This window comes from Microtus oregoni, unplaced genomic scaffold (assembly GCF_018167655.1).
Source record: "Microtus oregoni isolate MIOR12 unplaced genomic scaffold, Mior012 000201F_ref0000476, whole genome shotgun sequence".
In the NCBI taxonomy this organism is placed as follows: domain Eukaryota; kingdom Metazoa; phylum Chordata; class Mammalia; order Rodentia; family Cricetidae; genus Microtus; species Microtus oregoni.
The window spans coordinates 85181-157269 of record NW_024544860.1 but is presented as its reverse complement, the minus strand read 5'-3'; the positions used below and the strand labels follow the sequence as shown (position 1 = coordinate 157269).

Sequence of the window (72089 nt, the reverse complement as noted above, 5' to 3'; positions counted from 1 at the left end):
AGTAAAATCCAAGTCAATGCAAATTATTCATACCTATATCATATCCCCCTTTAAATGTAAAAGAACGTTTATAAACAATATTTTGGGAACATGGGCGCAGTTTTTTCTCTCCAAACTGCTTCCTGCTGAATGGGGGCGTCGTTAATTAGGTCTTTCATGGTATAACCTGTGTGCTAGTTTCATCTCAGTTGGCAGTTGAGCGAAGCAATTTTCTGAAGATGTTCACAACAACCTTTTAGGAGGGCGTGGTCTATCACACCAAATTGAAATAGAAGAAATCCACAGGGTCTGGTCCTCTGTGAAAACAAAAGAAGACCCTCTCCAAAGCATCATATTCTTAGATCCAAATTTTGAAATCGTAATACCCTTATATCCATTCTGGTTTAGCTTGGCAGCCCATGTAATGAAATGTCTCTCTGTACTTAGCTCCTTTACAGTCAAAAATTTTAAAGAAAGCACAATGTACATAATCCAAACTCTCTGTGAATTTTCCATTTTTACGTGGCTTATTTTTCTTTATTTCTTTTAATCTCTTAACTATCTGTACTCTGTCTCTTTAAAGACTTTACCTTTTTTTTAAACCATTAACTTTATTCTCTATATTCTTTTTCTTCTCTCTCTCAAGCCTACGTACATTCATCCAACAGTGTGACTCATTTAGTGGTCTGAATCTGTCCTATTGTGAATCTGCAATTTTTTACTATCCAGGAGCACTTTTGATTTGTGCCTTTTTCACTAGGTGCTTAAGAACCTAAGCTGTGACATTCCTAGGTCAAAAACTGGTACTGCCTGCTGGCCCCGCCCAGTCCAATATGGCGGAGCAGCTTGTGCCTCTGATCCTTGCACATTGCACCACTAGCATGGCGGAGCTGCTTGTGCCTCTGAGCTGCGGCTAAGCCATTGGCATGGTCTCAGAGCACTCTCCTTTCGATCCCAAGCGGGAACACAAACATCGAGTCCCATAAAAGCAGTTGAAATGCTTTAAAGCCAGAGTTTGCACTGGCAGCACAGTCCCAAGAAACCGCACTTTAAAATGACGCAGCTTTTTTTCTGCTGCTGTTGCCGAATCAGGAAATCTCTCTACAGCACGCCACCAACAAACAGCAAAAATCTGTGTTAAACTCTCTCTCCCTTATTTTTAAGCCTTCTCAGGTTTTTAAGTGGATTTAGTCCATCATGTCTGGGTGCTGCCCCTAATTCAACAGTCCAAGGCAAGTGGTGAAATGGGGGTGTGATTTGAAACTCCAGGGAAAAAAATGTAAATAAAAAGGTAATTTAAAAATATTCTAAACCCTACAGTGAATATATAAATTTATTATCTTATTGATGCGATTGGTTACGTTTCAACCTTTAGAATCTATAATTAGGTCTAGAACTCAGTTGTAGAGCACTTGCCCACCAGGCACAAGGCCCTGGCTTAGATCCCCAGCACCACATTAAACTGGGCATGGTGGTTGGTGTTTATAATCCTAGTAGGAGTAGAGGAAGAAGAACCAGAATTTCAAGGCTGTCCTCAGCTATAAGTGAACTTGAGGCTAGTTTTGGATTCACATGACCTTGCTTCACAAAAAAAGGGGGGGAGAGAAAGAAATAATCAAACCTTCTCCCTCCCACACTAAGCAAATACATTTTATTTTAAAAAAAAATTTTTTAAATTTTAATGTGCCCAGGGGTTGAGGAGGTGGTTCATTGGGTAAATCAAATTTAGCACACAAGCATGAAGAGCTGAGTTTGGAATCCAAGCACGGCAGCACACATGTGTAACCCCATCACTCCAACAGTAGAAAATGGGAGGTGAAGATATAGAACCCCTAAAGGTCACTGGTCAGCTAACCTGGCTCACGCAGGGGAAAAACAAGAGAGAGACCTATTCTCCAGCCAGGAAGGTAAGGGTCAACCACCAAGGAAGTCTTCTGACTGTTCACATATGTTCTCTGGAAAACATGTCCCTTCTCTCCTTCTCCTCACCCTACACACACACAAACACATGAATACATATACTCAAATGTACACATGTACAGACACAAACACATACCTATATATACATATACATACACATACATACACATGTATAGACACAGACACATACATATATACACATACATACACATGTACAGACACAGACACATACATATACATATATACACATACATACACATGTACAGACACATATATATATACACATACATACACATGTACAGACACATACATATACATATATACATATACATGTATAGACACAGACACACATATGCATGTATACACATATATATACACATGCACAGACACAAACACACACATATATATATACATATATATACACATATACATACATACACACGACTACACAGATTTTTAAAACCAATCCAATTTTCCAAATCACCCTTGACTAATAACAGCCAGACTCACTTGATACCATGTACAAGTCAGTACACTAAAAGTATTTCTAGAAGACACAGTCAGGTGTGAGGGCCTGTGGCCTGAGTTAATGGTGTTCATTCCCTATTTTACACATGGTTCCCATGTAGCTATGTGAGACCATTCAACTTAAACAAGATTGAAGTGGGGTTGGCAGGAGGAAGTCTGAAAAGCTTACACTTTTATAGAAAAAAGTTTTGAAGATTTATTTCATTGCTGGGTGCACACCTTTAATTCCAGCACTTGGGAGGCAGAAGCAAGTGAATCTGTGAGTTCGAGGCCAGTCTAGTTTACTAAGTGAGTTCCAGGCCAAGTTCCAAAGCTACACAGAGAAATTTTGTCTTGAAGGCCAAAAAAAAAAAAAAAAAGAAAGAAAGAAAAGAAAAAGAAGAGAAAAAGAGAAAAAGGATTTGTTTTATTTTGTGTGTATGAGTGTTCTGTCCATGTGTCTGTGCACCGCATGTTCCTGGTGTCCTTGGAGGTCAGAAGAGGGCATCAGGTCCCATGGATCTGGAGAGTCCGGAAGGTATGAACCATGTGGGTGCTAGGAATTGAACCCAGGTCCTCTCCAAGAGCAGCCAGTGCTCTTAACCACGGAGCCGTCTCTCCAGCACACAGCTTACATTTCCTTCTTTCTCTCTAGCAACCGCTTTTCTATAATAGAGAGAAGATACCTGCGCACATAAAAGCTAATCCACTAAGCACAGAAGAGAGGAAATAGAGAAAGCCTGGTGATCTCAGAGGTTTCTGACAGCTGAACTAACAATAAAAGGACTTATTAAGTAACACAAATAGCTCCTGTGTAAACCCTGTGGTCAGGTTTCTGTAATTTGAGAGCAAAGCGATCACAACTACTGAAGTTACAAGCATAATGAAAAGAGGAAGCTAAAACAGGCACTTTATCCTGGGCCAGGTAGAGTTAGCAGTCTGAAACAAACCCAGGCATACCCCAGAAGAGGGGACCTCCACTAAGAAATTGCCTCCAGCAGATCGGCAGCAAGACTTGGGTGCTGTCTCATGCCCTCTGGGTCCTTTCTCCCTGTGACCTCACCTCTGCTTCCTGCTCCAGGACTCAAAGGGATCCCCTGCTGAGCCCACCCAATATTTGCCCCCAGCATCAGGCCCCCGCAGCATCAGGCTTGCCATCTGGAAGGCGCAGACTGTCAGCCTAGATGCCATGGCTGAGATGCATAGGGCTTGCAGTCTTACTTTTCACACTGACCTGCAGAATGAGGCGCCAAGAAGCAAGTGTCTGTGGGCAGCTGCCAGTCAGCAGGCTCATCTGTTCCTTCTCTAGCATCTGCCAAAAGCAGTTTCCCTTTCCTACAGTTCAGTCTCAGAACAGAAGCCATGGGCCTGGCCTGAGGCAGGTGCTCATCCCTGTCCGGGTCGCTGTGGCCAGAGGAGGACCGCAATATGTCAGGCTTTTCACACACCTGCCTGAGGTACAGGGACTCACTGGGGGGCAAGGAGCTCAGAGTGGTCCTGGGGCAAGGAAGGTGTGAGCAGACCCTAGAGGCATATTCCTATAACCCCACCTACTTGGGAGACTAAGGGAGGAAGCTCACAAGTTCCAAGGCCACATGAGTAATTTAATGATAACCTGTCTCAAAATAAAAAGAGGCTGGGAAATAAAGGGCTTCTCACAATATGAGAGGTCACAGTCTCTCAGATATCTGTAATGCTGTTTAGCTTTTTGTTAATTTGACACAAGCTGGGGCCATCTTGGAAGAGGTACCTCAGCTGAGAAAACTTCTCCATGATAGCATCTTCTTGATTGATGATTGATACAGGAGGACCCAGCCCATAGTGAGTGGTGACACTCCTGGGCAGGTGGTCTTGGGGTGTGTAAAAAGCAACCTGAGCAAGCCATGAGGATCAAGCCAGTGAGCAGAGTTCCTCCATCATGTCTGCCTCAGTTCCTGCCTCCAGATTCCTGCCTTGCCAGGATGATGGACTGCTTGCTATAAGCTGTAAACTAAGTAAGGATTTTCCTCGAGTTTCTTTTTGTCATGATGTTTCATCAACAACCAATAGAAAATGAAGGCAGCTGCTGAGGAACGAGGGAGAGCCCTGTTTGCCTTACTGAATCCTCATCTCACCAGGAGAATAAGGCAGGCTCAGGGGATGTAAAAGAGTTATCAAGAACACACCTGGTGTGTGTTAGGGGTGGATATTTCCACAGTTAAGGGCATTCATTGGCAGCTCTTCCAGAGGATCTAGGTTTGATTTCCAGCACGTACATGACAGTTCAAAACCTTCTATAGCTCCTGTCTCAGAACTCTGATATTTTGGGCCACCGTGGGTACCAGGAACACCTGTGGTACAGTAATGACCATAGAAACAGATCCCTCTGAATGAATAAATAGAGGGAAATCTGTAGTGTAGATAGAGCAGGAAATTTATACAATAAGAATGAGTGCAACTTGATGTAGGATAAAAACATTTCTTCTTGTGTGTGGTGTGGAAAATTACTAAGAGGCAATGTTAAGTAAAACATGTATGAAAAACACCCTTGCCATTTTGAGGTAAACATATTTTCCAGTAAGACACAAGATGGGCCTCACCCTTCTGTGCCCAGTGGATACAGACTTGGAGTAAACATGTTTACCAGAAACATGGACATGAGAGGGACCTCACCCCTCAGTGCCCAGTTGATAACGATAGCCTAGGACATCTGGCTATTGGAAGGCAAGTAAACAAGTTGTTTACTAACATATATAAAAGAGGCAAAAGTAAGACAGTCATCTCACCATCACGATGGCCCTGGCAAACTGCTGAGCCTCGTAGGGATCTTCCAAAATCCTTGTCTCCCAAGACTCTGCTACCCAAGAGCAGAATCTTCCAAACGCCCTGCATCCCGAGATAAGACTGGCACCAGAATACAGACTAACTTCATGATCCAGCACCCAGTACCAGCCTGAGAGCAGAACATCGAATGCCTGCCTCCCAAGAACAGAATCCTCCAAACGTCCTGCAACCCAAGATAAGCTACTATCACCAGACCACACAGACTACGCTGTCAAGCAAGCTTCATGATCGAGCACACAGTGCAGTTGGACTTCCAGCTGGAAGAAACCTAACAGTCCCTTTCAGCATTTTACAGAACAGATCAGGTCATAGTGTGTGTGTGTGTGTGTGTGTGTGTGTGTGTGTGTGTGTGTTAGCAGGATTATTTAAGTAGGGCACTTTGTAACATGTGTTTAGAGTGTGAGTTGTTAAAAGTTATTGAAACATTAGTATTAATATTAGAGCATGAAATGTTAAGGGAAATCAATATTTTCATACATATGTTTAATGTTTGGTATTAGTATTAGGAAATGTTAATTGATAAGTTGCATTAAGGTTAAGAAGTGCTTCATGAATAACTGATGACCTGAATTGAGGTTATGAATTGGTTTTAAGTATTAAGATTAATAGGGAATAATTGTGATATTGAATTGCCTGTGTGTTCCCTTCATCAGTCCCCCATGCCTATTAAGATTGTAAACCCCATTGATGCATCGGATATTGAAATTGCTGGTAAAGAATCATTATAAAGACAATTCTTTCACTTGGTCTGGTTACTCATTGATCTCTGGGGAGAAGGGCACTGAGTCCTCATGGCACTACTCACAAGAGAACATTGAGCTGAGGAAGTCACAGTGATTGAAGTGGCTAAACTCAGCAGCTCGCAACAGGTACACAGGCATACATGCAAACCAAACACCCATAGAAAACTTTAAAAAAAAGAACACCCAGTTCAGTTCAGACCTGTCCCACAGACCTTCTGTACAACACACATCTTTCTTGCTAGCCCACAGTGGCTAGCATCCCATATCAATCATTCATGATGACTATGGCCAACAGACATGTCCACAGGGCAATCTGGTGGAGGCCACGCCTCACTTGAGATTCCCTCTTCCCAGGTGAGACCATTTTGTATCAAGTTGACAAATTAACCAGCATAACACCTCCCTCCCCCCAACAAGCCACACCTGACTCATCCCCTATCCTGCAGGACCAGGAAGACATTGGTGGTTAGGTGGCTCCTTTGGAGAAAGCAGCACCCCATGGGTCAGGGTTGTTCTCTCAGAAGGACTATATTATTTTGGCCAGACATCTCCCAGACACTGGGTCTGGGGTTTTCCAGGTGAATTTCCCACTGTCTCACTCTCTGAACACTGCACTGTCCCCAGCTCCACAGGGCGGGTAATGGAAAATAGTCCCACCTGATTTCTAATTCCATTCAGGGACAGAAACACCAGTGCTCCATTCCAATTTCCTTCTGTAAGTAGAGATCAGAACCCTCTCCAGTTAGGCCTCCCACCCCTCAGGACCCCAGAAAACTGCTTCTTCCATCTCAACTGGCCAGGTGGGAGATGGGTTGACTTCCAGAAACACAGGCTAGCTCCCATGACCCTGCTATCTTAGTGCTGGCTTCTCATTAGACTTTCCTGTCATATTGCCACCTGGTAATGCTGACCAGTGAAGGATCAGGTGTCTCAACCCCACCTTCTCTAGCACAGGTATTCCTAATGCTCTGGGACCGTCACAAGACACAAGTGGATGATTAAATAGCACTTTGCTTCGTGGAGTTATTAAACACATTATATAAGAGCAACCTCGGGCTATGTATTTCAGTGTGCATGAAACACATTCATTCCTCGCTTACACCTGAACCTTCCCTGAAGATCCCTCGTCATATATTTGCAGAATATCCCACATATAAAACTTGAAGCATTTCTGGTGCTAAGCATTTGAATATGGTATCCTCAACCCAAGTGTCCCTCCTGCTTTTCCTCAGGGATATTTGTGACATCATATTGACTTAAGCAAATAGAATCAGCTAAGAAATGTTTATTCAGCACCTACTATGCCTCAAGCAATCTTGCTTTCAACTGTTCAGCTACATTTGGGGATGAGAGATAAATGGAGAATGGACTTATTCTTGTGGCCCTTGTTGCCCACCCTCCCCTGACCCAGCTCCACACCACAGTCAAAGAGGTTTCTAATGAGCCATAACCCTCTTTTATACAATGACTTTCACTGGCCCCCCACTTACTTAGGCTACAGTCCAAATTACTTTGCATGAGTGAGCAGCTCTTTCTGATCATGCTGACCCTTGAGAGTGTGGTTTCTTCTATGGAGTCTCCTCCCCAAATGTGGCCTGAGATTTCTGACTCCTCATCTGTGTCCTAGATGTGATGGTGACAATAGGGAAATTCTGGGCTGGGTGGATGGAACTCATAGATGCTTTAGGGAGCTAGCCAGCCAGAGTCCCTGGGGATTATGCAAAGGCATAAGAGGGTATTAGTGGGTAGGTGAAGGAGGTATTTTGTCTGGGTCTGCAGCTCAGGTCAGAGGCAGGCAGAAGGCAGATCGTCTGGGGGGGGGGGGGGACTAGACACCCAGGATCAGACATGCAAAAACCATTGAACACCCTCATCACCTTTTAGCCTCTTGATATATGCACAACCTGGTAGCATCTGCCTCCCCTTGCTCCATTCTTGATCCACACTCAGCAGGACAGTGTCCACTTTCCCCTCCAGGAGTCTGGTCAGGGGCCATAGGATGCTGCAGAGTGGGGGATGAAGCCTATGAAGACTCATATGGAAGTGAGGATAAAGTGCTCCCAGGAATAGTTGAGGTCAGGGTCCTCTGTGGGAGTGATGGAGACCAGGTGTCTACTAACATGGGCTTAGACTCCTACAAGCCCTAGAGTAATCCTTGGCTGGGAAATAGTAGGTTCTGGATCTCTGAAGCTGTGCTACCTCAGACTTCTTGTGTGACTGCAGAAGGTTGGAGCTAAAAGGAACCATGTTCACAGAGTAAAGACATTGTTCAGGACATTGTAGGAAGCAGTAGCTAAGCCTGAGCCAAATCCTCTCAGAACTGCAGGGTTGTCCTTCAGCTAGCAACAGGTTGCTTCAGCCAGTCTGAGCTATAGTGTACTCATCTGTAAAATGGGAATAAGAACACCCAGCTCAGATGGTTGCTGTACCAATTAAAAGAGCTTATTCTTCTATTTAGTAAGGACTACTCTCCCAGTTTTTAAAATAAAGCCCCAAGTTTTAGTTGGAAACCTAGCCACCCCAGAATGGTCATGCTTTATCCATTTCTAAGGCATCTGTGGTGGTTAATGTTGAAGGAATTGAGTGAAGGATGTCTCTGTTAAAATCATCAACCCTTCACATGGTCTGTGCAAAGTGTCCCCTGGGGACCTTACCTCACATTAACGCCAACATTTTCTGAATCTGTGACCCATGAGAGCTGTGAGGTTTGAGTACACATGCACAGGCCACTCTCTCTCTGCTTTACAAATATTCCCGAACTTTATCCTCAGGCTCAAGGTGAATTTGAAACTCTGTCGTTCAAGACAAAAGTTATCTACAACCTCCATGCCTGGGCTGTGTAATGACTCATCTTGGACGTCAATGTGATTAGATAGTGATCTGTGAGATTAATAAAGCATCTCTCTGTGTCTTTGAAGGCATTGCTAGAGATGACTGACATGTAAGACAGTAAATGGACAGGAGAGGACCCAGGATGAATGGGGACAGTGCCATCCAACAGCATGTGTGTGAAGAAAAGAAACAGCCATCACATGCTAACCCCGCTGTTCTGCAGAAAGTGCATCAACATGTTGCTGTTGCCCTTGGATGTCATCTCATTCTCCAGTCCCTCAGCACAGCCCTACAGCAGTAGCTCTCAGAGGCTTCTAACCTTCATCTTCAGGGTGGGACTGCATCACTAATTGTATCTAAAGCAGAGCAGCTTCTAGATTCTCTGGCTTTCCAGCCTGACAGACAACGAGGAGATTGTAAAGCATCTCGTGCTTGTGCATGCTACTCTAAAAAATCCCCTTTTGTAACCTGAAGATTTGTTAGCATCAAGCTATCTATCCATCCATCTATCCATCCATCCATCCATCCATCCATCCATCATCCATTCATCCATCCATCTATCCATCTTTCGTCTGTCTATCTATCTATCTGTCTAAAACAATCTTTTCTCATTTTACATATCTATCTTCATTCCCACTCCCTTCCCTCCTCCCGCTCACCCCACCTTTCCCCCCACCCCACCCCCAACCACTCCTTAGAGAGGGTAAGGTTTCCCATGGGAAGTCAACAAAGTCTGACACATCTCTCTGAGGCAGGATCAAGGCTCTCCCTTGTATATCTGGGCTAAGCAAAGTATTCCTCTGTAAAACCCAATTCTGTGTTACCCCCTCAGTACAGTTCGCACACCACTGTACCATACATGAATCACGCAAGGTCTTGGAGACTGAAAGAACACACAAAGAGACCTGGGTCATTCGAAAGGAGACCAGCTGAATGCCATTTATTCAACTTTGGGGAAATCCTTATGTATCTCACTGCTACACAAGGATTTCTGCCCAGGCAGGTGGGAAATTACCACACCAAAGATGGAGTCAACAATGCCCTACAGCTAATCACCAGGTGGGACAGAGGGAGCACAGGAATGAACAGAAAGCTTTAGTTAGCTGACCAGAAAACTGTCCTCAAGATGAACCCCAGGAACAAGAGTGAACTGGGGCCCTACATTCCTCCAAAAAGAATGGGCTCCAAAAAGCCAGTTCAAACACTAGGGATAAATCCTAGTCCCACTGCCAGTAGTCACACAGATTTTCCAAGCCATACAATTGTCACCCACATTCAGAGGGCCTAACTTGACCCTATGTAGGTTCCTCCACTATCGGTCTGGAGTCAGTGAGCTTCTGCTAGCTCAGGTCAACTGTTTCTGTGGGTATCCCCATTATGGTCTTAACCCCTTTGCTCGTATTATTGCTCCTCCCTCTCTTTGACTGGACTCTAGAGAGTTGGCCCAGTGCTTAGCTGTGGATCTCTGCATCTTCTTCCATCAGTAACTGGATGAAGATTCTATGATGACAATTAAGGTAGTAATCAATCTGATTACAGGGGAAGGCCAGTTCAGGCACCCTCTCCATTATTGCTTAGGGTCTTAGCTGGTATCATCCTTGTGGATTCCTGGGAATTTCTCTGGTGCCAGGTTTCATGATAACCTCCAAATTGCTCCCTCATTCAAGATTGATGTAGGAAGTCCTTCTGTATAGTGTTGCTTTTATCAGTCAATGAATAAAACTGTTTCAGCCAGTGGCTTAGCAGAGTAAAGTCCGGCAGGAAATCTGAACAGAAATATAGAAAGAGAGTAGGTGGACTCAAGGAAATGCCATGTAACTGCCAAAGGAGACAGACACCCAGAACCTTTACCAGTAAGCCATAGACTTGTGGCGATACATAGATTATAGAAATGGGTTAATTCAAAGTGTAAGAGCTAGCTAGAAATATGCCTGAGTCACTGGCCAAGTGTTGGGCTCTGGTCTACCCTTGTTCCTGGGGTTCATCTTGAGAACAGTTTCTGGTCAGCTAACTAAAGCTTTTTGTTCATTCCTGTTCTCCCTCTGCCCCACCTGGTGATTAGCTGTAGGGCATTGTTTACTCCATCTTTGGTGTGGTAATTTCCTACCTGCCTGGGTGGAAATCTTTGCACAGCAGCAAGGTATATAAGAATTTCCCCAAGGTTAAATAAACAGCATTCAGCTGATCTCCTTTTGAATGACCCAGGTCTCTTTGTGTGTTCTTTCGATCTCTAGGCCCTTGCCCAACTCGTATACAGTGGCACACGAACTGTACCAAGGAGGTAACACAGAATAGGGTGTTACAGTTAATAGAACTTTATTTTGGAATGCTTTCATTACTTTCATCTTATAGATTTATGAACACTCTCCTTTCTTTTGACTGTCAATATTTTTAAACTAATTTCCTAAAAGAATGTTTCATTAGTAAAATATAGTCCACCAAAAAGGAATAGCCTCAGTACTAAAATGAACAGAAAGCCTTTGATCATGCTTTCTCTTCATCCTTTAGAGTAATGGGAACTAAAAGACAAACTGAGGTTTCTGACTTTTTTATAACATTAGATACTGTTCTTCAATTTAGAAAAATTATTTTTCATCAAATTTAATTTTTTTTAATATAAGTGTCAGTTATATAATTCTATTCTAATTAAAAAATTAAAATCAGAAACTTCCAGCTTTGTATTTCTCACTATTTTAGAATCCAGAACTGGGAGAGTTTGAAATGAGGACATAAAATTTTCTTCAATGCATATATGCATTGGCCATGGACTGAGCAAGATGGTATGTGAAAGACCCCCACAGTATAGACAAACAGCTAAGCAGCAGCAATGCGAGGCTTAAACTTTGGAGCAACGCAAGTAACATTAGAGCAGGGAAGTTCGACTTGAGAACAAAGGCGGAGAAGCCAGGCAAGATATCTGCGGTCAGCCGGTCAGCCATCTGGCCCCAAGCGATAAGGAACCCGCAGCTGGCCTGCTCTAATGAGAACCTCCCGTTTGCTTAAGGAAACAGGATGCCTATAGTCAGCACATGTGCCCAACTTAGAATATCAGTAATTCACAGAAGAGACAACTCCCCCTATGAAAGATCCCAGCTTGGCTGCTGTAACGTCATTTCACAAAGCTTTTGATGAACGACTGTAAGTGCAGAGTAAGGTCAGGGTCCCTGGCTGCAAAACAGGATATTTATATCCATAGATTCGGGCAGGACATCAATTAACAGGATATCTGTTCCCATACATCTGTGCTGGGAGAGGAAAAACCACCTGTGCCCCTTGCCCCATTCCAACTGACCACTAACGATGCATTTGCTTCTGTAATCTGCTTCTGCTGCCCTCTTTCCTATAAAAAGACCTTCCCCCAGTCTGCAGGCACGCTTGTCTCCCGAGAGACTAAGTCGCCCCAGGTACCTGTGTACTGAATAAAGCCTCTTGCTATTTGCATCCGAAGAGTGACTCGCTGTTCCTTGGGAGGGTCTCCTCAGCCTGAAAGACTGCCCACCACTGGGGTCTTTCAGTATGCTATTTCCTACTGTTGCTCAGCTGTTCGGATATTCTTGTCTGGCTTACTTCATTTTGGAATTGAATCAAATTACTTTAGATTGAAAATTTGGTTGCCATGATATTGTTGCTTACAGAAACAAATTTTAAAATTTCTATTCATTGTCCAGAAATTTATATAAAATGTAACTCTCTGTGTGTACCGTTGTTCAATATACAATATGCATAAGAATGGGGAGTGGTTTAGAAGAATGAAGGGATGATATTATTTGCAAGAAGCAAAAGCTATTTCTAACAAATTTCAACAGAGAACTTGGGAAGCTCTTCAGCTTATATCCACTACTAAATTTAAGGACACTCTTACAGAGAACAAAAGAAAACAATGTTCTTCCATAGTTTAGAGTACACTTATGATTTCTTGTTCAAACAGTGAATTATGGAAGGCATACTGTTGAATATTTTCACTATAATAAAAAACATTATAAAAATGAATATTGCCAGGTGGTGGTGGCATACACCTTTAATCTTAGCACTTGGGAGAGAAATTCAGTGAATACTGAACCCTGAGTCTGTTCTTGTTTATGTTCCACACCTTTTTCTACCCCGTTCCAAAAGGGGATGGCAAATGCAGCATACTTCACTAACATGGTACAAGGAATAGACAGAGCATCCACAATCTTTGGTCCATGTGGAGCAGATACAACTTTATACTCAAAATACTAAATAGCTGTAGCCTAGGTCAGGATCTCTGTGTTGTAGCCACCCATAGTTAACAACTCTGAGAAAGCAAAACAAGCTCAAACTCATTAACCACTAGGCAAGGTGGAATGGACTCACACCTGTGGGCTCCAAAAATAGAAATAATCCTATGGTAGGTAGTGTCAGAAAAATGCACATGCCTATCAAATATGCTATACTTATAAAAATGCAACATTTAATTGTCAATTATTCCCTTCAAAATCTGGGTGAGAAAAAGAATTCACGAGATTAGGCTATAAACAAACTGGCTTTTTTCTCCCTTTCCTCTGATTAAAGTCAGTTATAATGTTGTGAAAGGTCTTGGAACATGTGACAGGGAACGGGGAGAAGTGTTTGGTCAAGAGCCAGCAAGAAACTAGGTCCTCAGCCCAATAGACTGAGATACTGAACTCTGCATACAACTGTGTATGAATGTAAGATGAAGCTTATCAGCCTTCACTTCTCATCACTAAAGTCAAGGTGTTGGCTGAACTTTCTGAAACTCTAGCAGAAAATCTATGTTCCTATCTGTTGTTCTTTTAGTCCCTGCCCTAGCCACGCCCACTCCTTTTAACTCCTGACCTCCGCCCCGCCATCGCTCTCTTCCTGTTTTCCCTCTCACACGGGGCTTTGCCTCTCTCCTCCTCTCTCTCTCTCTCTCTCTCTCTCTCTCTCTCTCCCCCCTTCTTTAATAAACATTTATGGCTATTTTGTGTTTGTACGTCTGACCCACCACGTGCGTGCCCTCCCGCTGGTGAGAAGCTGTAGCCGCTTGCTCGGGTGCCGGACCCTAGAGCCAGCGCCCGGCACTGCTGGAACCCGCCAGAGTTTGCTGCGGGGCGGGGGACCCCAAGGGATATTTTTTAAGAACAAGACTATCTCTAGAAACTTTCTGCCTTCTTTGGTTAACAACCCCTTTCCCCTTAAAAGGCAAGAGTGTTGAGTCTGGTTGAGTCTCCCATATGGTATCACATTGGCACTCCCTCTATATTTCCCTCTTGCATTTAAAAGCAACCTAGAGATTATACTTAACCCACACAGATAATCAATTCCAAGGGCCATCTAATGAAACCTTACACAACTTTAATTCTCCCTTTTCATGTGCTATTAACCTATTTACAGGTTCTAAGGATTAGATTGGGCATCTCAAATGTTCTCATGATTGTTGACTGTATGAAGTAATGGACTGTTATCAGTTTATTAAATCATTCACAATGCATATAATATATATTATATACACATCACTTACAGAAAACAAGGGTTCCTCATTCTTGTAATCATCATGTCATTTTAGTTTGCTTTAAACTCTAGGTCATGCTGCCAGTTTGCTTTAATAGCACAGACTATACTCTGGCATTTAAAACAAGCAATCCATGCAAAAAACAACACCCTAGAAACCACTGGAGGGGGTGGAAGAGGTTGGGATTCTTACCCACACCCTCTCCAGATAGTTAAACCACTTGATCAGTCCAGTAGCTACATGGAAAAGATTTATTTACAGAGATTCTCTTTTTCATATTAATTTATTACTTAATTAACTTATTAATTTTGTGTCTAAGTGTGTGTGTGCTCATGAGGGTGTGCACACATGTACATTTTCTAAATCGTACATTTAGTGTCAGGTCTTTTGTACCACTGTCTGGGTCCTAGACCTTGAACTCAGCTGGTCAGGCTTGGCAGCATGCACCTTTGCACAATAAGCTCTCTCACTAAATCGTACATTTAGTGTCGGGTCTTTTGTACCACTGTCTGGGTCCTAGAACTTGAATTCAGCTGGTCAGGCTTGGCAGCATGCACCTTTGCACAATAAGCTATCTCGCTAACCCTTGTTTACTGAGATTTACTTTATGTGACCTCATTCTGAGCTCATTCAGGGACTAAGCTGTCTGTAGGATGATAATTTTTTGGAGAGCCACTGGATGAGAAAAATGAAGCCATTTGAGTTGCCAAGAGGCTGAACAAAAGCATAAAGGAAGATTTTTAGGAATGAGATGTCTACAAGGTCTTTGAAAACTTCAAACCTGAATGTTTTGTGATGAGAACTTCTCACCTTACTAGACCTGGAAGGAGGTGGGAGGTCCTTGGACTTTCCACAGGGCAGGGAACCCTCACTGCTCTTTGGGCTGATGAGGAAGGGGGACTTGATTGGGGGAGGGAGAGGGAAATGGGAGGCGGTGGCGGGGAGGAGGCAGAAATCTTTAATAAATAAATTAATTAATTAAAAATAAATAAATAAAAAGGTTTCATTCATTTGAAGATGATATCTATGTGTAAAGCTGTTCAGATGACACAGAAGAATCTGAAGCAAATAAAACTAAAGCTATTTTTAAAAAAAAAGAAAACTTCAAACCTATGCCTACAAATTTACTACAAAAATGTGCATACCAGCCAATAAAAGTAGACGTACATTCTGAACAGATACTCCATTACAAAAGATTGACAGGTGACAAATATGCATACCTGCATATAATTCAACATTTTTACCCATTTGGGAAATATCTCTGAAAACCATAACGAGACTATGCTGCAAACAACAAGCACTGAAGAGGATATGGAGAGCTAAGGGAGGGTTAGCCTGAAGTTACACGTAAATTAACCTCGAAACTTAGTAATACCACTCCTAATGAAACTAGAGAAGTGAGCCCTACACTTACATAAAGACGCGTATGTCTCATAATATTCCCAAACTATTACATTCTGGAAACGATTCGGTGTAGATTTGAAAATACAACTCACATGACTTTATAGGGAGGAGGTTTCAGAGATCCTTCATGAAATCCTAAATTCACATTCTGAAATTCACCTGCATTTATTATTTAAACCATTTTTATATCAAAATGTAAACTGAGGGTAATGTTCATTAACATTCCATTTCCTAGATAGCAGGGAGAAAGACTTAGGTCACATCCACACCTATGCCTGCTCTGTCACAAGGACTGAAAAACACCTCTTCCCCAGGGGATCTCTTAAATCACAATAGAAGGAACAGAATGGCATTAGCATAGCCTGACCACTTACTTAGGATGGTGTCAAGTTGTCTCACTCTCAAAAGGCTAGGAGACTCCTTTCTGTGTAGTAGATGCAAATTGTGCCTTGCCAGGCCACTCAGAATTCTAAATGCCATACAATGTAAGAAAATGTGTCTGTATAATCCACCCTCTACAATCCGTTCCCTTATATTAACTTTAATAAAGCCTTGCTTCTGCAACAGGGCAGATGATTGTGTTTGCCTTAGGCAAAGACCCCTGCATCTACCGATGCTTACCATCAGAAACTAGCATTCTAATCATGCGAGTTCCTGTCTTAGGCATCTGGGGAGAAGCTTCAAACCCATCTCTGACCCCTGTGAATTAAAGAGATTAAGGGAGAGAAATACCTTTGGGCTCTGTGCCTCGGAGCCATACTTTTTCTGTCAGGAGAGATCATAATGTTTAATGAATAATCATGTTCCTATAAGCTATAGTCTCCTATTTAAAGGAGAGGAAGATCGCCTGAGTTGAAAATGTTTCTTCTGCTGGTCTAGAGCACCTCTTGATAATTTTATACTGTTTCAAAATCTAGACTTCTTAACACATGCATTAAGTCCAAAAATTTACAGGACATGTCAAAACTTTTCTCAACATCTTATAAGCAGTTACAAACATTATCAGGTCAATACTATAATTCTAGAATGGGAATTAACAATAAACCCACAATTTAACATATCACACTTTTTTAAATCCATATTAATCAAAAGACAATAAAAGTTTTTTCTGATAGGTGAGAATCCAATGACATTGCTGCTATCAAATACCAGTTCCAGTCTCTGAGCCGCAGTTAAACCCTCAGGCCTGCCCCCCTCTTGAGTGAAGAAGGGCTTCAATCATTTCTAATTTTGTGTCTTTCCTTCCATGAGGAGAAAGCTTAGGTCTTAGTTTGCAGGTCCAATATTTTAATCAAAATGAGTTCTGTGTCCCAAAGATTAAAACAGTCAAAATTTCAGTCTGCATTTCAGCTCCAAAGTAAACAGGATTCAGACTGCAAGCAAGTTGTAGTCATCGTACAGCAGGACCTCTGTGACTGTGTGTGTGTCCCAAGTTTCTGGACTCCGCTCAGAATGGCATCCAGCAATGCAGAGTGATGGCATCAGGTCCCATGAATTAGGCACTCTTCTCTATGGGGGTGGAGAAGACTGTGGGCTTTTTATCCAACTCCTCTCACTTGGATTCCTCTAGGGGATGTCATCAGCTATGATGTCATCGGGACTGCCATTCCTTTCCTGTACGTGCAGTCATCTCATCCAGCTTTATTGTCTTTCTGTGAAAAAAGGCACAAACACTTTCTGGACCCCAAATTAATATAGGGCTGGGTCTTTTTATAATTCATCACAAGGGTTTTTTCACCTTGCCTTAACAAGGGCACCTTGGTGCCACCATGCCAGAATCTGTTTGCAACGTTTATCCATTTAAGTTGTTTTCAAGAAGTTACAGGCACACTCCACAATTCCTTTTTATTATTAACCATATATGCAGTTCTTTCATTGGATGAACCATCTGTAAGATTTAGCAGAATATCCTTTAAAGAATCTTTAGCTATAACATTAGCAAAATATAGCTGTGCAAATAACAGCAACAATCAGCTGGGAAAAGATTATTAATCTGGCTTTTTAATTGAACAAAAACAATTGTTCAAGAACCTTTACTTTAAAATTATCAATTAATTTATTGCTTATTATAAGAAACATTGATCATAGTCAGTACTCTGCTAAAACATCCCCTAGATTCTATATGCTCTTTTGTACTGTTCAATCCCCTGCTTTAAATTAAGAGTTTAATATCTAGCTGGCAGAATGGGAAGGTGCAGTCATAAAAAGCAAACCATTTCTTCATAAAACTGCTGTAGAAGTAAGTTTTGTATTCAATATACATGCTTGCTAAGGCTGAATCAAAATTAATATAATGTACTCTCTGATTATTGTATAGTATATTCTACTTGCTTGAGTACCTGTTTGGCAGCTTCTATAAGCTGTCTATTGGAAATTGGCTCAATGCTTCCTCTAAGAATTTTATTTAGTGGCTCAAGGACTGCTATAAGAATATTATAAAGACTTTAGCCATTGTATCTAGTTAAAAGTTTTTAAACTATCCTCCTTATAAGTTATAAATCTGCCTAGCTTACAGGAAAGTGGAAATAAGAAAGCATGTTCAAAAAAATGGTGCTGGCATAACTGGGCATCAACATGTAGAAGAATGAAAATAGATCCATATTTATCTCTGTGCGCAAAACTCAGGTCTAAATGAATCAAAGTCCTCAACATAAAACCAACCACACTGAACCTCACAGAAGAATAGGTTAAAAGTACACTAAAATGCATTGGTGTATCTCAAATATAGCCCCAGTGGCACAGACATTGAAACAATTAATAAACGATATCTCTTAAAACTGAGAAGCTTCTATAAAGCAAAGTATACAGTCAACAAGATAAAATGTCAGCTTATAGAATGGGAAAAGATCTTTACTAATCAACTCCAAGACATACAAAGATCTCAAGAAATTGGTCATCAAAAGAAAAAATAATTCAACAAAAGTACAGGGTACAGACCTAAACTGAAAACTCTCAGCAGATGAATCTGAAATGACTGAAAGACATTTAAAAGATGCTCAACATCCGTAGCCATTAAAGAATGCAAATCAAACAACTCTGAGAGTCCATCTTATACCTATAAGAATGGCCAAGATTTAAAACACTGATGTCAACTTATGCTAAAGAGAATGCGGGGTAAAGAAAAAACTCCTATGCTGCTGGTGGGAATAAATGCAAATTGGCACAGCCACTTTGGATTCTAGTATAGCGCTCTCTCTCTCTCTCTCTCTCTCTCTCTATATATATATATATATATATATATATATATATATATATATATATACACAATCTGTCTGCATGTATGTCTGCAGGCCAGAAGAAGGTACCAGACCTCATTACAGATGGTTGTGAGCCACCATGTTGTTGCCGGGAATGAACTCAGGACCTTTGGAAGAGCAGGCAATGCTCTTAACCACTGAGCCATCTTTCCAGCCCCTAGTATGGCAATTTCTCAGAACATAAGACAATAAACTACCTTAAGATTCAGGAATACAACTTTTGGGCCTATACACAAAAGATGCTCCACCTTACCATAAGGACATGTGCTCAACTATGTTAACAGAATTATTTTGTCATAGCCAAAACCTGAAAATAACCTAAACTCACCTCTTCTACACAGATGATAAATGAGTTGAGATAGAAATCAAAGAAACATCACCCTTTACTAATAGCTACAAATACCATAAAATATCTTGGAGTAACTCTAACTAAACAAGTGAAAAAATCTGTATGACAAGAACTTTTAAATCTTTGAAAAAACGAAGACATCAGAAAATGGAAAGATCTCCCATGCTCTTGGGATGGTAGAACCAACATAGCAACAAATGGCAATTTTGCCAAAAGCAATCTACAGATTCAATGCAAACACCCATTAAAATTATAGCAGAATTCTTCACAGACCTCAAAAAAAAAACAATCTTCAACTTCATAAGGAAAACAAAACCTCAGGATAGCCTAAACAATCCTGTACAAAAATGGAACTTCTGAAGCATCACAATCTCTGACTTTAAACTTCACTACAGAGCCACAGTACTGAAAACAACTTGATATTGGCAGGACAGACTCCCTCCATCTGCCACTTGGCTTTGTCTTTCTGGGTCTTTGTCTTTCTAAGGAGCAGGTGGTGCCAGTTCCTCATCCCCATTCTGCCTGGGCACAAGTCATGCTTTCTAAATTGAAAAGTCCCATCAGAGGTCAAAGGTGAGTGGTACAATTATAGGCTCTCTGGTATCTGTCATTGTGGCTGCTCTAAGATCATGGCATGCCATCACAAGCTCCAGTAGGTGTAGCTGTGATGATTCTTACTATCTTTTCTATTTTATTTTAACTTGTAATCATAAAATTAGGAGAATTCCTGAATCTTCTACTCTGTCCTATTGGCCGACTCTGGGTGCTGACTGTGGGAGGTAGTATTAGCTCTCTGAACTTTGTCTCCTGCTTGCCTTACAGACAGACAGGTTAGACTCAGCTCACTACTTCATGTGGATCAAACTCAGTTAGCTACAGCACATGTGCATGGACAATCTCAGTGGTAACCTAGGTCATTTTTGGACCAAATGCTATATTCCCTTCATTCTTCCTACCCATTCAGCAGCATTAAAAGCTGCATCTTTGTGATCATAATGCCTACAGACTCTAAATATCTCTGCCTTTGTTTCTGCTCCACTTTAACTTCCTTTAGCTGCCAACATACATAACTGAATACTGTCTCCTTGTCACATCTATATACCTTATTGTTTATGATTTTTATTCCTCATTTATTCTCCCACTTACATGCTTTTTTAAATTCTACCCCTTATTTCTGAGCACTCATTCCTTACCTTTCCATCTGTGGTGCAATTTTCTCATGGGTTCCTCATGTTCTCCTTCATATTTCTGGTCATTCTTCCATGTGTTTGGAGGTTCATCTATCAGCCTCACATGGTGGGGAGCCAATATTCAGGGATCAGCCCAGACATAAACTCTTTCTCATACCAGAGTGGAGGTGTGAGAAGGAAAACACAACTCACACAACTATACTGGGAAGGAGGTTCAGGGATCCTTCACGAAATCCTAAATCACACCCTAAAATTCATCCTCGTTTATTATTCAAATAGCTTTTATATCAAAATGTAAACTGAGAGAGAAGTTTAGCATTCTGTTTCCAAGGTAGCAGGGAGAATGACTTAGGTCACATCCACATCTATGCCTGTTCTGTCACATAGGCTGAAAAACCACGCTTGAGACCTAAATTACAATAGAAGGAGCAGATAAACATATTATTATATCCTGACCACCTGCTTAGAAGAGCATCAGGTTGTATCACTATCAAAAGGCTAAGCCATCAATGTCTGTGTGGCAGGTGCAAATTGTGCCTTGCCATTTTGCTCAGAATTCTGACTGCCCTACAGTGTAGGAATATGGGCTTGTATAATCTGGCCCCTACAATATTCCATTCATAAATGTCACCTGGTTCAACACCACCTTCTGTCATTAAAAGAGGCCTTGGTGGGAGATGGAGGAGACAACTTGAGAGGCTTCATGGTGTTTGTGATTTATATTTTAAAGTTAGATTGAATGCTACTCTGTTGTTGTGACAGCATTTATGTGACACCCTATCATGTTTTCTGTTATCTGAGATAGGATCTTACTCTCAGTTTGTCTCAAATTTATAATCATTCTGCCTCAACTTCAGAATTTCTGGGTTTAGCAGCCTGTACCACCATACCCAACAAAATGTATTTCTCAAAGTGGATTGTCAGATCTATATAATTTGCATTTATAATGGACATGTAATTTGAGCTTATATAACTACCACTAGGTTGCCCTCTCTAGAAGCAACTACAGAGCTTAAATCAGACCTAACAGCATCTTCCAGTTTCCTCTCTCTCAAAACCTTGTATTTGTGCCTTTCATGGTGTCTTGCTGATATAGAGTGGAAGTTTGCAAGGACTAAGTTCTGAATAAGACACTTTGATGAAGGTGGTACATGCCTCCTCCTTTAAACATTATCCCCAGTCCCAAATCATTTCCCTATCTTGGCAACTGGTTTGACAACATCTTCAGTCCTAAAAGTGATCCAGATGGAAGAGACAAGGTAGAACTTAGAACCCTCACAGTAAATTTTAAAAAATCAGTTTATTAGGATACAACCTTTTTCTCCTTTTTTCCTTCAGAATGAGTTTCTATTTTAATTATCATAAAATCACTCGAACTTATGCTTTTGTTATTTCTCAGGCAAGAGAGACTACGTCATTCTACATTCCTAATGTTTATCAAATCACTGGGGGCCAGGGAATGCCATGGGTGCAGGCTGAGTCATGCAAGCTCCCTGTCCATGCTGAGTCACAGGAACACCAAGTTGATGACCTGGTACAAAATCAACATCAGGTACTAGTTCCTCACTGGGACTAGACACAATAGGTCTTGGCCAGTTCTGCAGAGTAGTAGCAAAGCCTATTCTACCTATGTGTGGACTTGACTTGCTTAGGGTACCTGTCATATACAAGAAGCAGTAAGATGTTAAGAGGGTGACTAGCTACTTTTAATTTTCTCCTCTTTGTAAGAAACCAGAGCTATATGGTAGCCTCCCAGACACGGCCAAAGAGGTTTTGTGGTCCAGGTGTTGTGAGGCTGGGAGAAATGAGATGAGGTGAGAGGAGGTGAAGAGAAGCAGAGCAGGAACTGTGGGATGGTAGGTGTGCAGTGCCGGCCACAAGGCCCTCCCTTGTCAACCAGGAGTAGGCCAGGAAGGCCAGAATGTCTCACTTTTCTTGTGTGGAGCCAGAGGCCTGCAAATGTGCAGACCCCCAGTGTTCAGATACTCCTTAATGTTTCTCCCCCTTAAGATGCTCCAGATCCTTCCCACCAACACTACATCCCACCAGAAAGTGCCAGCCTCCAAATAGAGCCACACAAAACACATCCACTATAAATAACATGAGGTTTAAGCCCACCCCAGAGGTACTCTGGCCCAATGAGAAACTAGGGAGGGAGTGTTTCACCCCCTGCCCCTCAACATGTGCATTCGATCTGGAACACTGAGCATGTGCACACTAGAGACTGTTAAAAGAGCTGCAGAGGAACTGCTGAGGCAGTGGAGGAGGAGGTCTGTGAAATTCAGCATGGTGAGAGTAGCCCCGAGGCCATGGAGACCTGACTCTGGGCCTCTGACTGGTGGGTCTCACAGCTGGTAGACCTGGTGACTCCTCACAGCCCATGTTCTCATGAGGGTGAGATGTCCTCTGTGAAGATTCAGAGGTGACTGGATGCAATTCCTGCCTTGAATCCCAGCCCTGCAGAGGCTGACAAAACAGATGCAAGAATTTGAGGCCAGCGCCATCTAGGGCTCCAGTCTCTAAGAATAGAGCAAAATGGAGTGACAGATGAGGTTTGGAGAGAGTGCTTTGTTTTTGTTTTTGTCAGTGCATTTGACCAAGAGAACAAGCAATGGTGTTGGTTCCAGCAGTTTCTACAAGCTACCAAGATTTCTAGCCTACTGCTCACCATAGGAAAGTGAAAGTTACTGAGCCCATTGGCATTTTAAGAATCTCTCATAGCACAAGATGCTCTCTGCTTTGCTCTATAACAGAAGTTGCCCTTGAACACCTGGTAGGCCTCCCCTCTGCCTCCTCCTTGCATGGATTACAAGCATTTGCCACCAGCTCCACCCGGCTTCCCAAAGAATCTTCATGTGGTTGTGGTGCTGCTGTTTCTCATGTAATGTGGTTTATAAGTGGGATCCTTTGTTCACATTAGGAAGTAAATTTATTCTAATGAAAGTGGTTGCCATGCCTTCCTCTGAGTGGTCAGAGCTTGACCGCTTATTACATTTGATAAGCAAAATGCTCTCGCGAGTACCTAGTGTAATGTTGCATATATATTTGTGTTTCATTATATACATGTTTGCATTTGAAGATACTGTCTCAGATATCATGGTTGTGAAAACCTGTTTTCAGTATACAGAAAATGAAACTCTGTCCCTTATCTTCTACCACACAGACTCTGTAACAAATGGGTCATGGATGTCAGAATGAGACCTGATACTCTGAAAATGCCAAAGGACATGGTGGGGGGGAGGGGACGACCCTGTATTTCAAGATCTGCATTTTGAGCTCACAAGTTAAGAAAAATATTTACCTCTATCCTCTCTGCACGGCTAGGAAATCAACCTGGCCTCTTATCTCCTAACAGAGACCTGCAGGCACCAGGGTGTGGAATCAGTTAGCATTTTCTTTTGTTAGTCAACAATCGCAGACCCTCAGTATTTACTTATCAGCTAGGGACGTCTCCAGACCTGAATTCCAGCAGACCAGTTTCCTGACACCTCTCCCCTCCCCCTTTGCCCATTTGCTATATAACAGCCTCTGAGAGGGAATAAAGGGAACAGCTTCAGAAATCCTGTCTTGCCATCATTTCGTGTCTCTTGTCTCCTTTCATTCCTCTCCACTAGGTTTATCAGGGACCCCCGTTCATATCCCACGGGTCGGGATAACATGGTAGAGAAAATAATCCCACTTCTAAGCACAGGTAAGGGTTTTCTGAATAGGACCCTCATCTAATAGGAAATGAGACAAAAAATTAACAAATAAGATCTCATGAAATTAAAACTTTTCATTAAAAGGCAAGAAAAAAATCACTGGTGCAACAGTGACATAAGAGTTAGTGTGTAATTAGTTTCCTTCTGATCTGCACTACAAAAAATAAGTACAGCACACAGTACCTGATCAGAAGACCATGGCTGGAAGGGGCACAGCCCTTTAAGATTATGCTAGTCGTAACTGCTTTGTGGATATTTCTATTTCTACAAATAAATCTCTTCAGTTCTCAGTCTTGGTCAGAGGTTCTTCTTTCTGTAGTAGGTTGACCCGTCCTGCAGGCCAGGTTATTCGTGGGCCTCGAGTTCAAGATCACCTGGGTAGGAAGGGAGGGAAAGAGAAAGAGAACCAAGCGCGAGCAAAGAATGACAGAGTCAATCTGAAATGCGTCAAGGTTCCGTTTATTGCAAGCAGTGATTTATTCTTATAGAGCAGTTTTGGCAGGGAGGGGTAAGGTTGGAGGGGAAGGAAAACTAGGATGCTCAAGGCCAAAGGGGAAGTAGTAATTTTTCATAAAATACCCTAACCACAAGACGCTTCCAGCTAAATTTGTGCTATCAGTAATGTCTCTGGACCACGGGACGTGTCAAAAGACAACAACTATATGTGTAATGTCTCATCAAAAGGTCTGTGGTCAATTCTGTCCCAAGACCTATTGCTGATTGTGCAATAGGCTGTTCTGCAGTAATCTATTTTTGCAGAGGGAATGGGGAAGAATGATCAGTACTTTGGATCAGGGGGCTTCTTGGTCCCCAACAGTAGGTAGCCACAAATGCACAGCCTCGAATCCTCAAAATGCTAAAGTGAGCATGAACATTAAGTTCTGTATGGGGCATGAAGAAAAGCCACTCGCCATAGACTTAGAGAGTATTATAAAAATAGGTCCTGAATATTGTGACTGTGGATGGGGGACTTGCTGTGAAATGTTGTCTTTTGGACATGACACAGCCATAGTTAACTCAGAAGACTCAGAGAGTATTATATAGAAATAGGACCTGAATATTGTGACTGAGGATGAGGGGATATGCTGTGAAATGTTGTCTTTTGGACATGACACAGCCATAGTTAACTCACAAGAGCTATGACCACCTGCAGCTTCAGGTAAACATCTTCAGGACTAACCTTGAACGTATCTATGTGGACTGAACCAAACAACATGGAGAGGAAGCCTGCTGGTGGAGGAAAAAGCCCACTATGCTTTTGTATCTGTGCTGATGGTGACACGGCCCTCCTGCAATGTATCTGGATAGAAAATCAAAAGGAATCTAGAATTTGACCATTGGTATCATTTACCAGTTACCCTTTTCATTACCTGACTGCCTCCCAGGGAAGACAGTGCAAAACCTAGTCCCTCAAATTAATTGAAGTTAATTAACAGGTGTACAGATAAGGGATTACTTACAATAATATGAATGACTTAAATGCAACAGCATCACCAAGGCTCATATTAAAATGGGTGATTCATGAAAATCAGAAGCCTGAGTATCTCTGCATGACTCACCACTTTAGCTATCCTGCTCAGCACCTATATAACCTTGGGAGGGGAAGGGCCTTAATCTTGTCAGTTTCAGTTTTCCCAGCCATGGTTTAATGCCTGAGACTTAGGAACCTCCTTCATCTTTTTATAGAACTTTCTGAGCCCAAGGAAGAGCATACAAGTTGGATATCCATTATCAAATAGCCAGTCCTGAAACCATACTTGCTAGCTATACGGAATGACTGGTTTACAGTTAGCAATATATAACTGTGTATATATAGCAATATATACACATGCATGTAACAATTAATAAAAAGAGATGTCATAAATTATACCTGTGACCCTGACAGTAGATGCACATGTATGCATAGTCCTTCTCCCATTATGAACCCCACTCCACACACTATGCTGACAATGCCCTGCCCCAATGTACTCTCTCCCCAGGCTCAGAGCAGGGTTTGGGTGACAGTGGTGATAGACCAAATGCTCAGAACCCCAGGCACTGGTGCTGCAGCCAGCGCAGCCTGTAGAGCCTAGACTGGCGAGGGGTGCCAGGATTGAGACACAGAGGCTTCTTTTCAGGTGGAAGCACAGCAACCTGTATTTTGCCCAGCAACCTTTTATACCTCTATTCCTTCTGTGGAGACTCACTGGCCAGAAAGAACACAAACATCCTTGTCAATTACAGACCACAACGAAGTTCCCCTGTGGGTCAGGGGGAGTGAGGGCAGCTGGATCATAACAACCCCCCCCCATTTTATTTTATAATACCTGTGTGTCATGGGGAATAGCCCTCTAATATTCCCTGTTTTAGGTAGCATTCTGCTCCCAAAGTATTGCCCATCTGTGGCTACCCAGACACAAAGCCCTAAACCAAGTATCCCCAGGACTGACAGTGCCAAGGAGCCAGACCATCACTGCAACCATCTAGCATGCACTAACTGGGTGGTAAAATTAACAAAAGCAGTATTCCAAACCTTTCTCATATGACGGTTGAGTTCCATAACAGTAGCAGAAGCATGCAATACAGTGCCATGAGTAACTAACTCACAACTGTTGAAAAGTCCAAAGATAGTCCACTTGCTCCTGAACCAGAGCTACTTGTTGGTTCAAGGTCAATATGCCCAATTGAATTTTGAATGTCCAAAGCATTGCTGACTCTTTCAGCAAGCTGGTTGACAGTCTCAGCCATCTGCACAGTCTGTGAGAGAGCAAGTCCGGCAGCAGCTGTGGTGGCAAAGCTCTTCTCCAGCTGCCTTCTGGCCCCAGCCGCACTCACTCTGGATCCAAACTGCTGCATGGAGTGGAGCAGAACTCGGGGAAGCAGGCTCACTGCTCCTGCTCTGGAACCATTTGAAGGGGCCCCACTTTATCAATTTTGTAGGGAATTTGGGCGTCGTCAATCTGTCTGGCTACTTCCTGCTGAGCGGGGGCGCTGCGTTCTTGGGAGTATTTTACATCAACATTTCAGGGGTTCCCAGTGATTTAAACCACATAAATGTGCAATGAATCCACAGGTTCTCATCCTCTGTGGAGACAAAAGCAGAACCTCTTTTCCAAAGCATCAAATCCTTAGGCCTGTATTTTAAAGTCAAAATACCTTTCTTAGCAGTTCCCAGAAACAAATGTCTTTCTCCAGTCCAGAACACAAAAGACAACACAATCCACACAATAACATATATCTCTACACATTCTATCTTTTGAGGCCCTCAATTCACCCTCCTGCCTCCTCTTTATTTCTTTCCTACTGGCCAATCAGAGGGCATCCCTCAGAGCATCTCTGGGGATGAAGACACACATACTCCTTTTAATCTGACTTGGTTTGTTCCCAGTCTGGAACATTTAAACCCCCTCCTGTACAAAATCTTTGGCTGTCTTCCTTGTTACTTCCGTGCCTTGTTGCTTTAAGAGTTTCAGTTATTTTTTGAGGCCTTTCAATTCACCCTCCTGCCTCTTTATACTTGCTTATCTCTTGGGGGATGTTCCTCAGAGTTATATCTTGGGATGAAAAATAAAAACACTTTACCTTCCCCAATACGCTCCTCGGACTGAGGACCCCCGATCATGAATCCCCACTTTCTAGATCTCAGTGCAGCCTGGATAGCCAAGACTGGCGGGGGGGGGGGGGGGGGGGGGGGGGGGGGGGGGGGGTGCCGGGATTGAGACACAGAGGCTTCTTTTCAGGTGCAAGAACAGCAACCTTTATTTTGCCCAGCAACTTTTTATACCTCTACTCCTTCTGTGGAGACCCACCGGCCAGAAAGAACACAAACATCCTTGTCAATTACAGACCACAAGGAAGTTCCCCTGTGGGTCAGGGGGAGGGGGAGTGAGGGCAGCTAGATCACAACAACTGGGGATCCTTGTACAAAGTTATATGTGGAAGACAAGGCAGTCCTAGGTAGCAGGAAAATGCCACATCCCCACAGATTATAGATTGCCTTTTTGGCAAATTGCTACAGTAGGTACTTTAATCACTGAGGGTTAGATAGACACAACCAGTTGAGCCTCCATAGCCAGCCCAGGATGATGGCCAGCCACAGGCCAATGTTAGTAAACAGGAGTGTCAGACTGGGAACCAGCCTATTCTCAGTACTACTCAGAGCAAACAAGAAAATCGACTATGGTTATCACAACCCATGTCCAAAAGGCAAGGCATCTGGGTAGAGAAACTCCTCTCCACCAGAGGAAACTAGACACAGTAGAAGGAACCTAACATCAATAGGACTTGGGAGATTTGAGTAGGAGGCTCAGGCTCTTTAACTACTTCCTCCTGCCTGTTCACTGTCACCAGGTATCTTCATGGCTCTGAGTCCTTGGTATGAAGCTGTCTGGTGCCCCTTGTTTGGTTGCTGTGGGGGAACCAACAAACATCCAGACCTACAGCTTCTTCCCTACATAGATCTGGCTGTCCTAGAACTTGTTGTGTAGACCAGACTGGTCTCATAGACCAAGTGTTGGGATTAAAGGCATTCCCTATCAGTGTATACTGTTTAAACCAGGGATTTTGCCTACTTTCCTTCCCAGAGAAGTTACTACATATATCTGAGCATCCTGTGTCCTCATAGGATCCCTCCTCTGGCAAGGCAGTCCCAGAGTACGTCCTTCACACCCTCATGGTACCCTCCTATGGACACTAACTCTCTTAAATCCTCTCTTTGGAACCTCTAAACTGGTAACCCTGATGTTCTGAGAGGTAGTTTGGGTCACAGACAAGCATGTCCAAGCCCAGCTGCCCTCACACTGGGAAGGAAAAGGTAAGATAATTAGTCCTCCTAGGGCCTGAGTCCAGCACTTTGTACTAGGGACCAGCTAAGATTCCTCACCAGTTATTATCTCTACCCCAACAGAGACAAATCTCATAACCAGTCCCCACAGAGAGTGAGGATGTGGCTGTACAGATGCCAGAATGGAAGGTAAGTGGCACAGGTGTGAATCAGAACTGGTTATCTCTTTATTTTTTGGAAAGTAAGTTGTTTGCATTAACAAAACTACTTCTGCCAATGTGGGCTGACAAACCACATGCTGGGATCCAAGAAAAGTTACCCTGAGACACTGTCCTGGCACTGCTAGCTTATAGGCAAGAGACAGCCACCAAAGTCAAGGGCTCAGTAATAGTACAAAAAAATAACAAGAGTAAGTTCACTGCTTTTTCTTACTAGGTTTGAAACATAATAGTCAATGCTATAAAACGAGGAAGTGTCACATAAGAACTGTTAACCCTACAGCAAATACAACTTGTAAAGACTCCATACATTTTATATACATAAACATTAACTGGGGCTTGGTCTATGGGATTCTTGGCCCCTCATGTCTGAGGCCTCCAATTCCTGGGTTGGGTTGGGGGTAGCAGGTTGTGGGTGAACAGTTATCTCTAAGGAACTGGGGCTCCTGGTATCCTCATCACCTGGCAAGCTCTGCTCAAAAGGCACTGATAGGTCCAGGTATACCTGTTGGTAGAAAAGGTCATAGGACTATGTTAGTATGCATCCCCTTGATCCCATGGCCATCTATCTATGTTCAGGCTGGCCCTTGAAGGCCAACCCCATTACTGGAACTTGGAGGAGCAGCCCGCCCAGGAATCAAAGAAGGCAGAGAGGGCAGGACTGAGTGGTACTTACGTGGGTTGATGTCACAGTGAGGATGCCATCTAAACTCTCTACCAGAAGCTTGAAGGTGGGCCTCTGTGAAGGCACTGCATGCCAACATTCCCGCATGATCCCATACCTGTGGCAAATATGACTGTGGTTTCTTGGCCTGTTGTCCATCCCTGCCTCACCCAAGGCTACCAGCCTACTATCAGGAGCCCTGGTAGGAAACCAGCCACTCCCAGGGACTAGTTAGAGGAGTGCGTAAGGAATGCTTTGCTCACAGGTCATGTGTGCAGTTGGCAGGCTTGTGCATGCGGTAGCCATCTTTCAATAGTTTGAAAAGCTCTTCCACTGGGATGCCAGGATATGGTGTGCCCCCCAGTGTAAAGATCTCCCAGAGCAGGACTCCAAAGGACCACCTGTATGGAAGTGAGGGCAGAGGCCTGTTAACAGTTTTACAACAGGACAGGTTACCAATGGGCAAGGAGGGGTGTGTGGATGAGAGGCATGGCAGGGCTATGTTGTTGTCTCAAATGAGACAGAATACAGCCTAAAGGCTGTGATAGGTGTGACTTGGGTCTTGCTATCCCCATCCTATGTTAGGACACATACACATCACTCTGGTGGGTGTAGACTCCGTCAAACAGGGACTCTGGTGCCATCCACTTCACAGGTAGCCGGCCCTAGGCAGAGGGAGAGTTGTTGGCTGTCAGGTGTCCCCTGGTGGAGCAGAGCACCCCAACCACCCTGAAATGGGGCTCACATCTGTGGTCTTCTTGTAGCATTCCAGATTGTGCACATCACGGGCCAGGCCAAAATCTGCAATCTTCATCACATTGTCCTCAGTCACCAACACGTTTCTGGCAGCCAAGTCTCTGTGAATACACTGAGGAGGCAGGAAAGGAACCTGTGCTAAACTGACACCTCCCTAGCCTAAGCAAGCTTGACATCCACTCTTCCACTCAGAAAGACCCTACCTCGCCTGTGCCCCAGCTCTGCTCACCTTCTGAGAAGCCAGGTACTCCATACCTCGGGCCACCTGATAGGCATAGGACACTAGATCTTTGCGGCTAAGCTGTTTTTCTGGCAGCCTGGAGGCACCATAGTATTCCATGCTTAGGGGCCTTTGTGCCCGCAGGAGCTCCCGGAGGTTACCCTTGGCGGCATACTCCATCAGCACATACAATGGCCCTGGAAGCACAGATACCTCGGAGATGTTGTGTGACTCAGGGGTCCCAATCTAACTGTCCACCCACCTGCTGTACTTACCACCCTGTGTGCAGGCCCCCAGCAGGTTGATAATGTTTTTGTGCTTGCCAATAGCTTTCATCATCTCCATCTCAGACACCAGGTCCAACAAGTCCTGGTCATTGGCATCATCTGTGTTGAAAGTGGGACTGTCAGGCGGTGGCCCTGCAGCCCCCACTGCCCTGTGCTACTTCTCTCCCTCCTCACCTTTCAGCATTTTCACAGCCACAGTGACAGGCTTGACAGTGTTGTCCATGTTAAAGCCAACAGCCTCTGCCATAAAAACCTGGCCAAAGCAGCCTTCTCCTAGAGAATTACCAAGTGTCAGCCTGTCCGAAGAAGCAGAGGCAGTGAGTATGTGCCCAGGACCCCCAGCCCTCATGGCCCTCTGCCACTGCATCCATAGCTGGCAATTGGGCTCTTGCTCATGAAGACAGAGTAACCCGAGTCTCACCCTGGACCCCACCTCCAACAGACCTCTGCCTGGTAGCCATCTAGCCCCCAGCCACAGAACCTCCTCCAAGTATACATAAAACCCCACCAGCACTGACCGAGTTCTAGATATTTCCCACTTTGGGTCGGCTGGCAGCTCAAGCTCAGAAATACTGGCCGTTACAGTATGTTCTCTTGAAACTGGGTGGACGATGTGGACCAAGGGTATATCAGAGTTCGTGGAGGTCACCTGCTTGGATCATTGGGGATAGGTTGGTGCCAGACAATGGATGCTGGGCATTGGGAAAGGTTGAGGTGGTGTAACTTCCAGGAGTAGCAAGGTCAAGTCCATGTGAGGCAGTATGTAGGGCCAAGAAGAGGGATGCTCAAACAGTGGTTACTGAAGACTCAAAGTTGTTTTGAGTAATGTGGGATCCATGTGGAGAATAGGAATAGGGAAGGGTCAGCTCATCTGACTGCAGAGAAATGAGTACCAAGCAGGCCTCAGGTACTGCTGGGACTTTAGGAGGTTCAAGGTACAACAGAGAGATCAATACTTGGTATCTACTTTCAGTTACCTGTTGCTCAGGTGTGAAGCAGAAGCTATTGTCAACATTGGGAGACCTCAGGTTCTCTCTCGAGACTCTACGCAGGTAGCAGAGTGTCACAGTTGCAGTCAAGATTAAGATGGAGAAGCCCACCCAGAAGCTGATGGTGCCTGCAGATGACCTGCCAGCCGCACTGCTCTCTGCCAGCTCTCTCTCAGCTGCAAAGACATAAATGTTGGGGCCTCATCCAGCCTTGTGGGACTTCCCATTGCCCTGAGCTCTAGGTATCTGTTGGGGAGCAAAGCTACTGGGATACTCAGAGTTTGGTGACCTACATCCCCAACTCATATTGGTAGTCCAAAACATCTATGAGTCAGCAGGGACCAGACTCAGGAGAGAAGCCTGGCAGAGCCAGAAGCATCCACACCACCACCAAGGCTCCCAGGAGATCCCAGAGCCTCAAGGCTAGACTGTGGAAATCCAACTAGAGGATTGTGGGGGAGGCCTTTGCAAGATCAAGACAAGGCAGGGTGACACTCCCATACCAAGCACAAGGCCAGGGTGATTACCACAGGATGGACTGCAGTAAGTCATAAGTGCACCCCTGCTGTCCCTATCCCTAGCGGCTTTGTTATGTTCTGAGCTAGCACCATAAGAGGACAGATGGAGCAACAGCACCAGCACCAGCACCACCAGCAGCAGCAGCAACAACAAATACCTGGCAATACCTCCAGCCATGCAGAGTGATGGGAAAATCCAAAATAATTGCCTGCCAGACAGGTGTACTCCCCTGAGTCCTCAAAGGTGATATTGCGCAAAGACAGAACTTCTAGCTCCTTGTTGCTTGTGTTAATGCCTGATGTCTACAAAGAGAGAACAGAAATCAACAGGCAAGCACCAGCACATCCCTTTGGGTACCACAGCACAGGCCACACGGAGATGATCAGACAGGCTTCAAGGAAAATGCCACCTCTGCTACCACCTTGACAGCTACAGCTCTACCACTGCAATGGATACCCTCTACATCCTGAACCAAGGCACGGAGCCTGAAACCAGTCCCTCTATTGGTGGATAGTTCCCTGTCCCAAGGTAAGCATCAGGCACTTGGGCAGCATGGTGCCACAAAGAAGCAACATGCAGAGATAGTACAGAAAAAAAGATGGGCAGACAGATGTATGGAGAGAAAACCAGAGGAAATCAGTGTCAGCCAGAGAATGGTGGGAAGTCGATGTTCTGAAGCAGCACAGGGTTCTGAAAACTTCTAAGCAAGAGAACAGCACAGACCTGAGGGGCTTTGAAGGAGGTAGGAAGTCAGTGCTGGCTGGGAGCTACCAGTATTATCAAGGCATCAGAAACAGAAGATGAGTCAGAGGTGGGTCAGTTATCACCTACTTGAGGACTGTGAACATACCACCAAAATGCCTTCTCAGCCATGCTCATGAAATTGATGGCTCAACAAATGTACTTGCCCCATCCCATTCTGACACACTGAAAGATAAAGGTGTGCATCTGCCTTCAGATTGTCACTGATCCAGGATATCTCTAGAAGACAATGAGGACAAGACAGGGCAAGGGAGATGCCAAAGAATGGGTTGGGGGAGGAAGCACTGGAAAGCTGCCTGAAGCAAGGCACATAATGGCAGTGGTGGGAGTGGTTTCAAAGACTGGCCTCCTTCATGTCCACTCTCCCTACACACACACACAGAGAGAAACACACAGGAGAGAGAAACACACAGACAAAGAGAGAGAAACACACACAGAGAGAGAAAGAGAGCACACACACACAGAAAAACACAAAGAGAGAAAACATACACACACACACACACAGAGAGAGAGAGAGAGAGAGAGAGAGAGAGAGAGAGAGAGAGAAAGGGAACCCATACTCTTCAAATCTTCATCCCAAGGGTCATATCACATCAGCCTGTGCTCACGAAACCACACACCCACAGTGGGAGCTACACTGGACATGGCCCTAGTGGTCTCTCTCAACAGCCAGGATACCAACTCCTGCCAAGACCTGTTCTTCTCTCCATCAGACCTCCAAGTCTCTCTTTCCTGTGTTGCAAAGCCCAAACTCTCTCTCTCGTGGCCCCCACCTGAGGCTATGAAGCAAAGCTACAGGCAGAGGGAGGCAGGAAGAGTCCGTCAAGGCAGGGTGGGGCTAGAGCTACAGTGAAGGCAGCTGGAGAGTGGACAGCCAGTACTCTGATGTCAGAGGGTGCTAGTACAGCAGACATCCCCCTGAGCCACCACAGCTATCGCCCAGAGAAGCCTTCTGTAGGCCCAAGCCTCAGAGCAAACAGGGAAACAAGTCCTATGGGAGGGCACAAGTAACACAGAGCCTGCCTGGAGCTCAGAACAGGTGATCAGTTCTGAGACTCAGGTGCCCCTTCCCAGAAACCCCAACACGTGGGTCCCAGTCCCAAGGTATTCCTCAGCCGAAGAGGGACTTAAGGACCAGGGCAAGGCACTTCCAGCTAACCCATCCACCCAACCAGCTGCCAACAACAGAGCCCACCTTGAGTACGATGACATAGGGCTTGCCATCCGGGCCTGTCTTGCTGCCATTCACCTCAACATGCTTCAGCCACTGGATGTGTGGTTGGGCATCACTGTACACCTTGCAGTGGAACTCTACATCACTTCCTAGGGTGGCTGTCTGGTTTTCTGGCAGCCCAGCCTGCAAAATGGGCCGATGTGGGAAGCGCTCTGTAAGACACAGACAGTCGGTGCAGTGGGTCCAATGGCCTGAGGCTGACCTGCTTTAGTCACCCAGCCTGGCTCTTACCCAGTACATCCAGTGTGTAAGTCTGCTGGATGCTCCCAAACTTGTTCTGAACCACGCAGGTATAGTAGCCACTATCAGAAGGCACCACACTTTCCATGACCAGGCTCCAGTGCCGGTGCCTAAGCTGCAGGGAAAGTTAGTAGGTGAGTGACTGTGGATGCCCAAAAATGTGAGCCTGTTTTCATCCTGACAGATAGTTAGGCTATGCAAACATACTTCTGCTCTTTCTTTTGTAATATAAGGTTACCTAGGAAGTGACTGCTTTCAGGATACTTGGTCTAGAGTGGCTTCTCTACTTAAACAACAAAAAGCTAATGACTTGATACCTCAAAGTGTTAAAGTAATTAACTGTTGTACCTGTAGTTTGTATCAAGTTAAGGAAGACTTTTGTTGCCTTCTTCTCCTTTTGTATTTGGATATAAACATATAAGGAAAACTAAACAGGGAAAATTTCAGTATTCACTGGAATGCCCTCCTGGTACTTTTCTATGGTTTCAGTTTTATTACTTTTCACTTTACTTCTATTTCTAAAATCTCATGCCCCTACCCTGGCAAGAGGTATTTTTGTCGAGGCTGGTCTATGACAAATGATATGGGCTATACCCTCTGTAAACAGGCCCTACCTATCTGTGCCCCTTTCCCAGACTTACCTTGATGCCCCCCATGCGATGCTCCCCTCTGAATTCCTTGCCATTCTTCAGCCAGGAGATGGAGGGGGTGGGGTTGCCAGCAGCTGCACAGTGGAAGCGTACCGTGCTGGTGGCTGGCACAGCCAGCAGTTTCATATCCATACGGTCTGGCCGAGTCCAGTAAGGGGCCCCTGATGGCAGAAATGCTCATAACAGCACGATCAGTACACCCTTTCAAAGCTCCCCTACCAGCACACCCTCAAGCCTCATCCCTCATCTGTATTGAGACTCCTTTGCTTTGTCTGAACACTGCATCCACAGCTGTCCCACTCTGTCTTGGGCTATTCTCTTCTCTCCATCTGAGGCAGGCTCACAGGTGTAGGGACCCAGGAAGTAGAACCCAGTAGGATGTAGATCCTGGGAGGCAACTAGGCCAGGTCATTCCACCAGTACACCAAACCTGAGTCAGCCTGTATAGTGCCCAGTGAAGGCAGGTACCCTTCAGGTCATGCGTCTCCTCCACTGAGTTCCCTCCTTCCTCTTGGTTGGATGGAGGATGCTGTGGTGGACTATCAATTTAAGATGTGTTACATCTTTATATGTTGTGGAACAATTGTTTCATGATGTAAAGATGTATTTCACTCTTTTATGTTGTATTTGCTTAACTTGGTGAAGCTGTGTTACTCTGTCTGGTCTAATAAAGAGCTAAATGACCAATAGCAGGGCAAGAGAGGGAAATAGGCAGGCTCACAGGCAGAGAGGAGAAAGAGAAGGAGAAAGTTTAAGAAGGAACAAGAAAAGAAAGAGGAGGATGCAAAGACCCAGTCACCCAGCTACACAGTCAGCCACAAAGTAAGTAGTAAAGAAAGGTATATAGAATAGAGAAAGATAAAACCCCAGAAGCAAAGTGTAGATGGGATAATGTAACTTAAGAAAAGTTGGCTAGAAATAAGCCACGTCAAGGTCATACAATCATAAGTAATATGTGTCCTAGTGTTTATTTGGGAGCTGGGCGGTGGGCTCCCAAAGAGTAGAACAAAAACAACCAGCAACAGGATGCCATATGTTTGGACTCATGAGGAAGCTAAGGGACAACAAATTTCCAAAACAGAGAACAAAGGCCCGGGCAGGGTCTTCCACAGTGACTCAATCAGAGGGCCCTATGCATCTCTGGGAGGAGGAACTGACATGTGAAATATGAGAAAAGTGTGCAGACACTGGTGAGGTGTCCCTCCTAGCTCTGAATTGCCCATCCAGGCTCCAAATTTGGCCAGTAGGCTTGAGAGAAGAGTGCCACAATGGGAGACTACAGCAACTTAAAGGTGCCCAATGCCAGGTAAGGTCAAGAAAGTGACCCTTCAGGCACCTTACCTAAGTGTTTATGGTGGAAAAAAAACACTAAATACAACCTGGGAAGTCCAGGATGACAGAAGAAAACAGGAAATTACAAACACATTGGTAATTGTTGGGGCAGAAGCTAGAGATCAACTGGGTTAGAAATTCTGCTCTGAACAACCTGATAGCCAAAGTTGAAAGGGAGAATGAGAAACTGACCCACTTCTCAGGACTACTACCTTTTTTTGGCTTCAGTCCTAGAATCTAAGTCCATTTTTATGAGGGTTGTGAAACCTCAAACAAGTCCCTATACCTGCTCTCTTCACCCGCACACACTCATAAGACTCATTACCCTGTTTTCCCATTAAGTTTGTCTCTCTGATTCCTCTCAGACCCTTGTCCACTCTACCCCAGAAGGTTCTAGGTAGTCTGAGGACTCAGTTAACACCAGCCTAGTCTCAAAGTCATAACCATTCCACATACGATGTCTGGACCCATGATGTGTTCTCTCTCTCTCTCTCTCTCTCTCTCTCTCTCTGCCCAGACCCTGAATTTCCTGTAAACAACTTGTTATGCTTGCAGCTGCTCTGACTGAGCAAAACAACTTGTTTTTACTGTGTTTGTAGTTGCTCTGAACATGAGACCCTCAGGAGTTCCTGATGGCAGGAGAGTGGTTTCTGGTGGGTTTGCCTGGGGCATGGCTATCAGTTAATGAGCCATATATAAGTGGTTCTGGTACACAAAAAAGGGGCATTCTTGTTTCAAGGATGACCCATGGCTCTGTGTGTCTTTGTGTGTTTAAATCTTCAGGCCCTTGCCTGGCTCATGGATGGTCCTTTAGTGCAGGCTCCCCAATACAGGTGCAGTATAATAGTACACGTAGTACTACAGATGGTACCCCCCCCCTCTCTCTCTCCCGCAATGGTTCTAGGCCATACCATGGGCACTGCCATGTGCCCTCATATACTCACACCAAATCTATGATGCCCCCTTTACAATGTATGCCTCAGCATGGCACTGCTCCCCTCCTGCTGGTCTGCAGCAACAGCCACTAGTCCTGTGAATCTGCTGTGGGACAATGGTTTCTACCCTGTCACCTGTATTTTAATAAAATGCTGATTGGCCAGTAGCCAGGAAGGAAGTATAGGCAGAACAACTGGACAGGAAGTAGAGGTGGGTCAATGAGAACAGAATTCTGGGAAGAGGAAAGCTCTTTCTGCCATCCTGGCCCTGCCACAAGATGCAAGATGTGAATGCCTCTCTGTAAATGGTACTGAGCCATGTGGCTAACACAGATAAGAATAATGGGCTAATATAAGTTCTGAGTTAATAAGAAGCCTGAGCTAATGGGCCAATCAATTTATTAACTAATGTAGACCTCTGTTTGATTTCTTTGGGACTTAACGATTGTGGGAACCAGGCAGGAAAGAAACCCAGACAACATGAATCCCTGGATCTATGTACTCATCAGTGGCAACCTGAGCTCTTTGCCTGGTTTACTTATGTTCCTTCCCACCAGAACTTACCAAAATTCCTGCCGAGTAGCCCTGCCTCCTCACTGCCCCTGGGGCACTGTCTACCTGTGGCAGTGCCCCTTAACAACAAGACTACAGGAAGGAAGCAGCCTGATCCTGACCAGCTCAGTATGCCTAGGCTCTGATCTTACCTGTGTCTTCAGCCACGTTCTCACCATCTTCTTCATCTCCTGAGGATGGAGCATCTGCAATAGTTATAAGCAAGCAGTGGTCCTGTGACACTCCTACATCCAGAGACCTGCTGCTCCCTATTTTGAGAGTACACTGCTCTCCATCTTTAGGGACCACTGCTTCCTGCCTTTGCAAGGCCATTCATTCAAATAGCACAGAATTGGGGGCACCCCCTGTGATGTGGAGAACTAAGCCAGCAACACTCTTGAGCCAGGGATACTGGAACCATGCTGCCTAGGACTGCCCTGACCTCCCTAGCTATGCAGCTGCTCAACACAGTTGTCAGCCCCAGCCACCAAGAACTTACCTGTCACATGCACAGTGAAGTGGCACAGGACATCCTGAGTGAGCTGCTGCTGGCACATGTAGACCCCGGCATCATCATGGGAGATGTTCAGCACTTGTAACCTCTGGGGCCCCACCAGGATGCGGTGGGAAGCTATCAGCTGGGTGTCATCCTTAGACCAGACAGTGCAGCCTGTGCCGGCACCTCTAGGCACAGAGCACAACAGCTCCATGGTGTCCCCGCAGCCAAAGACCACTTGCTCTTGCTGGTTAGGCTCAGGGCCTGGGGCCTCTGTGGATGAAATGGAAAGCTGTGAAACAGATTCTTCAAAGTAGCATGCTGAAGGCCCATACTTTGCTTTGCAAACTAGCAAAGCTATGGCAGGCAAGTGAGGGGCATGCTCCTGGGGCTTGGGGTTCTGCCAGACAATGTTCAAACCAGGAGTGGGCAGACTATTTTAGTAAGAGCCCAGGGGTGTCAGTACCTCAACTCTGTTTGTGGTGTGTGTTAAGGTTTCTGTCTCTGTCCTGGAACAGGAAGCTGTCTTCCAGGGATGATATGGAAGAGACACAGCTGCTTAGGACCAGCCTAGATTGGATTCACACATTCGAGGGTAGGAGCGTGATGATTAGAATTATTAAGCAAAGAGAAACAGAGATGAGAGAGAAATAAAAGATAAAACACAGAACTGCATCAGGAGGGAAATTTAGTGAATACTGAGCCACCCCTTTATTTTCCATATATCTTTTCATACCCCACTCCAAAGAGGTAAAGGAGGAGGCAACAGACTTCATCAACATCACAAAACAAATAAACAGAGCACCTCTGATCTTTGGTCAAGATGAAGCTGATACACCTCTGTACTTAAAATACCAATTAACCACTCTAGGGCAGGACCACTTGTTTTGTAGTCACTTTTGTCAACAACTTTGAAAAAGCAAAACAAGCCCCAACTCTCTGACCTCTAATCAAGGTGGAATGGACTCACATCTGTGTGCCCTGACACACAGCAGCACTCCTAGTAGCTGAAAGACCTGAAAATGTCAAGAAGGGTGGGGGCAGCTCTATGGTACACACCTGCCTGGAATGTCTGAAGCTTTGAACTCCTACACCTGGGGTTCCCGTTTCACAAATGAGGACCATGGTTTGGCTAGGGGAAGTCAGGGGGGCCATGTGAGCCAATTGGAGCTAGAATCAAAGTCCAGTGGAACAATCACCCATCCTGAGAGTTAAGAAACTGGAGTTCTTGGATGGTTAGACACAGGTAGCCATACATCTCTCCCCTACCCAGATGGTGCCCAGCTCATGAGGAGACCCAAAGGCCTTACACCTAGGGACACACCACCAGCTGGTTATCACACCCAGATTTCCCTGCTAGGACCTAACAATGACCATCACAGGCACAGATGGGCTCGGGGTCCAGGACAGGGGCAGGTAATCCTGCTGGTCAGACCTCCTTCCTTAGATTCAGATGGACTGGTTAACATGTCACTTGCCATTCTGCAGATGCATAGCCTACATTCAATGCCCAAATGTCCATTCAAACTAAACCAGTACCAGTTCTGCCCATCCCAGAGTCATCCCACCAAGATTCCAACAGCCGGAGAGACTGTCCTCAAAAGTATCCATGAAGCTTGTGTCCCATGGAGCCAGGCAGATTTTGTTTGTCCCTGAGTGGGCCTCACAGTAAAGGATCTTCTATCCTGACCTCCAGTTCTCCTACTGCCATGTCCTATGGAGGCAATCCAACGCTGGAAGCTTCCTGAGGCACCAAAGAAGACCAAGAACTGTCTAGTCAGTGGCCTCAGGGCAACCATTACCCAAAAGCAACAGTTGTGATTTAGTCTGGGCAAGACAAAAGGTCAAGCTATTCACACAAGTACTCTCATCAGGAGAGTGACTGGGGAAAGACACAGCATTCCACAGGATGGAGAGGCCAATGTCTGGATGTATGAGGTGGGGAAGGGAAATAGCCCTGAATCAGCTGACCTGACATTTGATCTATCCACCCATCCTGTCCACTAGGAGCCAGCACAGCCCAGATATCTGGAATTTGGGGGCCTCAAGCAACAGCAAATCCAACCCTGTGATCCCATTCCAGTGTCACAGGGCCTATAGGAGCTTGTGTTGTGAGTTATGCAGGTAATAATTTGATGGTCAGAGGTTACCATAACATGAGAAACTGTATTAATAGAAAATTAGGAAACTGGAAAACCACTGCAGGCTGCTCTCTACCCCTACTGAGAACCCAGAACCCAGATTGCCCTGCCTACCAGGGGTGGCCAGTGTGGTTGGGGCCTAGCCCTGCTCCAGAACCCTTAGGTCCAGCCAGCTCCTGCTTGGTGATTTATGTTCCCAGAGAGAGTCAGCCATGTCTTTGTATTTTCATTGCCAGGCCCATCTAGTTAAGGAATAGGATGAAGTTTATTGGCCTGTAAACTCCCTGGGTGGGGCAGGGCTGCTGCATTTCCACCAATCCACCTTCATTGCCTGGAGCACAGAGAGGGTCCATGCTTTCCTCTGGACCTGAGATCACTGACAGACACAGGGAATAATATCTTCTCCTAAAATTGATATGGTCCCTGTCACTGGCCATTTGGCTCCTGGGGAAGCACTAATATGAAAGCCGAGGCTCAAAGAGAGTGCTGATTTCCTGACAACTGCTGTCATACCAGCTGAATGGCATGCACACTCAACCTTCCAGTCCACTTCCATTCACCAAAAAAAAGTTCCAGGCCAGGCAGTGGTAGCTCATGCCTTTAATCCCAGAACTTGGGAGGAAGAGGCAGGCAAATTTTTGTGAGTTCAAGCCAAACTTGATCTAAAAGAGCTAGCTTCAAGATAGGCTCCACAGCTAGAGAAAAACCCTGTCTCAGGAAAAAACAGGGAAAAGTTCCAGGAGACCCCAGCTGCTGAGTTAGAAAGGTACTTGAGGTGCTTGCCCCCACTTGCACCTTCCTGGGAGGCTGAGCTGAGCTGCTATCAACTGGGTGGAGGAGAGGGAGGCCGAGCTGTGCCACCAGGGTACAGAAGCCAAGGTTTAAAGGAGTGACTGCTGGGACATCTGCTCCAGTGGGGAAACAGCTCACCGTGTACTGTGCGGCACCATCAGGCCATTGGCCTGCATTGCCACACCATACCCAGGCACAGTGGGCAGGGGGCAGAGGTTAGGAAGAGCCAGTACACATATTTACCTCGGGGAGGTAAAGCCTCAGACTCTGGCTTTGTTTGATGGAATTCAGTGTCCCATCAGCCTTTGCTGGCTAGCCAGTCTGTGTAGCTGAGCTGCAATCCTGGGACAAGTGCCCCTCACCTCTCAGAGTGTGGTCTACAGAGGTATGCCTCTGAAAGAGCACCCCGCAAGACACCTACCGGCAAAGAGAGGAGTGGAAGACCTGAAGCTCTCACCATATCATGTGAGACACTGGGTGACAAAAGCTGAGCTTTGGCTGGAGTCCTCCTGCCTACCCCCAAACTCTAGCCTTCATTTTGGCTTAAGATGAGCAAGAACTGTCCTGGTGACCTTGGAAACCAACAACAGGCAGTTTTTGTCAACAATGGGAATCATGGAAACCCAGCAAGTGGCACTCTGACTGCTTAAGCTGAGAAGCCTGAGGCTCCCTGTCACAGTGATCCATTCTATTGGGTGCCTTACACTTGGGTAGTGATCCTGAGACTCCAGATAACTCATACACTGACACATAGCAATCTGTAGATTTGGGAGAAGAACCGAACTCACTGCTCCCCATGGTGCTACTCAACCTGACATCCCCTACTCACTCAGGGGCTATCTGCCATTCCCAAAGCTTCTGACGGCCACCATCATTACCCCACATGTATCCCACCCTGCAGCCAGGCACATTGAGTCAGTCCATACCTGGTAGTTTCCTCACAAGTCTCTGCTCTGTGCTAGGAGGTCGGGAGGCAGCTCTGGTCCCAACCACTATGCATAGCACTAGCAAGCAAGCCAGGACTCCCATGGCTGGAGATGGCAGTGGCATCCTCATGCACAAGGCTCATATGAGGGTGTTACATCCCCAACGCCTAACTTCTGGTCCAGTGTGGGTAGATCCACTCTGGAGAGTCTGTGGGAGGAGACCAGCAAGTTTATCTGAGCAGGTGTGGTGGGAGGGGTCTAGGGGGTGGGGGCAGGGGATGGGGAAGACAGGAGGGCCTCAAGTACCTGAAAAAGGAAACCAGACCATTCTACCTTCTGTGGTCCCTCTCTTTTCATTCCCTCCACAGAGACAGAGCTCTCCACTATATTTTCTCTAAGTTTTATGTTTTTCTTTTGACTACAACTGGTAAAATTAAGGTAAATTTAATTATGATGCTTTGGATCCATTTACTCTTAAACCCTCTCAGCAGTTTTCTAGGATGTTTGTTAAGCAGGCTTTGGGAGACTTCTAACTAAATGTTTCATTGTATTCTTTTTGAAAAGGTTTTCCCCTCCAGACCCACAGGGACTGGCCTTCCTGAGAAGTAAACAAGTTGTTACTCTTCAGACACCTGCAAAACAAGCAATCGAGGCCCCGGGCCCATTATCCCTCAGCACAGCAGAGTCATGCCCTCTGGGGTCTCTCTATTCCTCTGCAGTCCACTGGTCCTCCAGGTATCACTTATGGCAGTCTTACTTTGTCGCCCTCGGACAGTTGGCCCTTGCGTCCATCATCCATGTGTGACCCTCAGTGAGACCCATCATCCATGTGTGACCCTCAGTGAGACCCATCATCCATGTGTGACCCTCAGTGAGACCCATCATCATCCATGTGTGACCCTCAGTGAAACCAGCAGACACATGCTGCAGAGGGAGACCAGCAGACAAAACTTCCTTTAAGTTAAAAGATTGAAAAACAATGCAAGTTTATTTATAGTAACATTGCCACAAGCGTCTTCTTTGACTATCTGAGAGCTGCTACAAAAGGGGAAGGCGTGATGGAGTTTTTAAAGGCACAAACCTCAATTGTCTCAACTCCTGGGGTATTTTTGCTATGTGAGAAATTATCCTGTTCTTGTTTTTTAAAGCAAGCAAGGATAAGTGAGATTACAGAAGCAGAATGGGGATCTGGCTAATATTTTAAAATAACAATTATACAGTATAGAACAATTTTGAGAAATGATCCAGGTGGCTCTGGGATCAGTCTTCCCTTTAGATTGCTATCGAGACTCAAATGCTGAGGGTCATGACTTAGGGTTGTAGTCCAGACATCCTGTGGTTAATAATCCTTAGGCTGAGACTCCAATGTTTTTCTTTTTTCACATAACTTAGTTTGACACTCAGTTCAAAATGGAGCTAGTTTTTAACCACTACATGAGTAAACAGACCCAGTTTCTGATTTTAGAGTAGCCAGCTTGGGGGTCAGGCAGGTGGGCTCAGCATTTGCACACAGAAGGCTGTAGACAGCCTTCAACACAGGCTGCTGATTTCTTACCCCTCATGCAACGGGCTGTTAAAACTAGGTCCTGTGTGGCCAGGAGAATATGAAGTCGGCAGTTGTGATAGCTCCTAACAGAACCCTCACTAGTCAGTAGTACTGATGTCTCTAGTTCAAATTCTCAATTTATTCACGTTTGATGACATAAGCAAATGGAGACTTAAGTGAACAGTATCTTTAGAAATTAGGCCTTACTGTCAGGTTGTAAAGGTTTAACAACAGCATAAGTAATAACATATGATATTTGGGTGGTGTACTATGTGACTCCTTTAGGAACAACTCAATAAGATGTAGCATATTCCTAGTCCTGGCAATTTGATTTTATAGCATATGATATCTAACTGGAGTACTGTCTTCCCCATCACATAGTAACCGTCTTTAAACGTTTTATATATGTGCATATTTCAGGAAACTTCTAGAGTTCCAGGTATCAATAGAGCTTTTCAACCTCCCTGTTTTAGCCAATATTCTATTGCTGTATAAAGACACCATAACCATAACAACTCTTATAAAAGAAAGCATTTGCTCTTTTCAAGCCGGCACTCCGTAAGGGCGAGCCATGTTCAGCTCGAACGCCAAGATTGTCAAGCCCAATAGAGTTCGAGTCCGGCATCTCTCAGGCGCTGCTCGAGCTGGACATGAACTCGGATCTCAAGGCGCAGCTGTGGGAGCTCAACATTACTGCGGCCAAGGAAATTGAAGTTGGTGGTGGCCGGAAAGCCATCATAATTTTTGTACCAGTTCCTCAGCTGAAATCCTTCCAAAAAATCCAAGTCCGGCTGGTTCGTGAATTGGAGAAAAAGTTCAGCGGGAAACACGTAGTCTTCATTGCTCAGAGGAGGATTCTGCCCAAGCCAACTCGGAAAAGCCGTACGAAAAATAAGCATAAGCGCCCCAGAAGCCGCACGAGTGTGCACGACGCCATCCTTGAGGACTTGGTCTTCCCAAGTGAGATTGTGGGCAAGAGGATCCGAGTGAAACTGGACGGCAGCAGGCTCATAAAGGTTCATTTAGACAAAGCACAGCAGAACAACATGGAGCACAAGGTGGAAACTTTTTCTGGTGTGTATAAGGAGCTCACGGGCAAGGATTGTTAATTTTGAATTCCCAGAGTTTCAGTTGTAAAGAAAATGACTGAATAAAGTGTCATTCGTAAAAAAATAAATAAATAAAATAAAATAAAGCATTTAATTGCAGCTTGCTTACACTTTCAGAGGCTTAGTCCATTATCAGTATGGTGGGAAGCATGGTGGCATGCAGGCAGACATGGTGCTGGAGGAGCTGAAAGTTCTACATCTACACCAGCAGGGAGCAGGAATAGAGAGTCCCTGGGTCTGGACACACTTCCTCTAACAAAGCTGCACCTACTCCAATAAGACTATACCTCCTAATCCTTTCAAAAATGCCACTTCCTGATGTCAAATATAAAATTATATTAGCCTATGGGGGCCATTCTTATCCAAACGACCACACTTCCCATATACCTTCCTTTACTTTGCCCACCCACCTACCTCCTCCATTGAATCTTCCCTTATCCTGTTGTAACATTTTATTCAATTTTCTGTTTTTTGAAGAGCCCCTACCCTACCAACCCCTTCGTAGATACCCGACTTCTGTTTATACCCTAAATGAAACACACATTTAAAGATAGCATCCATGTATAAAGTGGGAAAAAACACATTATTTGTCTGTTTTGGTCTTGGTCACCTCACTTAGTAGGATTTTTTTCAATCCATTATTTACCTGCAAATTTTATAATTACATTTTGTTTTCACAGCTGAATAATATCCCATTGTATAAATGGATTATATTTCCATTATCCCTTCCTCTCTTGATAGACATCTAAGCTGTTTCCACTTTCTGGAGAGAAAAGCAGTGAACATTGGTGTGCTGATGCAGGTGAGGCTCTTTGTGTCTATGTCCAAGAGTTGTAGAGCTGGACTCAGAGGTATATCTATTTTCAGCCCTGAGAAGCCTCCTCACTGATTCAGTAGTGGCTGTACCAGTTTACGCCCCCACCAGCAATGAATAAGTGTTCCTCTTTCCCCACATCCTCAGAGGCATGCGCTATCATTTCTTTCTTTCATCTGGGCCATTATGGATGGAATAAGATGAAACCTCCAGGTAGTTACAGTTTTTGTTTCCGTGGTGGTTAAGGATGTCAAACCATCTGCTCTATTCACATACAGTGAACATATTACATACAGTGAAGTAAAACAACAATTTTTTTTTTTTTTTGATTTTTTGAGACAGGGTTTCTCCGTAGCTTTTGGTTCCTGTCCTGGAACTAGCTCTTGTAGACCAGGCTGGCCTCGAACTCCCAGAGATCCGCCTGCCTCTGCCTCCCGAGTGCTGGGATTAAAGGCGTGTGCCACCATCGCCCGGCAAAACAACAAATCTTTACAAAATAGTTCAAACAAAAAAAAAAAAAAAACGGGACTGGGCTGGCAATAAGGCTCTGCAAGTAAAGGCGCTTGTAGCCAGGCCTGACAACCTGAGTTTGGTCCTCGGAACATTCATGATGAAAGGAAAGAACAAACTCCAGCAAGTTGTTCTTTGACCTCCAGGACACACCCCTCCAGTAAATAAATAAAAATTACCAAACTGCCCAAATCAGTAAAATTCTAACAATGACAAAAACAAACAAATAAATAAACCACTGAAAATTGTGGATCAGATGATCAAATTTCTCTCCCATACCACCTTAAACTGCCCAGAAATCCCCGCAAGTCTATTGTCATTTCTTTCTGGGTACTTCCAGAGATTTTTGTTGTTATCGGTGTTTTTAATAATTTATTTACCTATATTTAATGTGCATTTGTGTTTTGCCTGCACAAATGTTTGGGTGAAGGTGTTGGATTCCCTGAAACTGGAATTACAGGCAGTTTTGAGCAGCCATATGTGTGCTGGAAATTGAACCTGGGTCCTCTGGAAGAGAAGCCAGTGTTCTTATCTGCTGAGCTAAGTCTCCAGGCCTTTTGTTATTGTTTGAGACAGGATCTCACTCTGGCCCAGGCTGGCTCCAGAATGATTCTCCTCTCTCAGCCTGCCAAATGCTGGGATTCTAGGCTTGACCCAATATAGAGGATTTTTTTTCAAGTAAATAAAAGTCGCTAGCATACAAGTTCAAGACCCAGGAAGGAGAAGACAGGTTAAGGCATAACCAGCTTAACTTCTTAGTCACACAGAAGGGATCCCCAAATCTTCTAAAATAGACAAAGAAGAGAAAAATCAATGTGAATGTCTGTACATGAATACGGGACTGAGCAGATAGATGGGTCAGTAAATAAAGGTGCTTGCCACTAAGTCTGATGACCTGAGTTCAGTCCTCAGAACCCTCACGGCAGAAGGAAAACTTGACTCCAGTTGTCTCCTGACCTCCACACACGTGCACTCACACACACACATGCCATAGGGGGAAGTGGCCCAGAATTTAATCCCAGTTCACAGGAGGCAAAGGCAGGTGATACTCTGTGAGTTTGAGGCCAGCCTGATCTACAGGGTGAGCTCCAGGACAGCCAGGGCTCCATAGAGAAACCCCATCTCAGAAAGGCAAAAGAAAAAGAAAAAAAATATATGACCTAGAATAGTCCACAACACTACGAGGATAAACCTGTCTGACTAGTGAAGGAGGCCAAGGATGCCTCTTAGACGGTCTTCATCTGGGTGGTCAGCTTACCCCAAGTATCTTTGGCAGGAGAGAAGATCCCAGAATTCACCAACCTTGTGACAGGACTATGGTTCCTCAAGACTACAGAGAATTCCAGGTTAAAGGAATGATATTCCTAGAAGTTACAACCGGGGTGTGATGGAGAATACCTCTGAATTGCAGTACTTGGGAGGCAGAGGCAGGTGCATCTCTTTGAGCTTGAGGCCAGCCTGCTCTACATAGCAAGTCCAAAGCCCACTAGGGCTACATAATAAGACTCTGAAACAAATAAAGGAAGTTAGAACCAGATGGACTTTATGATACAGACCTAAAACTCAGCATTTGGTAGGTGATAGCAGAAAGATCAAGAGATCAAAACAGTGCTCAGCTATACAGTGAGTTTGAGGACACTATGATTATACAAGATACTAACTGAAAAATAAAACCAAAACTCTCAATCAAACAATACAAACCAAAAGCATCACCTTGCCATATATGTGTCTCAAGGTATGGGGACCTACAGACAAGAGACACGCATACCTACAGACAGAAAATCAGTTTTTCATTTTTACAAAGTGATCGCGGTTTCCAAGCTATCTCATGTTATCAGGTGGATATTCCAACAAGGAACGGAATGCTGGTGATATGGCAGGCCCAGTATCAACAGACTTACTGGTGTCATCTCAGTTCAACCTCTAACAATCCTGTAATATGGTTAGCATTATTATGCCCATTGTACAGAATGGGGAACAGAGGCTCAGGGGAAATGAAATAACTCATAGAAGACAGTGCTATGAACTGTAGGAGGGCAGGATTCAAATTCAGGTCTTCTTGGCTCTCAGCCTCACATGCTAAGTGTTTGGATTGTCCTCTATACAGCCTCCAGCATGCGTTACTGCCTTGTTCCTCACTCTTTATGACTTCTCGCTGTTAGTGAATTAGTCATGTGTTGATACATCTAGTCTCATTCTAGTGGGTTGTTTATTTAACTGATAGATGTTGATCTCCATTTGAAGTATATACAAACATACCTTTATATTTATGAATATATATTATATAATATCAATATATTAGTGAATATGTATTATATATAGTCCTACTCTCCCTAAATAATTAAACAAATATTATTATTATTTCAAATACCTATCAGTAGAGTAGATCTTCACACATTCATTATATGAAAGTTTATTTTAAAATGTCAGAATAGAGGACTGGAGAGATGGCTCAGAGGTTAAGAGAATTGCCTGCTCTTCCAAAGGTCCTGAGTTCAATTCTCAGCAATCACATGGTGGCTCACAACCATCTGTAATGGGGTCTGGTGTTCTCTTCTGGCTGGCAGGCAGACACACAAATAGAATATTGTATACATAATAAATAAATAAATATTTTTTAAAATGTCAAAATAGAGAAATAAATGTTTATAATAATGAAAAAATTATAGACAGCTCAAAACTGTAACTCCAATTCCAGAGGATCTGACAGTCTCACAGAGGCCTACATGAAGGCAAAACACCAATACATATAAAATAATAAAAAATAATTAAATTTTTGTAGGAGCCAGTGGGGACAGGAGCACCACAAGAAATCCCACAGAATTAACTAACCTGGGATCATAGTGGCTCACAGAGACTGAACCACCATCAAGAGAGCACGCATGGGACTGACCTAGGCCCTCTGTGCACATGTTACAGTTGTGTAACTTGTGTTCTTGTGGGACTCCTAACAGTGGGTGCAGAGCCTGTCTCTGTTGCTTGCTTTTGGGACCCATTCTTCCTACAGGATTGCTGCATCCATCCTTAATAGAAGAGGACATGCCTAATCTCGCCACTACTTGATAGAATATGTCTGGCAGGTATCCACATGAAGTCCACCTTTTTCTGAGGAGTAAAAAGAGGAGGAGGACTGGATGGGGAGTGAGAGCAGTGGAGGTAGGAGGGAGTTACTGAGAAAAGAGGAGGGAGGGGAAATTTTGGTTGGGATGTAAAAATAAAAAATAATAAAAATAAACTCATGCCCAAAAAGGAGAATATCAATGGTTATCATACTTAAACTTGAGGTATTAAAAGAATGGCCCTCTAGGGACATTGGCACTTATTGCAATTTTTTTTTATAATGTGTTTGCAGTTGTATAGAAATAGTTAAATAAAATTAGGCATAATTTTGATCAGATCTAATGCATAATGTATTTGCCTTCTTCTTGGAATAGTTATATCATGTTTAGGCATTATTATGACCTGGTATTCACCCACCTGAAATAAATAAATGTAATTCTCAAAAGTGTTTGAGCTCTTTCTGCTCTTGCAGAGGGCTGAATTTCAGTTCCCAGCATCTATATGGCAGAGCATAATAATTTGTAAGTTCAGTTCTGTGAGATTCAATGCTCTCTCTGGCCTCCAAGAGTACCTACATTCATGTGCACACACAGCCCTTCCACCCACCAAAAATAAAACAAAAGACCACAGCATCTTGGGTCTGCTCCTTCTTGGTATAGTCTATCTCTGTTTTTTACATCACTGCTTGTCTTAATCAGAGCACCTCAAGAATCCAATCCCCACTTCTTGTCTTCATGTATTTCATGTATAATCCCTCAGGTAACATACTCTCAGACACACACACACAAATGAAAATAAATTTTGTGGTTAAGAAAATGGTATAAAAATTATAACAAATACTTATTAAAAAGCCCCAGGAAACCAAGGATGAAAGCCATTGTCATGGGAGTCTCTAGATGTGCATTGCTAAAGTTCCCTGGCATCTTGCAGGTGAATGCTGAAACAGTGAAGTCCTGCATCTGCACATCAGGCTAAACAGGCAGCTATCATCAGTGAGATCCAGAACGGCATGAGCATTAATAGTAGGCATGTGATGCTGCTCTCCAACCTTATGACCTACAAAGTGCAATGAAGGGGAGGTTCCAAGATGCTGAATCTTGAAGTTCACTGTCCACATACCTGGGAGTGTCTATGGCATATAAACTGTACCACTGTGAGAATTGACCTGGACAGAATGTAAGGTGTCACCACCAAAAGGCCAAATTGAAGTGACAGGGTCAGACGTTCTAGTAAGTTTCCAGTGTGACAACTGTAACACAGCCAGTTGAAACATGGCTTTTGCCCATATCCTAAATCTTATCCCATAGGAAAACTTACCATCACCAAAAATCAAGATACCTATGGTGACCTAGGGTCTTAGTCCCTTAACCCATTTCCGGTGCTCCTTTCATAGCCATTTCCAGAGAGTATGGCTGAGGGTGTAGGTCAGTGGTAGACTGCCTGCCTAGCATAGATGGGGTTTGATCTTTATCAACACACACACAACACACACACACACACACACACACACACACACACACACACTACTTTGCTCTCTATTGGAAGTTTAGGGGAATCTAAATTTAGGGTGTCTGAATCTTGGTAAATATCACTCCCAGCATCAAAACATTATACCATGTGTGACAGTAGGAGCCCCGAGGACTGGGTGTTTTCAAGTGTATTCTAGTCTGATTTTTTTAATGCATATACCACTTCACTGTACCTGACATGCAGGTTTTCTGTTTTTGTTGTTGCTGTGTACATGTAGGTGCATATTCATGTGGATACCCCTCCATGTATGTGGAGGCCAGATGTTAGTCAGTCTTGGGTGTTGTTCCTCATGAACCATTGGCCTTTTTATAATACCTTTATTAGCATATATTAATTATGAATAACATAAATTTCATTCTCATCTTTTATGTATGTATGTGACACGCTTTTGTAGTAGTGATCTTTACCTTCACTTATTCACTCACTCCTATTCATCCCCTCTCTCTTCCCAACTAGTCCTTCTGTTTTCGTGTCTTTTATTTTTCCAGTAACATTTCAAAATGTTTTTCCATAGTATTTTAGTGAATGACATCAGGGCTGCTGTCAAGAACATGGGTGTGGAAGGGTTGTGTACAGGAAAATGAGTACCTTACTAGTGTTTACACCATTGAAGACAATGCCTGTCCATGCCCCCATCATGAAGCCCCGCCTTACATGATAAGATGTTGACAGGACAGGTCTTCTGAGGGTCTTGTGCATGTTCGGCACAATTGATAGGTGACACTCTCCATGTCCTTGGTAACTCTATTGCATCACTGACCATGAGGCTGCACTGATAACCATCAGCCTTTGTGGTACCATGAACAGCTGCTTGGTTGGTTTTGTTGATTCTGGTATTGGGACATCTGCTACTTTGGTTTGGAACTTCTGAGAGTGGCTTGGGACCCACACTTCTGGGCATCTCCCCTGATATGGGATGAAGTCCTGGGTATTATCAGGTTTGGCCTGGCCTTGATACAATTTATGATGTGGTATCCTCCTTTTTTTAAATTTATTTATTTATTAAAGATTTCTGCCTCCTCCCCGCCACCGCCTCCCATTTTTCTCCCCCTCCCCCATCAAGTCTCCCTCCCTCATCAGCTCGAGGAGCAATCAGGGTTCCCTGCCCTGTGGGAAGTCCAAGGACCATCCACCTCCATTCAGGTCTAGTAAGGTGAGCATCCAAACTGCCTAGGCTCCCCCAAAGCCAGTACGTGCAGTAGGATCAAAAACCCATTGCCATTGTTCTTGAGTTCTCAGTAGTCCTCATTGTCCGCTATGTTCAGCGAGTCTGGTTTTATGCCATGCTTTTTCAGACCCAGGCCAGCTTGGCGGTTTCTCAGGAAATTCGGGATCAACCTACCACTGGACCCAGCAATACCACACTTGGGAAAATACCCAAGAGAGGCCCTATCATACAACAAAAGTATATGCTCAACTATGTTCATAGCAACATTGTTTGTAATAGCCAGAACCTGGAAACAACCTAGATGCCCTTCAATGGAAGAATGGATGAAGAAAGTATGGAATATATACATATTAGAGTACTACTCAGCAGTAAAAAACAAGGACTTCTTGAATTTTGCATACAAATGGATGGAAATAGAAAACACTATCCTGAGTGAGGTAAGCCAGACCCAAAAAGAGGAACATGGGATGTACTCACTCATATTTGGTTTCTAGCCATAAATAAAGGACATTGAGCCTATTATTCGTGATCCTAGAGAAGCTAAATAAGAAGGTGAACCCAAAGAAAAACATATAGGCATCCTCCTGAATATTAACCTTCATCAGGCGATGAAAGGAGACAGAGACAGAGACCCACATTGGAGCACCAGACTGAAATCTCAAGGTCCAAATCAGGAGCAGAAGGAGAGAGAGCATGAGCAAGGAACTCAGGACCGCAAGGGGTGCACCCACACACTGAGACAATGGGGATGTTCTATCGTGGTATCCTCCTTTTAAGGCCAAATTACATCCAACCAGAGAACCAGGTGTGAATCTTGATAAGATTATGAAAAAGATATTCCTATTACTACAAGGTTCCTTTATATTATTTTTCAACAGACACGCCAATTGGCACCCCATGAAAATACCTTTTAAATGACAAACATTTTCCAAATTTCCATTTTTTGTCCTCTTGCTTGTTGTCTTAGTTCTGGGTTTCCATTGCTGTGAACAAACACAAAGACCACGGCAAGTCTTTAATTGTGATAGCTCACAGAGATTTAGTTCCTTATCATCATGGTGGGAACCTAGGAAGCATGCAGGCACATATGGTGCTAGAAAAGGAGCTGAGCATTCTCATGCCTTGACTCATAGGCAACAAGAATTGGTCTGAGAAATTGCGTGTGGCTTGAACATATATAACATATAATCCAAGAATAAGAATATAAAAATGTAGATTCCAAAAATAAGAACATAGAAGTAAAGAAATATAAAGTTGTAAGCCTAGGAGAATGAGAGCAGAATGTCAGCAGCTTTCTCAGCAACTTAAGGATTAACTATTAACAGCGGGTTACTCCACTTTATAACCCATAGCTCTACTTACAAAACAGAAGCATCTCTCTGCAAACTGAGAGACCAACACATCCACCCCCACACACACCATTCTTGATTAACGATAACAACAGATATGAGCTGCGTTAAGTTTAAGAAGATAGGAATAAATAAGAACTGTCTCCTGGTAGTTGACTGGAAAAGTCAGTTGAGACAAACAAAAGCAGGGGCCACAGCAAGTGTCACAAAGAGCAGAGCTATGGGGTCTCTGCTCTTGTCATCATGGGTTAATCCTTGTCATGGCTGTGTTTGGCTGGAGTCAGCCCCCTCTTCACAGGAATCATAATAGACTCCCCTCATTCCAAGCCTTGATCTCTGTGTCCCCAATTCTGCCCCAGTTATTTTTTATTTATTTATTTATTTATTTATTTATTTTACTGATTTTTATTGAACTCTACATTTTCTCTGCTCCCTTCCCTGCCTCACTTCTCCTCCCTTCAGCCCTCCTCCAAGGTCCCCATGCTCCCAATTTACTCAGGAGATCTTGTCTTTTTATACTTTATACTTCCCATGTAGATTAGATCTATGTTAGTCTCTCTTAGAGTCTTCATTGTTGTCTAAGTTCTCTGGGGTTGTGGTTTGCAGGCTGGTTTTCTTTGCTTTATGTTTTAAAAACCACCTATGAGTGAGTACATGCGATAATTGTCTTTCTGGGTCTGTTACCTCACTCAAAATAATGTTTTCTAGCTCCATCCATTTTTCTCCAAAATTCAAAATGTCATTATTTTTTTCTGCTGTGTAGTACTCCAGGCTTGGGTACACTCGGACCCGCTGGGCATTAGAGGGACGTTTTGAAGCCATGTACACTCACACCACCCCTCGGCCAGAGATACTAAGTAGGACCTCTGGACTTACCTTGCATTCTGTATGCAAAGAACACCCTCCTCCAGTCTCTATTCTAAGTGGTACTCCCTTCCTTCTGGCAGGTGGGGCCCTTAAAAACTCGCCTTTGAGTAGATGCAGGACAAGCCCCTTGAAGGTGCTGCTCTGGAGGTCAGATCTGCATAGAAAGCTGCAGTCCCTATGGTGGACAGGTGCCAGTGGCACAGGGACACATATAGAATTTCCACCGGGAAACCTGGTGAGCCTCCCAGTGTGGATCTTGGGAAACAAACTCAGATCTCCTGGAAGAGCAGCAAGTGCTCCTCAGACCCAATTTGTTTTGTTTTGTTTTGTTTGTGAAATAGGATTTCTGTGCAGTGCTGGGTGTCCCAGAACTCGCTCTGTAGACCGGGCTGGCCTCAAACTCAGAGATTCACCTGCCTCTGCCTCCCATGTGCTTTAAAAGGGGTGCACCAGCAACTGCCCTGCTTCTTGTTTTTCTTAACTACACTTTCTGTGTGTGTGGAGGGGGTAGGAGCATGTAGGGGTCAAAGACAACTTGGGAGAGTTGCTTCTTTCCTTACACGATAAGGGTCATGAGAATTGTACTCAGTAACACAGTGTTGACAGTGATCGTTTTGTGGTTTTGGAGTTTAGTCCTGAGGATGGAGCCCAGGCCCTCACATATGCTAAGCCATCACAAGCAGATGTTTGTTTTCTGATGGCAGGGATAGATCTTGGGCCCTCACAATGCCAAGTGAGCACCTTGCCACTGAGTGGTCCCAGCTTGGCAGTCTTGTTTGTAACCTCTGACAGGTTTGTTTACTGCCTAGTTTTATTAACATAGCCATGTCCTGAGGGTGACAGAGTCTTCGTGGAGACCCCCACTGTTAGACGTAGTCCAAGATGTCTTGGCACTCAACTTTGTCATCCCTGCTGTTGAAGTCCCAGGACCTCACATCCCTGTCTTTGACTGAACCTATTTTCTAGCCAGCATGGCAGCACACATGTCATCCCAGCAATTGAGGGGCAGAAGCTTCTCCTGAACAGTGTGAAGTCAGCCTGTGCAACACAGTCAGGTGCTACCTCCATGTCCAGCTACAGCCACAAGCCAAGCATGCAGACATCCCTAGTCCTGGGAGGAAAGCCACATGGTACACCAGAAACCCAGTGAGACCCAGGCTTCTCCGATGGGGCAGCTGTGATTGAAGAGGAAAGGCTAGGAAGGCAGCAGCTGCTGCTGGTTTGTAGTGAGGAACAGGGCCCAGGAATGCTCAGAGGCACTGAGGCCTAGGGGCAGAAAGACCCAGCAGCAGGCCAGTCTGTCTCAGCCTGAATTGACCATTTAAGGAGGAAGGAGCCCTGAGTTTTGAGCCCAAGCTTCTTGTGGCCCCATGACCTGGGCTGCTGTGGGCTGCTGGGTTCAGGAGAAGGGCCATGTTGGGGTCCTGCTGTGATCAGAGGGTGCAGCAGAGCATCTGAAGGGCAGACAAGGAGCAAAGGAGAACAGACAAAGGTGGCAGAGATCTTTTAGTGCTTATATGAAGCAGAGCTGGGAAGTGAGGTACAGGTGAAGGGGAGCAGCAGGCCATGTCTGTAGAGCTGGGGCAATCCAAGCGGAGAGGTCCCAGAACCCGGGGACCATGCTGGGGTTAAGCATAATGGGGCCGGAGGGTCTCCCAGAGGAGGGGGTTCTGTTCTTCCCAGGACAGTCTCCATCAGAGACTGAAGTGCTGGGCCTAGGAGGGGAGAAAAGGGGACAAGGGAGGGACTGTAGAGTGGTGGGAAAAGAGGGGCCATGGGTGGGGCTGTGACGTAGTTAGGTCTTGCTGGTCTATGCTGGGACAGGCTAGACAGTCACAGGAATGAATATTTTTTCTTCTGCTGATTTAAAAAATAAGAAGGTGGGGAAAGCAAGATCTCAGCAGTCAACCAGACAAACTTTACTAGGGGTATACTGACTAGTTTTATGTCAACTTGACAGAAACTAGAATCATCACAGAGAAAGCAAGCCAGTATGCAGCACCCCTCTATGGCCTCTGCATCAGCTCCTGCTTTCCTGATGGCTCTGGTCCCACTGCTGCTCCACTCTCATGCTTCCCGCTGTGCAGCTTTGGAACACGTGTCATTTTGTGAGACCAAAACCAATTATTTTCTGGGACAAGTGGCTGATAGTTTCCATATTGGTACCTGGCCTTGTAGGTGCCTCTACTTGCCTCTGTCCTCCTGACTTATCCTTGACAAGCCAGTCTGGGGCTACAGTACCTTAGCCCAAGGTAGACATGAATTTACTAACAGTCACCAGGTGGTGGTGGCGCATGCCTTTAATCCCAGCACTCGGGAGGCAGAGGCAGGCGGATCTCTGTGAGTTCGAGACCAGCCTGGCCTACAAGAGCTAGTTCCAGGACAGGAACCAAAAGCTACGGAGAAACCCTGTCTCGAAAATCCCCCCCAAAAAAAGAAAAAAAAAGAATTTACTAACACCACATGAGCCTGACAGTAGACAACTGTTAACATGCTATGACAATTAAACAGAATTGACAAGACATTGCTGCATGTTGGGTCACATGAGCCCTTATCAGTCCTAAAGGGTCATAAACAAATGACCCAATGGCCAGAGGAGGAATTGGAGCATCCCCCATTTCCCTTAGGCTCTGAGATTAGAAGCATGTCTACTAGATCTTCTTGAATCCCCAGACTGTCCAGACACCAGATACAAGATAAAACCAGAAACCTATCAATTGGTAAAAACAGTAAAAATAAAGTTTACCAGAGACCAGAGACTGGGGTGCCCCCCCCAGAACCAAGTTTGTGCTTCCCTGTATGGGTCACCAAAATGTTAGGTCCACGGGGGGTTGTACAAAAAAAACCACCGAAGTCTAGTAAACCAGAAGCAAACTTTATTCCATGAAAAAATAAAAATGAAAAAATAAGTAAATAAATCTCCCTGAGAGCACAGCCAGAGATGGACTTGTAAGACTGTGGCAAAAACTGGTATCTGAACTCCTCCTTATAGTAAGAAGCAACAAGAATTAGGCAATAACAAAGGAATTTTTACAATTTTGAGATGAAACTTAGATAATTGCTTTTCTTTACAATGTCCATTAACAGGGTTTCTTGAGTTAAACTAGTGTTTGTATTCAGCCCACTGTCTCTCTCTGGTACTCGTGGATAGTGTTTACCAAAGCTCTGCATTTCCCTGATACTGCCACTTTCACATAACAGGGAAAGCTATGGGACAATGTAAAACCCATATGTCAAAAGCCACGTACATCCCATCATTTAAAAGTTAACTCAGCTCACATCAATTATGCTGGTCATGAGTGGCCAGGGGATTATCTTAGGGCTAACTCAATTTGTAGATGAATGATTTCTCCTGCAAATGGAAAATATAACTGCCAAAACAGAATAGCACCTAACATCTACCTCGACTGTTTATACACATTTTCCATGGTCTTAAGCTTGACAACCACAGCATCAATCTTGGACATGATGCTGCCTATGGAGTGCTCCACACAGTCAACACGTCTTGCCAGTGCCTGGAACTCTTCATAGAAAACCCTGTTGGAGATACTGTCCCTCCTCTGGAAGCTATTATCATCCTTCTTAGAGTCATCCAGGGTTCTTGGGAAACTTCTGATGCTCGTGGGACATGGTAATGATCTATGTTCCAAGCCCAGAACCTCCCTCACTTCTGCACTGAATGGTGTTTGAGTGCATTGTGGCATGAAGTTCTGGTCACTGGTTGTCTGTTTCACCAGGAAATTCTTACTGTTGATATATTTGTGTCCTTTCCTTTTGCTTTTATGTTCCTCCTTGATCCTGCGCTGCAGCCTCTGGATGTAATGCTGGACAGCCATGTAGATGAACCGGTACTGTGCCTCTTTCTGGACCATTCCTGGCCTCTGGGACCGCACCATCTGAATGGTTTTAGAAACATCGATGTCATGGTCAACACCTTTCTCTCTAATGATGTCAATAAGGATATCAATCACAATGAATGTTCCCGTCCTGCCAATTCCAGTATTGCAGTGAACTACAACAGGGCCTGCATCCATGATGCTCTCCTGCTTGTGGTGGACCTCCTCCAGGAAGTCCAGCACACCTCCAGGGTCACTGGGCACACCATGGTCGGGCCATGTCTGAAAGTGGTAATGCCAGACAGTTCTCTCTGTATTTCCTTGTCCAACCTTGGAGAGCTTGAGTTCTCTTAAGGTGTAGTTAGGAGCAGCACTTTCTTTGATGTTCCTAACACGTATGACCCCATAGTCTTTGAGTGCATACTCATCAGGCCAGTACTTGACACATTTGCTCTTCCCTCTCTCCACCTCCTTTGTGGTCATGCTGATGACTCGAGAGTTCTCCTGGAACACCATCCTCCAGAAATCATTCACCGTGTTCTGCAGGCAGCCTTGAGTGGCAATGTAGCTCTTTTTGGGTTTTGAATTGTGGCACTTGGCTTCAAATTCAGGCATGATGATGTTCGCATTGATGTAATCAGAAACGGGCTCATTGGGATCGCCATCATGCAGGACAACCCTAGTGTGATCGAATGGCAGGATGTTTTTGTATCTATTTTTGTTTTTATTTTCTTGTCTCCGACCTTCTTTTTGGCTATAGAGAAATTTGTATTCCTGTTTCTGTAGTGTCTCAAATTCTTCCCAAAAGCCCTGTTTGGCCATACCTGTGGTCTCAGCTACCTTGCTTAGCTCTCGAACCCTGCTTTCAATTTCAGCAGCATTAATACGAGTTGTGTTGAGAGGCTGCTTGAGCTGCAGGACTATGCCAAGTGTCGCAACAATAGGGTTCTTCTTGTAATGCTCCACCAGGTCTCTCAAAGAGTCAAAATACTCTCCTCCACCAACATCATATTTCAGTTCCTGACATCGGATCATAACGTGGCTCACTTTGGACTTGCCATCATTGCTCTTCCATTTGTCATCACCTGTGACGACAGAGAGAACAAAGTCTCCAGGGTATCTCTGGCTCCCTCGGACAAGAAAGCTGCCATGCTTACCCTTCTCCATTAGCAGTTTCTCTGCTTCTTTTCCAGACAAGGGACCATGGAACCACCTTTCACAGGTTGGGTCTGCACAATTCAGTGGATACTTGAGCTCAACAACATCTCCGCTCTTTTCTTTTAGCTGCTCGTGATGTTCCATGTAGTACTGGAGTAGTTCAGCCAAGGTAGCAAACTTCTTCCCACCATAGAGGTCATAGTAGTCCCCAGTGTTCTGAACCTTGATGTGATAGACAGCTCCATTTCTTCTAACAGACACAGTAAAATCTCCAGGGTTACTCTCACTAGGCCTTGTCAAAAAGCTGCCATCAACTCCTCTGGTTAGAAGGAGATTCTCAGCCTCCACACCACTGATGTTGGGGTGAAACCCTCTCTGAGATGCCATGTTCCCCTTGGCTCCTGCTCCACATAGACCTGCTGCTTGCTCAGGCTCCTTGGGACACTGTCACATGTGTGTTGGGGGGCTAAGCAAAGACCCACTGAGGAGTCAACACATGTGCAGGGCAGGTAGAACTGGCCCACTCTACATGCAAAATCCCCCACCAGACCTGGATCCTGGATACTGGCTGTGCCCCACTAGGGTCACTCTGCTTCAGTCCTGGGCTTTGGCTCCTGCTCTGGTCTCACCACCGTGTCCACCTTAGGCAGACTGCCAGCGCAGAGGTGGGAGCTAGAACTATGGGTGAGGTTAGTTTGTCCATCAGCACAACTGGTATCCCAAGGGGCAGGGCTCAAGCCGCGCTCTAACAGTCATCCCCAAAAGCAGATCAGTCTCTTTGTCCCTGTCCTTCTCTACATAAGCTATGTAACAGTCTTAGAGCTTTAAACAGAGTTTGTAGACCTCACCATAGCAAGTTATAAAACATCTGTGACCTTGAGAAGTTGCTGCCCATACAATAACCATAGACATATATAATTTGGGCATATCAAAAACATTTACACTGTAGCCAACACACAAGGCCAATGACAGAAATATTATTTATAAATGCACATATATTTACAATGACATCTCTGGTTATATGAACAAAACATACAACCCATACATAAAAATGCAACAAGAATATGAAAGCCTTTGCTCTATATTTACAGCTTTACTCTTGAGCCACTCACCACACTGTCACTTTATTTTTATCTGAGCACTCACTTTTAATTTGTGGTGTCCATTACTTTACTCCTGTTCTCAAACCCCAGCAACATCCAGCGCTATTCGTCTTGGGCCAGCCGACTCGTCCATATGTTCCTGAAAAGTCGAATGTGGATTGAGGAAAGAAACGGACAAAAGACTGAAGACAGAGTCAGGAGATCATTCCGATGAATACTGAATCTGCCTCAAGTTTATTTTTTCATAGCCCTTTTATACCCCAAGCCTAAGGGGTAGGCAAAAGACTGTTTGTTTTTTAATCATTATATAAAGAACAAACAAGACATTACTTTCTTAATATTCAGAACATCTAACAGCAATGCCCTAGGTCAAACATCTTGCTATTTGGAGCAAAACATCCATTAGCAACACCTTAGACAAAACATCCTGTTATTTGGGCAACATATAGAACAACTTTACCTGAGGCCAAACATCCTGTTGTTTGACCTTGAAGGAGCAAAAATATGCTAGAACTCTGACCTTTTGTCAAGATGGAGCAGAGCCATTTCAAGGGCCTCCACATACCCTGCCTTTGGAGACACATAATTCGGGGAGGGTGACCTTTTCAGTTTCAGACACTGTGGGGGACTCAGTATGCCCACTCCAGCATTCAAGACCCCTGGAATGGTAAATGGAAAGATATTCCCAGGCCCCCAACGGCTCAGGGTTTAGGGACCTAAGGTTGTAAGTCTGCCCAGATATAGCTTCATTTCAAATTCACCCCTTCAAGGAACAGTCACTCACCATGGCCTTGCCTGGTACTCTTCCCATTATCCTAGACACTGGTGGTCTGGGTGCCCTCTATCCCAGCATCAGTGGACACAATAGTAGCCAGAACATGCTGCCTTCATTAGACTTCATTCTGAGCTGCAGCCTGGGACTTCCTGCCCTGTCAATGCCACCCCGGCTTCCAGAACTTTGACAAAGAGAGGGCTATACCTTGAGGAGATAAGCCTACAGCAGAGATCCAACACCCACAGATCCACTAGGGTCAGCTTGCTCACCCTGGAGTGTATGGGAGGTTCCTGTGTGTACTTGGGAGGTCTGAGTATCCTACCCAGGTCTTTCTGTCTCTCTAAGATGTCTCACAACACTGGGGACAACAATAGAGAAGAGGATCCTGGGCTTCAGCTCTACTCCTACCCCTAGCACCTCCCAGCCCAGGAAACATCTGTGAACCAAGAGGCCATCTCCTGCTGCCTAGTCATAAAAAAAAACTTGGACAAGGGTCCAGCCCTCCACATCACCCTGCCATGGGGCTCTTAGCCCTTTCTGAAGCTACCCACTACTTCTCTGTGACTGGTAGATTTTTGTTATTGTTGTTGTTTTATATGAAACACCTGATGGTCTAATAAAGAGCTGAATGGCCAATACCAAGACAGAAGCAAGATCAGTCAGGGCTTTCAGGTAGAAAGTACAAAAGGAGAAAGGAGAACAAGCCAGCCACCCAGCTACACAACAAGCCATGGGGAAAGAAGCAATGAAAGGTATATAGAAATAGATAAAGAGAAAAGCCCAGCGGCAAAAGGTTATCGGGGTAACATAAGATTTTTAAAAAATGACTAGACACAAGCCAAACTAAACCTGGGCATTCATAACTAAGAATAATCCTCCTCTGGGTGTAATTTATTTAGAAGCTGCTCCACCCCAAAAAAAGCCAAAGAAGTAAAATATCCCACAGCAGGGGATCCTTGGAGCACTGGTCACGGGCCCGCAAAACTCGAAGTGTGACTTCTGAGTGAGGTGGCCAGGAGGCAGAAGGCCTGTGAGCTGCCTTGGAATCCTAGACACTAGGGAGTTTTCACAGGCACTGCTCAGTGAAGACCCACTGTTCAGAAGAGGTAGTGCCTGTCACCAAAGCACTTGGAGACTGAGGAAGGAGGACTACAATTCCTAGAACAGTCAGGGCTATGTAGTGATATACAATCCACAAAAAAATGGTAGGGAGAGCCAAGCAGTGGAGGCACATGCCTTTAATCCCAGCACTTGGGAGGCAGAGACAGGTGGATCTTTGTAAATTCAAGGCGAGTCTGGTCTAAAAGAACTAGTTACAGAACAACCAGGGCTGTTAAACAGAGAAACCTGTCTTGAACACCCTCAAAAAAAAAGAAAAAAAATGGTGAAGAGAGGGTTCCTATGGAGAAGAAACTGTGCAAGCATAGAAATCTGAGTTCAAGTCCCCAGCACCTAAGTATAAAAGCTGAGCATGACAGGGCACATCTGTAAACCCCAGCTGGCAAGTGGAGACAGGACGGTCCTTGGGGCTCCCTGTTCAGTGTGTATAGCCCATCAATGTGCTCCAGATTCAGAGAGGGATTCTGTCTCAAAAGTAAGGTAGAGCGTGCTAGAGGAAGACATAACATAGACCTCTCCTCCACATGCACACACAGAAAGCTTTCTGGAAAGAGGTGTGCAGAAGACCAAAAAAAGAGGAAGAAACAGAGGTTCAGAAAGGCAAGTATACATACACATCTGAGGGGATATAGCTCAGGGCCACATCACATGCTAAACACCCTAGGTTACATAGTCAGCAATGTAAAAAAAAAAAAATTCTACCTTCAAGGGCCCTTCATCACTCTGTCCTTGTGTGGCAGGGCTAGCCTCAGAGTGTGTACTGGATTCTGGCAACAGTAGAATCCAGAACTGGTAGCCAAAATTTGGAAACATAATTCCAATTTGAGATGGATGATGAGATTAACATGGCTATTTCCTGCTTCTCAAGCCCTAATCTAGCCGGATGTGTGTCAGCAGGTCCTCAGGGTTAGTCCCTTCATGGGGAAAAGAAACCAAGGCCTGGAATGAGCAGCCCAGGGTATGTGAGAGAAACAGACTTCATGGGGACAGCCAGGGCCTGGAGGTTTGGTAATTATGTGTCAAAACTGTGAGCCATTTACACTCAATCAAGGCTTCCCTGTCTGGAGTTGAGGCCAGAGCCACATACACAGGAAGATGTCTGGACCTCAATGCTTGTGTCTGGGGTGGGAGTTGAGGAGGAGTGGATGGAGAGGAGAGGTGCCCATCAACAGTGTCTCTATGGGAATAGCTTTGTGACGTGGAAGGGAAGGAGCGGGGATACCTATGAGTATCACCATGCCAACTCAGGTACAGGATGGTCCCAGGTTCCAGCCCTAATCAAGGAAGGACATTCAGGCATATCTACCGCATAGATGAACACATTAATGCCTTCATGTTGAGTGAGCTAAGCCCATCACAGAGACTGTGGGATTTCTTATGTATGAGATACTGGAGACACCAAGGTCATTGGTGAAGACAAACAGTAGGACAGTTGTAGCAAGTCTTTTTACATACACCAGCTCCCAAACAATGACACTGAGACTTATTATTATGAAAGCTTAGCCTTATCTTAGGCTTATCCCACTAGCTCTTATAACTTAACCCATTTAATTTAATCTACACTCTGTCGTGTGCTGCAGCCAGTGAAGCCTGGATGCCAAGACTGGCAGGGGGTGCCGGGATTGAGACATGGAGGCTTTTTTTCAGGTGGAAGAACAGCAACCCTTATTTTGCCCAGCAACCTTTATTCCTCTACTCTGACCCACCGGCCAGAAAGAACACAAAGATCCTTGTCAACTACAGACTACAAGGAAGTTCTGCTGTCAGTCAGGGGGAGTGAGGGCAGCTGGATCACAATAACTCCCCCCATTTTATTTTATAATACCTGGGGAATAGCCCTCTAATAGTCCCTGTTGTAGGTGGCATCCAGCCCCTAAAGTATTGCCCATCCGTGGCTACCCAGACACAGCCCTAAACCAAGTATCCCCAGGACTGACAGCACCAATAAGCCAGACCAGTGCTGCAACCATCTAGCACTAACTGGGTGATAAAATTAACAGAACTCTCTCATATGATGTTTGAGTTTGAGTTCCATAGCAGTAGCAGAAGCCTGCAATACAGTGCCAGGAGTAATGCACACAACATGATTAACTGTTGAGAAGTCTAAAGATAGTCCACCTGCTCCTGAACCAGAGCCACTTGTCATTTGGAATGTCCAAGGCATTGCTGACTCTTTCAGCCAGCTGGTTCACAGTCTAAAGAGCAATTATGGCAGCAGTATCTGCAGTGGCTGAGACAGCAATATTCCAAGGTATATTGCTTCTGCCAGTCGTCTATGGTCCAGCACTTGTTGCCATGGTTGCTGATACTCCTGACACTGCTGCAGCATCCCCCAGGCCGGGCACTGACTGGGTCATGGCAACACGCCTTTCACCACGGCCAGCTATCAGAGCTCTGCTCCAGCTGCCTTCTGGCCCCAGACGTGCTCTCTCTGGATCCAAACTGCTGCATGGAGGGGAGCAGAACCACCGAAGGGGCCCCACTTTAACAATCTTTTAGGGAATTTGGGCATCTCTGAGGATGAAAAAACACATACTCCTTTTAACCTGACTTGGCTTGTTCTAGTCTGGAACATTTAAACCCCCTCCCATAATAAACCAGGGGCTAACTTGAGCTATTGTTTGTAGAAAATCTTTGGCTGTCTTCATTGTTACTTCCGTGCCTTGTTGCTTTAAGAGTTTCAGTTGCTTTTTGAGGCCTTCAGTTCACCCTCCCGCCTCTTCTTTATACTTGCTAGTCTTTTGGAGGATGTCCCTCAGAGTATCTCTGGGGATGAAGAAAAAAACACCTTACCTTCCCCAATACACTCCTTGATTTAGCTGGTGGATGGAACAATCCCGTTCACAAATCCCCACTTTCCAGATCTCCGTGGAGCCTCCACTTTGCTGCAGCCAGTGCAGCCTGGATGCCAAGCCTGGCAGGGGGTGCCAGGATTGAGACAAGGAGGCTTCTTTTCAGGTGGAAGAACAGCAACATTTATTTTGCTCCAGCTAAAGCCTTTTATACCTCTACTGCTTCTGTGGAAAATCACCAGCCAGAAAGAACACAAACATCCTTGTCAATTACAGACCACAAGGAAGCTCTGCTGTCAGTCAGGGGGAGTGAGGGCAGCTAGATCACAACAGTCATGTTTCTAGTTGCCACATCTTTCTAAACTGCTTATGCTATTTTATCCACCTATGGCTAGCAACCTCATCTTTCCTCTTCCCTCTCTGTCCCCAGAAGTCTCACCTAACCTCTTCCAGGCTAGCTATTGGCCATTCAGCTCTATAGTAAACCAGCCACGGTGACACATTTTCACACAGTATAAATAAATATTCTGCAACAGACTGTGGATAATAGCTGACGAGGAGTTGGGGGGGTGTGTACAAGTTGGAAGAACTCTGAAGAGAGATCATGGTGATGGTTGGACATATATGTCCATACGTATATTAGACTGGACTAGAACTCAGCATGCAGTCCAAGATAGCTTGAGCTTTTAAGCTAATGTTACATTGTTTTGTGTGTGGAGTGTGTGCAAACAAATATGAGTGTGGAGGTCAGAGGACTTGTGGGAGTCTGTTGGTTCTGATTCCACTACGTGGATACTGGACATTGAACTTAAGTACTAGCTTCTTTGGCAAACACCTTTACCTGACAAACCACATTTCTGGCCCACTATGAACAGAGAGAGAGAGAGAGAGAAAGAGAAAGAGAGAGAGAGAGAGAAAGGGGGGAGAGAGAGAGAGAGCCTGAATGTGGACATCATGTTTCCTTAGTATCCATAGAAAGCAGAAGAGAGAGTTGGATCCCCTGGAAATGGCATTAAATGTATATGAGACTCCATGTAGGTTCTAGAAACCTGGCTCCTCTGCAAGAGCAGCCATTGCTCTTAACCACTGAGCTTTCTCTCTATCCCCTCAATATGAATAATTTTAAAAAATAATTTATTTACATTTAATTTATGTGTTTTTTTTTTTTTTTTTTTTTTTTTTTTTTTGGTTTTTCGAGACAGGGTTTCTCTGTGGTTTTGGAGCCTGTCCTGGAACTAGCTCTTGTAGACCAGGCTGGTCTCGAACTCACAGAGATCCGCCTGCCTCTGCCTCCCGAGTGCTGGGATTAAAGGCGTGTTTTTGTATTTTGCCTGCGTGTATGACTGTGTGTGGGTCTTGTGGTTATTGACAGTTGTTAGCTGCCATGTGCATGCTGAGTGTTGAAGCTGGGTCCTCTGGAAGAGCAGTCAGTGCTCTTAATCACCGATCCATCTCTCCAGCCCAATATGAATGTTTTTCTTCCCTCTCTGTAGCATTGGCTGAACTGTAACTCATGATATTGACCAGGTTGGCCTAGAACTCAGAGATCTGCCTGACTCTGTCTCCTGAGTACTAGGATTAAAGGCTTGCACCACCACCACCCAGGTGAATATGAATGTTTTGATGACACTGAAGGGTTCCTTTAACAAGTAGGTGATAGTTAAATGTGTATTTATCACAATTGAATTGGGGGGGACAGGTCTTGCTGTGTAGCACAGCCTAACATCAACTTCCTGCTCCTGATATCATCACATCTTGAGGGCACCTCCACCTTCTAACTCATTCTCAGGGACCACATGAGTGTGTGGTAATGCAAACATTGCATGATACAGAGTTGACACTCATGAGGTCATGTGAGACCCCCCCACCCCCAATTTCTTCTGCAAGGTTGAACACCCACCCTATTGTCCCAAACTCCATGGGTGAGGACAGGAGCATGCCAGGTCTTACAGCATAAGATGAGAACCTCCACCCTGCATGATAAATGTGGACCAGGGAGACACTCCTGTTTCCCAGGGGTTCCCACCACAGTAGAGAGTGATGAGTCATGACAGTCCTTACAGCATGGAGAGAACCATAAGGCTCTGGCAGGATGTGGTTGTACTGTGAGGTTCTGGTGTCAGCAGCTGCGGGTCACTAAAAGTTCCCTGCCATGAATTCCATGAAGACTTCCCCAACCACTTCAGGGCACCTTCTCTGCTCAGCCTGATAACCAGCCAGTAGACAAAGCAACACTCATCCTTGGCCATCAGCTGCTTCTGTGGTGTATCAGGGATAGCCATGGCCATAGCAGTCCAGGGTGAGGACACATAGAGGGAGCCCTGGGAAGCAGCTCCTGAGTGGATAATGAGGAGTGTCACCTGGGGGCAGGGGCAGGGTGGGGAGGGTTGGCTGTCTTGGAGACACGCCAGGTGGCACAGTGAAAGCATGGACCACGGAGCAGGGAGGGTGTTCTGGTGGCGTCAGGGCTGGACAGCCTGAGAGGCAAACAGTTGGTTGTCGAATTGGGTTTTGCTACGTTGGAGTTTTGAGACAGGGTCTCATTGTACAGCTCTGGCTGGCCTGGAACTGGCTTATGTAGACCAGGCAGGCCTCCAGCTCACAGACGTCCACATGCCTCTGCCTTCTGAGTGCCGAGGTAGGTACCATCACTGGACAGGCTAACCATACAATTTTTTTAAAACAAATTTGTTACAATTTAAGTCGTTTTGTATGTTGGTCCATGAACCGCAGTGCATATGACTTGGTTCTCTCCTTCCATTATGTGGGTGGGGCCTGGGGACGCAAACTCAGGCTGTCAGTGCCTTTCATCATTGTGCCATCTACACTCTCAAACCGGTTTGTATCTACAAAACCAAAATGTGAAAAGAAGACGCCTCTATTGGATGTGAAAAGATAATTAGAGAAGAATATTCTAGAAAGCAGTCCCAGTCAGGGAAGCTGCTGTCACCTTGGGCAGTTTCTGCCCCTCTGTGCAAGTGTTGTGGAATAATCTTTTTGTACACTATGTAATGTGTCTTTTCCAAGGCACCTTCTTATTGACTGCATAAAAAGCTAAACAACCACTAGGTAGGCAGAAGGTATAGGTGGCACAGTCAGACACAGGGGACGCTGAGAAGAAGAAAGGTGGAGTCACCAACCAGATGGACAGGAAGCAAGACATGCAGGAGAACAGGTAAATGCCATGAGTCAAGGGGTAACAGGTGGAGGAACAGAAATGGGTTAATTTAAGTTATATTAGTCTCCATGTCCTGACCTGAGAACTGTCATTAGGGACAGAAAAATCTGCCTACAGGAAATGATTTTGGACTGTGCTGCTGAAGCCACTTGAAACTCAGCCATGGAAGAGAACTGGCCAGGACTCTTGTAGGGAATATTGGGTGGACCCTGAGATTGGGCATCAATATTTAATTTTAACATGCAAATAAATAGAAAAGGAAAATTTTAAAACAGGTGCGAAGAGAGGTGTTTGAAAAATTCCTCAGAAATGTAAAGGGGGAAGAATCATGCAAATATGCCCAGGTTCTTTGATGGGGAAGGAAGGCCCAGAGGGTCCTGGGTGGCCCAGGGTCCCCATGTGCAAATGCCCTTTACAGGAAAATAGAGTTTTCCCAAAGTGCTGTGGATATCTTGAGAAGCACGTAGCAGAACCTGGGTAGACACCTGCTCCCCAGTGCCCAGGCCAAGGCAAAAACAAAACAATCCCCCCCCCACACACAAAAGGGCTCAAGAACCTCGGATATGGCACAGCAATATGGCCCTCTGGAGGACAGCTGCCGGATGGTGAGTGGTTAACAGGCTCATTGCTCAGGGGTGGGGCAGTATCCCCAGTGGGCAGCTGGGAGAACTCCTGCTGGAGAAGTCACAACCACTAGGAGTTCTGAAAGGAAAAAGTAGGCATGCATCTAGAACTCTGTGGTAAGGGGCCGCCCATGAAGCACAGTCCCTGCAGTTGTGCAGGGTCTGCAATGCCAAGAGCTACAGCTCTTGCTTGCTTGAAGTCAAGGTACACCCTCGGATCAAAGTGGCAAAAACCCTTTTGGGGTCAGGACGAGTAGGATTGGGGGACTTCACATGCTGGAGCCTCCAACAGATCCTTAGGGCAAGGCAGGTTGCAGCTGTACTGTATGGGGTAACTAACTAGTCACCAACAGCCTGTGCACACGCACAGTTTTGCAGTCTTGCAGGGCACCATGTCCACCTCCTCACCTGTCAGCTTCCACAATTACATCTCCAGTCAGTGGCTGTGCCACTCCTCGAAGTAGGTGATGGTGATCCAGAGAGAGAGAGAATTACTGGGGCCAGGGCTATGGGTTCGGGATGCTGGGCTTATGGGCTTGGGATTCGGAGCTCACTGGTCTCTAGCTCAAGGGCTAGAGGTGCAGGTGTACAGCTCAAGGGCTAAGGGCTCTCCCAGGTGATCATGAAGGTGGCACTAGCACGATATCTTGCAGCATTATATGTAGTCTTCAGAGTTCAGAATGAATGCCATCTCTTGCATAAAGTTGGAGCAGGCCTGGCCCATGGTGGTACAAGAGAAAAAAGGGGCTTTCCTGTCCAGTCCAAGATTGAAACAATATTGGAATCTTTCTAGGAGGTAGCAAGCACTTTAGTTTTCCCTCAAAAAATTCCTGATTCATCCAGTGTTGAAATATGTTGAAATAACCAGGCTAGCCAAGGATAAAACAATTATATTTTATTTATTATAAGGGAAAAACTCACAACACAAGAAATGAGAAATCCAAGCACAGCAATGTCCCGCGGGAAAAGGCGCAGAGAGAGAGACAGCCCACAAAGGTACACACATTTTTTCCCTGGGTCCCAGCGAAGCCACACCTTAAATAAGACCCATCTCTTAAAGATCATTGGCCAACAAGGTTTCCCATCAATCCAGGACATTCCAGTTCTGAAAATTTCTTATCTCCATCTTCCACTGTGTCTGTATTGACAGCACACACACACTCACGTGCACACACACACACAGACACCATATGTATATGATTTTGGTTTTTCAAGACAAGATTTCTCTGTGTAACCTTGAGTGTTTTGGCGCACATTGTTGAGTGGATTCAATCTCAAGATCCACCCCCAGAGGGAAATGGGAGGAGGGGAGGAAGTGGAAATTTTGAATGGTATTATTTATAAAGCATAAACATTTTTAAAAAAGAAAAAAGATCCACCCCAGATGCTGGGTATGATTAAAGATGGAGACTCAGAAGAACCTAGTCCCAGTCCCAGCCCTATGTTTACTCTCGATAGAATTTTGGACAAGTTATTGTCCAAATAATAAATAAAGGCTAGTTTTTAAAAAAATTATGTAGGTGGAGTACTGCTACCTGCCTTTCTACCTCACATGCTTAAACTGAGATGGACGAGTTCACTTGGATTATATTTTGTGAATGAAAATTCATAACTATCGAGTTCCTATAACAAGATGAAAATTTTCCTGATTGATTATAAATGCCTTCTGGGTGTACATTCATGATCAGTTCACTAAAGGGATAAAACTTTTTAATCTGCTGTATACAGATTTGATCTGTGGAAAATAAGAAGAAAATAGCATTCAGTAAGCAACTAATATAATCCAGGCCTGTATATTTACTTATACCTATATAAATCAATGGCTCTACAAAAATGTGAATCACACTTGATTTTCTGAAAAATACAGTTCATTGGCCATGCAGCCCTCTGCTCAGAGCAGTGTGCTCAGGCTGTCAAATCCTAGGAAAAGATCCTCCACCACCACATTTCCAGGATTCCCAAAGTGAAGAAGTATGGAAAATGAAAGTATTTATCCTTTACTGTCAAATTTGTGGAAATTTATCTAGTAAATTTGCCATGGAGTACAAGTTTTAAAGCAATAACCTTGGCATCTCATAAAATATGTAGTCCTAATTGATGACATTTGTCTAACCCAGGGCATTTCCAATCACTTTGTTTCCTCAAGTATCATGTCAGGACATATAAAAAATATTATTTGGTTATCTTCTAAGTTTCAGACTAGTCTAGAAATGAAACACTGTGACTGTAGATCTGCCCTTGCTTCTGCCTTTACTCATTCAGTCATATGCATCAGTCTTCTTACGCTTGTTTTTGTGATTTTTGGACTTTTACTTGTACTCTTTCCTTGCTTTTATGAATTCTTCATGCTGTCTTTTATTTCTATCTTTCATCTCCATGAAATACATTTGTTTCTTTAATTTTCATCTCTACTAACAAAGAAAATACAGGAAAAAATCTGTAAATTATTCAAGAAATTTGTTTCATAGTTGAAATTAATTTTATTCAAAGATCTTTTTTCTTCTTCCCATATGCAAGTGGAGTCTTAAATAGTTTGTATAGGCATATCATAGTTATGAACCTTAAAAATATAACCCTTACAGGAATAAGCAAAAAATAAGAGAATATTGAAATTAAGAGCATTTCTTCAATATTCTTTCTAGAGAATATTGTAATGCTAAATAAAAAATGACAGTATTCATAGCATAAAATATCTTGGAGTAACTCTAACCAAATAAATGGAAGACTTGTATGACAAGAACTTTAAATCTTTGAAGAAAGAAATTTAAGAAGACACCAGAAAGTGGAAAGATTGCCCATGCTCCTGTGTAGGCAGCATTAACATAGTATAAATAAATCAAAAACAATCTACAGATTCAATGAAATGCCCATCAAAATTCCAGCAAAATTCTTCACA

At 44.6% G+C, this 72089-nt stretch overlaps 2 protein-coding genes and 1 pseudogene across 2 annotated transcripts; 1 reads left to right on the top strand and 2 right to left on the bottom strand.

Annotated features, from left to right (window-relative positions):
* Nucleotides 1-29524: 29524 nt before the first annotated feature.
* Nucleotides 29525-39059, bottom strand: LOC121445523 (fibroblast growth factor receptor 3-like). Its single transcript, XM_041647646.1, is given in 17 exon segments — nucleotides 29525-29585; nucleotides 29587-29666; nucleotides 29838-29943; nucleotides 30089-30226; nucleotides 30420-30490; nucleotides 30571-30693; nucleotides 30811-30998; nucleotides 31077-31187; nucleotides 31263-31384; nucleotides 31607-31740; nucleotides 32066-32253; nucleotides 32754-32898; nucleotides 34554-34744; nucleotides 34824-34947; nucleotides 35474-35658; nucleotides 38454-38507; nucleotides 38801-39059. Coding segments are annotated over 17 exon segments (2232 nt in total). The 5' UTR covers nucleotides 39012-39059.
* Nucleotides 39060-44773: 5714 nt separating this feature from the next.
* LOC121445525 lies at nucleotides 44774-45339 on the top strand (annotated as a pseudogene).
* A 12668-nt stretch (nucleotides 45340-58007) lies between these two features.
* LOC121445529 (tyrosine-protein phosphatase non-receptor type 11-like) lies at nucleotides 58008-59990 on the bottom strand. The gene has a single exon (XM_041647651.1). The coding sequence runs from the start codon at nucleotides 59988-59990 to the stop codon at nucleotides 58008-58010; it is 1983 nt and encodes a 660-aa protein (XP_041503585.1).
* Between the last annotated feature and the right edge of the window lie 12099 nt (nucleotides 59991-72089).

What these genes read in the sequence shown, in the direction of transcription:
- LOC121445529 (XM_041647651.1), bottom strand. Translation starts at nt 59,990, where the DNA reads ATGGCATCTCAGAGAGGGTTTCACCCCAACATCAGTGGTGTGGAGGCT.